The sequence below is a fragment of the Trachurus japonicus genome, unplaced genomic scaffold (assembly GCF_045865225.1).
Source record: "Trachurus japonicus isolate A0001 unplaced genomic scaffold, Traja_1.0 AP030642.1".
In the NCBI taxonomy this organism is placed as follows: domain Eukaryota; kingdom Metazoa; phylum Chordata; class Actinopteri; order Carangiformes; family Carangidae; genus Trachurus; species Trachurus japonicus.
Window position 1 is genome coordinate 12,954 of NW_028220775.1, and position 72,089 is coordinate 85,042.

A 72,089-nucleotide genomic window follows, 5' to 3' on the forward strand; every position below is an offset into this window, starting at 1 on the left:
CGAACTGTTTCGGCGGTCGTTAACGCTTGCTATCCACGTAGGGCAAAATCCCACCGCTGCCACCAATGTAACCGAGTATTTAGGGCGCCTATACTGGGTGAATAATAAAATAACAAAGGGACACGAATGGCCGTCTTCAGCGGCAACAGTGCCGTCCTTTATTCCTCTTTTCACATGTCAAGTTCCGTTCGGCAACAACAACAATACTTCCGGTGACCCCTTCACAATAAACTACACATCCTGTGTGATGAATACCTGACGAGTCTACTGAGGGCTGCCACAACAAAAAGATAGGTTACACTACTAATTATCCTTATGGCTCTTTTTGTAAGATGAAAACAGAATGTGTAAATGATTTTCAGGCATTTCCCCATATTTCAATACAGTAGGTCAGATGTGGAACAATCATGGAACAGTATAAAATATACAATCCTTTCTCATCTAAAAACTCTTTTGTCTTATGTAGCAGAGCAATAATTTCTTCTTTGTATAGTTGATATGTGATTTCCAACTCAAGTTCTCATCAACCATGACACCTAAAAATGTTATTTCTCTGACTATTTTAATTTCTACACCATCTATAATAATTGGAGCATTTATACTTTTTTCTCTATTGCTAAATATCATAAAGTTTGTTTTATCAAAGTTAAGTGATAATTTATTAATATCAAGCCAAGTTTGTATTCTTTCAAATTCTTGTCTAACTACACTCATCACATGTTCTATATTTTTACCAGAGTAGAAAAAAGTGGTATCATCTGCAAACAGTATACAATTTAATATCTTAGATACATTAACAATATCATTGATATACAGTATAAACAATTTTGGTCCAAGGACCGACCCCTGGGGCACACCACAGATTATATTTAATAATTCAGATTTAACATCATTTATCTGTACAAACTGTTTTCTGTTGTCTAGATAGCTTGATACCCATTTGTGTGCAACCCCTCTGATTCCGTATTTGCTCAATTTTTTAAGAAGTATAGTATGATCAATGGTATCAAAGGCTTTTTTTAAATCCACAAAAATGCTCACAAAGTAATCCTTCTTGTCTACTGCAGTGGATATTTCTTCTGTTAGTTCTATGATTGCTATTGCAGTAGAGTGATTGGTTCGGAAACCATACTGACTATTGCTCAAAATATTACATTTGTCAAGAAAATCATCCAACCGATTTACAAATAATTTCTCTCGTACCTTGGAAAATTGAGGAAGCAAGGAAACTGGTCTGTAATTGGAAAAAACATGTTTATCCCCATTTTTATAAAGAGGAATTACTTTCGCTGTTTTCATACTATTAGGAAAAGTTCCTGTTGAAAAGGACAGGTTACATAAGTGAAAGGTACAATGACAGATTAAATTATGTTTTTCACTAGAATCATGTCTAGATCATCACAGTCAGTTGATCCCTTGTTTGCACAACCTTTAACAATATTCAGCATTTCCTCCTTTTCAACCCTACCAAGAAAGATGCTATTTACATTGTCCATGATTAGACTTCCATCTGTAGTATCACCCTTTGTTTTTGGGATGATAGCAGCTAACTTAGGACCCACATTTACAAAAAAGTCATTAAAACTGTTCACAATTTTAGTATTATCTTGAATGCATACATTTTCTTCCTCAAAATAATTTGGAATAATTGGTTTATTTCTGTGTTTTTTTATTACATTATTAATTACTTTCCATGTTGCTCTTGTGTTTTTTCTATTTTTATCGAGTAATTTACCTAGTATTCCTTTTTGTGCTTTTTTATTAGGGCCACGGGCAATCACACCGGGCACTGGTCCCAATGCTGGAAGCATTCACACTATTGTTATTCGGTTCGGCCATTTTCTGCCTTTCTTCGGCATTTAACTAGTCCTTCATACTTTGTGCTATTTCAACAATTCAAATATAAAAATGTACAGCCTTTTCGGGACAGGTGTGCTATGTCTTTTCTCTTTTCAACTATTCATACTTTTTGCAATATTCAACTATTTCTGATTTTTTTTTCCCCATAGAGAATGCATTGGAACAGTCTTGAAACTCTTCAAATCTTCTTACTTCTTTCAGCCTTTAAAGCGTCCACATACTTTCAGCTAGAGACTTCATTCAAATTCTGAGCTGTAGATAAACTTCTAATGTATTCATCCTGTATGTACAACTTTTTCATAGCTTGTACCGTTATCGGTTATAAAAAAGTCTCACGTTAATGTGGATGAATCTCCGCTACCCACACTTGTTAATGGGCCCATTTTCGATAAATATATCATTCTGTCTCTATCGTTATTTTGTTACTATTAGTGGTGGCGTAGATGCTGGTCGAGCCGACCAGCGTTTCTTTACTTTCAGTTTCGCAACGAGTCATGAGAATAACGTAGCTGAATCGCCGTTTATGGTCGGAACTACGACGGTATGTGAACCTCTTTGAACCTCTGACTTTAATTATTGATGAATGAAAACATGAGTCCGTCTTGCGCCGGTCAAAAGAATTTTACGGTGTGCGCGGAGGCTCATAAATGTAGTGTGAAAACGCTTCGCTTTTCCAAAACTCCTCGTTGTCCCTTTAAAAGCACATGAGGATTTCTGACAAATTTCACACTTTTCAATGAGTGTGTATGGGGTTGGGTCAGAGTGAGTGACATCATCGTTAGAGTGAGAGGGATCGAAAAAACATTCAGGATTTTTTCTGGACAAATTGCCAGCACGGCCACAAATTAAACTCTAGACACATGATTTCCTCACCGGTTTGTAGCCACACTTGTCACTCACTTCTCATTTGATGTGCTCAAAACAGCAGACAGACTTACAGAATTGTCTCAGTGAGCCTAATTGTCCAGCTAGACCCGCTCCAGTGGCTCATCCACTTCAATATAAAAGTAGGAGCTGATTTTTTTAGAAAAGCAGAAATGCCCCCCTTTTCTACCTTGCGACCCTTAGAAAAGTTTTTGCCCTACAAACATTTAATGCACATCAATGTGCTCAGGAAGGTCTCCTTGCCCCAGTAGTCATGGCCACATTCTGATAAGAGGTACGGTTCTCTTTTTATGGGCTGTTTTCGGAAGCTGCACAGAGCTCAAATCTCTCTGCTCTGCTCTGCTCTGTGTGCAGTTGGTCCAGCTGTAGTGGCCAGCTCGTTATCATGTCTATAAATAGAACAGGTCAGGTGCAGCCTGGCCGCTCGTTAAGATGTTTTTAAACACAGCCCCACACAGACACATGATAAACCAGACTGACAGAGGATGTCCACGCACAAACACAGGCATCACACTCACACAGACAGACACACACAGACACTCACACACAGTCACACATGCACACATAGACAAACAAACAAACACACAAACACAACACTGTTCCACACAGTAAAATGTAAGCAGTTAGTTGAGTCGCCATGGTAACTTTTGAGGGCAGGCTGCCACGCAGGTGTAATCAATCAGATCATTAGGGAGAGAGGAGTTCTGTGGCGCTTAACAGTTTTACTTTCTGCACATGTACACGCAGACAGAGAGACCGTCAGACTCACACACCCAGACACACACACAGGTTTTCAGCTCACATTCATCAGCCTCTCAATGATTTTATACTTTTGATGTAAACATCTGTTTATTTGTTAGCCATTGAAATTTGTCTTGTTGTAATTTGTTATAGGGGTGGAACCTATGTACAAGCCAACCGGCTTCGTTCCCTCCTTGCACCATTGAAATTTGTGTGCTAAATAAATAAACTCTCTAAACTCTAAACTCTCCAACAATTTATATTTTTCTCATGAATTTAAGTTCAGACGTTTAGTCTTTCCAACTCTATTAATAGTAGTACAATTACAGGTGGAGCCAGGACATAGGATGCAGCTTTTAACATGTGTCCTATCTATCTATCTATCTATCTATCTATCTATCTATCTATCTATCTATCTATCTATCTATCTATCTATCTATCTATCTATCTATCTATCTATCTATCTATCTATCTATCTATCTATCTATTTTCAAACCCTTTGTCTCTTTTTTCTCTCTTTTTCTTTCTTTCTTTTACTCCTTCATTTGTATTTTACATAACTTCTTTCTATCTTTCCCTCTCTATCCATCCATCCATCTACCTCTTTCTATCTATCATCCCCCTCTCTCTTTTTCTTCTTTCTTTCTTTTACCCCATTTCTTTTTACTTCTTTGTTTCGTTCTTTTGTTCTGTCTTTCTTTCTACTCCTTTTCTCTTTCTTTGTTTCTACCCCCTTTCTTTCTTTCTTTCTTTCTTTCTTTCTACCGCTCTCTGTATATCTCTCTCTTTCATTTATCCACCCCAATTTCTTTCCTTCTTTCTTACTACCCCTCTGTCTCTTTCATTCATTCTCTATTCTCTTTATGTTCTATTATTCTGTTTTTCTTACCTTTTTCTTTCTCTATCTACCCTTCTCTCTGTGTCTTCTTTCTTTCTGTCCTTTTGTTCTTTCTTTCTTTCTCCATCTACCCTTCCCATTTTCTTTCTTTCCTTCTGTCCTTTTCTTCTTTCTTTCTTTCTTCAGCTCATTCAGCATTGTTTCAACAATTTCTTCAGCTCATTCAGCATTGCTTTCAGCATTCACACCATTTCCATTCTTGGAAATGTTTTTTCTAGTTATTTTTCATCTTCCGGACGCTTTTTCGGTCCGCTAGTTGCAGGACATATTATTATTATTATTTTTTTTTTTTTTAACCTTTATTTAACCAGGAATAATCCCATTGAGATTCAGAATCTCTTTTGCAAGGGGGTCCTGGCCAAGAAAGCAGCACAGTACATCCACATTTAGACAACATCAACAAAACAAACATAAAAACAGCTAAAACAATAGCAGCAAATCGCATCAATACATTATAATCACCAGCTGCGTTCGGTGAGAGAACATGTGCATTCAGTAGTCAAATAGTCCTTGATCCTAGCTTTAAAATCTTCCATACTTGGGAGATAATCCAATTTAAGATGACTCTGTAATTTATACCAGGACGAGGGTGCGAATGCTCTGAAGGCACTTTCCCCAAAGACAGTCCGTGTACGAGGAATAGTATACATTATCAATCTATCGTGCCTGAGACGACAGCTTCTGGTGTTGACTTTAGGAACCAAGAGAGAACACAAATAAGGAGGCAAGTCACACAGGATGGCCTTATAAAGAAAACAATACCAGTGTTCCCATCTACGATTGTACAGAGAAGGCCAGCCAACACTCTCATAAAGACTACAGTGATGAGTACGAAAACCTAAATCTGTTACAAATCTTAATGCTGCATGATACACCGAATCCGGCATTTTCAGAGAGGAGAGATTTGCATGCATGTATAAGATATCACCATAGTCAAGTATTGATACAAAAGTTGCCTGAATCAGTCTTTTTCTCGCATTAAAGGAGAAACAACTTTTGTTTCTATAATAGAAACCAAGTTTAACCCTGAGTTTCTTTGTAAGACACTCAATATGATATTTAAAAGACAGATTTTCATCCAAGTAAAATCCCAAGTACTTGTAGACTGAAACTCGTTCAATCACTTTTTCATTTTGTATAACAATCTGACGAGCATCATCTGTCTTCCCTGATTTTGAAAAGCACATCAATTTAGTTTTGTCAGAATTGAGCACAAGTCTTAATTGATTAAGATTACTCTGAACGACATTAAAAGCAGATTGTAGCTTTTGTATGGCACTTGTTAATGATGAAGCAGAACTGTACAAAATAGTGTCATCTGCATAAAAGTGAAATTTGGCATCATTTACATTTTGACACAAGACATTTATATAAATAGTAAATAAAATGGGACCCAATATGGACCCCTGGGGGACACCATTTTGAGTCAACAACGGTTTGGAGGATACACCATCAACCTGAACACTTTGTGTTCTGCCGCTCAAGTAGTTTCCAAACCACATGACAGCTTTTGAAGACATTCCAATATCTCGCAGTCTCTGGCACAGGACCAAGTGGTCAACTGTGTCAAAAGCCTTTGACAGATCTAAAAACAATGCAGCACAGTATTCTTTAGAGTCAATAGCACTTATGAGATCGTTTAAGACTTTCATAGTGGCAGTGACAGTACTGTGCTTTTTTCTGAAACCAGACTGCAGTTCATTTAAAATGCTATTTGTTGTCAGAAAATCTTTCAACTGGTCACTTATAAGCCCTTCTAAAACTTTGGCTAAAGCAGACAGTTTTGATATCGGCCTATAATTATTAGGATTTGATTGGTCACCACCCTTCAATAAAGGAGTGACATATGCTGACTTCCAGACACTAGGAATTATTCCAGTTTCTATAGTCAAGTTGAAAATATATGTCAAAGGTTCTGCAATATGTTCAGCAGCAATTTTCAAGAAGTATGGGTCTAACCCATCAGGACCAGAGGATTTCTTGGTATTTAACTTAATGAGAGCATTGTATACCTCCTCTTTAGTAATGAGAGCAAGATCAAAATCACAAAGTACATTTTCACCAGACAGAGAGTAATCCACTTGACTCATATCTTGTTTCATTTCCTGCTCAAACAACAAACCAGAAGATATAAAATGCTGGTTTAAGGAATCTAACATACTTTTCTTTTCTGTAATGATCTCATCATTCAGCTTTAAAGTATTCGGAAGTACAGTGTCCCTTGTGCCTGAAGACAATGATTTAATCATCTTCCAGAATTCAGAAGGGTTGTTTGTGCTATCACATATTTCATTAACATAAAAATCTGCTTTAGCTTTACGTATTTGGGAGACACACTTGTTTCTCAGGTACCTAAAATGTTGCCAGTCTGACTTATTTTTGGATTTTCTTGCAGTTGCCCAAGCAAGGTCTCGTTCATGAATTAGTTCAGACAGTTGCTCTGAGAACCACGGGTTATCACGTCCTTTAATCTTGTGTTTTCTAAGAGGAGCATGTTTATTTATAATGTCTAACAATAATGATTTAAAGTACTGCAATGCTATCTCGGGCTCTGGGATCAAATTTATTTTGGTCCAATCACAGAGATAAAGGTCATTTAAAAAAGCTTGTTCACAGAACAATTTAAAATTTCTCTTTAGTATAATACGTGGTTTACACTTTGGCAACTTTGTGTCTCTCACACAAGCAATTATGCAGTGATCGCTAACATCATTTGCAAAGACAGCAATGGCTTTATATTTCTGCGGAACATTTGTTAAAATCAAATCAAGGAGCGTTGACTTCTCAGGATGTTTATTATTTGGCCTGGTTGGTGAGTCTATAATTTGGGTCAAAAGTGCTGAATCACAGAAGCATTTAAAAGAATCAGATGCAGGAGTTAACCAGTCCCAATTTAAGTCCCCCATTAAAACCAGTTCATTATACTTTATAGATGATAAACAGTCAGACAATGAGGATAAAGTATCCTTTGATGCAGAAGGGGGTCTGTAGCATCCTGCAACTGATATAACACAGCTCTTTGTGGATTCAACTTTCAAAATAAGCAGTTCAAATTGTTTAGGCACAGACTTGGATAATTGTACTGTTGCCTGAAAAGTATTTTTGATATAAATAACCACCCCTCCACCTTTAGCACAGCGATCAGTACGAAAAATATTATACCCATCCATATATATGTAACTATCAGGAGTGGAACTACCCAGCCATGTCTCAGATAAAACCATAATATCAGCATTGGTTGATTTGGCCCAGATTCTAACCATATCAATTTTGGGCAAGAGACTTCTCACATTCATGTGTACAAAACCAATACCGGACCTATTTAAAAAATCAGCAGGGGTTTGCAGAGATATCACATCAGGCACAGGACCTGGGTTAGGCTGCACATTTCCTGACATCAGCAACATCAACATAATAATACATTTCAACATGCGTGTATAATAAAAATGCTTCTTGATTTTCTTAGAGTCACTGCTCATAGTGATTGACCAAGAGCTGTTTGATGGGATAAAACAGTTACTTAGGAGAAGAAGGCTTAGGAGATGTTTAAAGTTTTTGTGTTCTGAAACCAGGCTCATGCCAAACATCCAGCACCCTTGGTTGCCGACATAGTTCTGTGCACAGTCAGTAACCTTTGAGCGTGATGACATGTAAGGTGTATAAAACATGGCGTTACAGTCACTCAAAGGGGTCTCCTGGTTAACTTCATACTCTGAGAATGTTGACAGACAGAGCAAAACTAGGAGGGCATGAATAACACTTGCCATGATGGAGTTGGCCCAGGTGTAGAGCTGGGTGGATGGAGGTAGGCCTCAGGCTGCAGGGCTGGATGGGTGGAGGTAGGCCTCAGGCTGCAGGGCTGGATGGGTGGAGGTAGGCCTCAGGCTGCAGGGCTGGGTGGATGGAGGTAGGCCTCAGGCTGCAGGGCTGGATGGGTGGAGGTAGGCCTCAGGCTGCAGGGCTGGGTGGATGGAGGTAGGGCTCAGGCTGCAGGGCTGGATGGGTGGAGGTAGGCCTCAGGCTGCAGGGCTGGATGGGTGGAGGTAGGCCTCAGGCTGCAGGGCTGGGTGGATGGAGGTAGGCCTCAGGCTGCAGGGCTGGGTGGATGGAGGTAGGCCTCAGGCTGCAGGGCTGGGTGGATGGAGATAGACCTCAGGCTGCTGTACTGCTGCAGTTCTAGGCTGAAAACTAGCCACACTGCAGCAGCTCCCAAAGTCTGGGAGCAGAGCTGGGTCGATGGAGGTAGATCTCAGGCTGCAGGGCTGGGTGGGTGGAGGTAGGCCTCTGGCTCCTATACTGCTGCAGTTCTAGGCTGAAAACTAACCACACTGCAGCAGCTCCCAAAGTCTGTGAACAGGCAGAGGAGGCTATCTATGGTAGCCCATAGTAGAGGCCAATCCTAGGTACTGACTAGCTTCAGCCCCATGGAGTAGTCAGACATGGGATAGCCTCCAAAGACAGGCACAAACTTATCCAATTCCACAGCTTGTTGGAAATCAAGCAATTGCAGATCAGCAAAATGCTTTTATGCTTAAAAGCATGAGTGAAACAGTCAAAAAAGATACTAAAAACCAGTAAAAACTCTTAAAACAGACAAACACTGAACAGAGACACCATACGTGCTGCCATCTTGGATTATATATCAAAACGTGCGTCTTGATCGGGATCGGTGTGCTATTACTTTTCTCAACAGTTTACGAATTTTTCGCGACATAAGCGACGTAAGTCGCGAAAAACTGCGCAAAATTTTGCATTGAAGTCTATGGGACGGATGGGAAAAAAAGAGCGAAAAAGACCAATCATTGGAGTTTAACAAACGTCTACTGCTCAGGCATACTTTCACCTAGAGACTCCATTTAAACTTTAAACAGTAGACACAAGTCTTGTGTATTGACGTATTACTCCACGTTTTGATAGGTCAAATAGTTTTTGATCAATCCCTGTTCAATGACCATGATCATTTTTGGAGAAATTATGAGATTATAATGGTTGTGTATTGCACGGAATGTTCGTGTCAGAGTGCGTGACATCATCGGTTAGAGTGGGAGAGATGCCAGAAAAACTCCAGATTCTTTCCAAACTCCAAACGGCCACAATTTACACTCTACACACATAATTTCCGCCACGTTTGTAGACGAGCTCATCCTCGATCTCTTAATCTGCTCAAAATATCAGAGAGACTTACAGAATTTAAACTCTGAGCCTCTAAGTGCGGCCACGTCTGTCTCTGCTCCTCATTGAGTCCAATACAAATATTTTCTGAGAGAAGCAGAACGGCCTGATGTTTTAAAACTGCCAGCGTCGCCAAAATATTTACTGTAGAAACACCAAATCGTACCAAAATTTTCAGTAAGTCCTTAGAGCAATGTGATCTGTGTTTTGTTCTGATAGGAGTTACCGTTTTGTCATGCTAAGCCTAAATGTGAGACCGGTGCAGAGGCAGAAAATGGCTCTTTTTCTCCACGTTTCTGTCTGTCTCAGCCTGCGGGGGCCCCTATCGCCGTGGTAACCTCTTTGATCCTCAGGCCAGAGCTCGTTAACTTCATAAACAATCCACCTGGCGCTCGTTTAAATGTTTATAAACACCGACACAGCTAAATCAGACTGACACAGGATGCAGCTCATAGTCTCACACACACACACACACACAGACTCTAGAGCCAGCTTCATGTGATTACAGTCACACACACACACACACAAACACACACAGCAGCAGCCCACCCCACCAGCCAGAGGGTCCAGGACCATAGGGACTGCAGTGGAGGAAGGCTGCCTTAACACCCTGCACAATGGCACCCAGTACACAGAAGTTAGACAGGACCAGTCAGCCCATCACCTGGTCCGTTCAACAAATCAGTTTATGCTACTGTGATTTATGTAGCCTAGTTAAATACTACAGTAATCATCATAGTGTATTGGCAGGAAAGACCATTTAAATCTGTATCAAATATCGATTAATGAATTAATCGATAATTTGCATGTTGGTCTTGGTTAAGTACCACCTTGAAAAAAAAAACAATGTTTTGTTGCTTAAGCTATTCAGTCATTCAATGGTATACTAAAATCCATGTGAAAAAAATGCTTCTCACTGTTCTCAGGTCAAATATTTATATGCGATTAAAATGCAATTAATTGCGATTAATTAATTACAAAGCCTCTAATTAATTAGATTAATTGTTTTAATTGAGTCCTGGCCCTATTACACAAGACACACACACACACACACACACACACACACACAGGTAACCTAATGTGGTTACAGCTCCTCCATATCAGTGCTTATAGAAAGATGATCATGTGTCTGTCTGATCAGCTCTGTCTTGACCTTAAGATCGTGGGTTTGATTCCCATGTTGACAGAGATGGCACAACCGGCAGTAGCCCCGTGGCCCATTCAAAATTTCCCAAGAGGAAATTTTCTAGTTTATTATACCGTGTTGTATTTCGAGCTGTGTGCTTTTCGTCAGACTTAAATGTTGTCTTTATTTGTTAAAAGTGTTAAGTAGCTATACATTCCGACAGACATCACTGATTTATTTAAAGTTTATCATTAGCACAAAATAGAATTTCTGGTTGCCTATTCATTCAATTTAGAGAGCACATGACAAAGCACTGAGCTATAGATGGTTTTCAGAATGTATTGTGAACGAATGTGTGACCTTACCTTCTGAATGTGATGGTGACTGGCTCAGCTCCAAAGGAGGCATGTCACTATCTCCTTCAGGGATTATCCCTGATAGTGCAGTTTCCCCAATGATGCCCGCAATACGTAGGTCCGTTTGGCTCAGTGTTGGCTGGGACGGTCCTCCTCCTCCCGTGGCCGAAGTGTTGTTTTATTTATTTTTATTCGTTTTTTGGCATCTATTTTTATGTCAAACCATTTTCTTTTGACCTCCTGGAGGGTCCTCCCAACAGAGGAGACAGAGTTAACCGCATCAACTACCTCCTTCCAAGCCTTTGTTTTTCCTGTCCCTTTAATACCAGAGCTGACTGAGGAAAATAAAATTTGTTTTCTGACCTCCACTTCTCCCAGAATGACCTCTATCTCCTCCTCAGAGAAGTTTTTTTCCCTCTCTCTCTCTCTCTTTCCTTGCGCCATGGTCGCAGGCCGAGCGGATGCACCTATGCCCTTATATGGTGGTCATTTGCTATTCATGGGCGGAGATCTATGCTAATTGATGATCACCGGGGGCGCGCTGTCAATTTACGATGGGTTGGCATTCATCATCTTACACGCGTGTTTACGATCAAATCTGAGTTTCCCGCGCCGTTCATGAATCCGGAGTAGAGTTTTAGTAGCGTGAGGTTTTATGTGCTACTCTACTCACAGATTTACTCATGTTTCATGAATGAGACCCTATGTATATAATTATAGTGTATTTGTTGATGGTCAGGATTTCTGGATGCTAAACTTACATCAACCCATACTCTATCCCAATCAAATGTAGCTTTCAAATTTGGGATATTTTTCCTCCATGTTTTATCTAATGCCAGAGGTCTGAAAGAGTGTCGTAACACGAACCAATAAAGTCTTGAAACAAAACCACTTGTGTTTCTAGCAGAGTCAAACAATTTGCGGATTGGGTGTGTTACAAGAGGGCTCTGTAATGAAATACCATTGTTTTTTAAGGTAGATCTCAGATATCGTTAAGTGTACAAATGTTTTTTCTTTCCCAGTCAGGAAAACGAATGTGTTGACCTCCGATCAACAATCTATCATTGTTAAATATTGGAGAATGTGGGCCCCATCCAGAAGAGCAACCAACTAACTTCTCCACCCTCCTCCATACAAGTAATAAATATGAAATCATGGAACCAAATCTTAAACGACATTGGTGGACTGAGATGTTAGATTGCAAAAAGCTAGCAAACGAATATGGGGCTAGTATCTGCTCCTCTAGGGCACGCCATGATACCTGAGCATTAGGTTGGAACCAAGTTAATAAAGGTCGGAGTGTAAAGGCCCACTTATAAATTTTAAAGTTTGGGAGAGACAAACCGCCAGCTTGTCTTTCTCGCTGTATTGTGGTGAGATTAATGCGGGGTCGTTTACCACGCCAAATAAATTTTGTTATGGCTGATTGTAATTTGCACCAATATTGAGGGGCGGAGGAAGGGGGAGCATTGAGCTCACAAAATTGACTCTGGGCAGAATATTCATTTTAATTATAGCTACCCTGCCACGGAGTGAATCTGGCAGGTTAGACCACCTGTCCAGATCTGCAATGATTTTATTAAGTGTATTACCAAAATTGTTTTTAGCTATTGTCTGTACAGAAGAGTAGATATCTATCCCCAGATAAATAAAGTTTTTAGAAACTGGAATGGATGCAGGGATAGGAACATTACACATGGCCTGATTCAAAGGGAGCAAGGCTGATTTCTGCCAATTTATTTTAAAACCGGAAAGCTTGCCATAATCTTCAAAGGTTGACAAAACATGTGGGATACATTGCACTGGGTTGTTTAAATACAATAAAACATCATCAGCATAAAGCGAAATGTGATGGTGTGTTCCTCTAATGGTAATTGGAGAAATTGTGGGAGACATACGGATGGCCTGTACCAGTGGTTCAAGAGAAAGGGCGAATAACAGAGGGCTGAGAGGACAGCCCTGCCTCGATCCTCTCGATATATACACCTTAATCATATTAATGAACGGCATGCCAAATCCCATAAACTCAAGCACTGACCATAGAAAGGGCCACTCCAGGCGGTCGAAGGCCTTCATCGCATCTAGTGAAAGAACAGCAGCAGGGGAACTCAAGTTTTGAGCACCATCTATAACATGCAATAATCGTCTAACGTTATCCGTTGCCATTTTAGACTTTATAAACCCTGTTTGGTCACTGTGAACCAACTCTGTCATATGGCCTTGAAGCCGCCGGGCCAGTAATTTGGCAAAAACCTTTAAATCTGCGTTTAAAAGTGAAAGAGGCATGTAACTGGAGCACTCGACCGGATCCTTTCCCTTTTTAAGAAGGAGTGAGATTAAAGCCGAATTAACATCTCTCGAAAATGAACCCACTTCGATTGAATATTGGATCATGTCCACTAGCAGTGGACCAATCAAAGGCCAGAAAGTAAGATAAAATTCGGGTGGGATTCCGTCCGGCCCTGGTGATCTACCTTTACGCATGTCTCTGACGGCTGCTTCACACTCCTGTACAGACTGTAAAAAGAATGGACGTAGCACTCGTGACGTCACCCATTGGTTTTGGGGAGTCGTTTTTGTGACTCAAATATGGCGGCCTTGGACAGCGCCATGTTGAATTGGTCGGCCGAGAACCCGCCCACTGGCCTCGAAGCAACTGTCCACGGAGCTGCTCGAACCTGTCACTCAACGTTTCCGCGCCCTGATTGGCCAGAGTTTTAACCTAATAACAGTAAAACGGTAGAGTTAAAAAAAAATTCACCCCCCTCAGAGTGTGTGCGGGGGTAGAAACTATCGGTTGAGACAAAAAAACGTTCTGACACCAGGCTTTTAACATGTTTATTGAGGATGTAAAATCGGCGATTTTAACATGGGGGTCTATGGAGAATGCTCCCTTCTGACACCAGCCCCCAGAGGAAGCCGAGGGGATTGCAGTTTTTTGAACGCGGAAGTGAGCTTCACTTCTCAGACCGACAACTGCCCCCTTGAGTTTTACAGAGTCATCTTCGCTAAGGCGAGATAATTTAATGTCATTTAAGAAATTATTGCAGGCATGTTTATCAAAATGATTTTCCGAACTATACAGCTCCTGATAAAAGGAGGCAAGAGAAGCATTTAATTTTTTTGGGTCAGATTGTATAATGCCATCTTTATCTTTAATGCAAAAAATATCAGCAAAGTGCTCATCCTTTTGAAGCTTCATTGCTAGGAGATGACTGGGTTTAGAGGAGTTAAAATAGTAAGTTTGCCTCGTTTTGTGCATGAGGAATTCTGAACGGCGTTTCAGAAGAGAGTTAATCTCTTTCTTAATCATTTCTTTCTGTAGGGCTGCGTGGTCATTAAAATTATGTTGCAAGGTGGCATCAAGAGTTGCATATTTTAATTCTAAAGCCTCCAATTTGGCCGAGCGCTCCTTATTTCGTGTTGAGGCATATAAGGTGGTGTTGCTTCTTATAAAGCCCTTCACTGCCTCCCAAAGTATTCTAGGATCAGAAACAGAGCCGACATTAAACTCCAGAAATTCGCTAAAATTGCTTTCAAACTGAGTTTTAAATTTTTCATCTCGAAGTAAGGATGAGTTAAAGCGCCACCTAGGGGCTTTAGTAGAAGATGGACGAACAGTAACCGAACAATGTATTGATTTGTGGTCAGACCAGGTAACTGGAATGTAATGCGCATTTTGAATATTTCGAAGTAAATCTTGGGAGGCAAAAATAAAATCTAACCTCGAAAAGGAGTTATGTCTCCCTGAGTAAAATGAGAAGTCTTTTAGAGAAGGGTTTAACATACGCCAAATATCAACCATGCCTGTATCAGCTGCCCACTGGCGCAGTGCCTCGGATGCAAGACGTTGGTCTCTGGTCTCAATGCCGCCCGTTTTGTCCATACTGCTGTCCCACACCGCATTGAAATCTGCCCCTAGAACTAAATGAAATCCTGTGAGATCAAGCAAAGCTTTAGTTAATAGTCCATAAAAAGCGGCATCAAATGCGTTAGGGGCATAAGCAGAAATAAGTGCAATGTTTTTCACATCCATACGGATTTTGGCAATGGCCATCCGACCCGCATCGTCTGCCCAAGAGTCAATCATATCAAATTCCAGTTTTCGTTTACACAGTACCATTACTCCTCTACATTTAGTAGATGCAGAAGAAGTTGCAATGGGGTGATAAAATGTATTAGCTAAGCGACCCGCATCTTTGGATAATAGATGTGATTCCTGAATCATAGCAAAATCTATATTTTTCTTACGGAGAAAATCTAGTACAGTGGTTCTTTTATGTGGAATGTTAAGACCCCTGGCATTGACTGAAATGAGATTAAGAGCAGTCATACGCTAAAAGAAGTTGTAAAAAAATAAAAAATAAATGAAGTTGCCTCCATAGTAGTAAGAGAGAAGTCTGGATCCATAAAAGAAAAACACCCCAAAACAAGAAAGGACAAAAAACATCAAAAACACCAAAAAGAACAAAGGAAGGTGAAGAAGAAAAGTACTTTCAAACCTTCCTGATAAATCCACAACCGGACAACTAACTCAAAGAACTATGAGTTTCTGGCCACCCAAGTAAGGCAGCAACACCACCAATTATCAAATATCAAAAATAGCAGCTGTGTGAACATTTTTTTTTTCTTTTTTCTTTTTTTTTCCCTCTTCCAGCAATAAAACATCTGGTTTGTAACAGTTATGTGACACTTGAAGTCGGTGTCACTTACAGGTTTTTGATGCATTTCAGAGCCTTCTTAGGGTCATCAAAACGATGCTTTACCCCGCTTGCTGTTGTGAATGAAAGCACAGCTGGATACCCGATGCCAAACGGGATTTTAGCTGAGTGAAGCAGACGTTTACACTCCAGAAAGGAGTGTCGTCGCTCCTGCGTGGCCTTGGAGAAATCTTGATAGAAGCTTATTTTGTGATTCTGTCAACGGACGTCTCCGATTTCTCTCGCCAGTTGTCTCACCCGCTCCTTCTGTTGAAACCTCAGGAAGCGCACGATGAAAGGCCTTGGGGGGGCTCCGGGCTTATCTTGGCAATAGCGACCGATGGGCACGCTCCAAATGCAGACCCCCTTGGAAGTCATCTCGGAGGATTTCGGGGAGGGTAGCTCTCAAAAACGATATAGTATCTTTATCTTCAACCCGTTCTGGGAGTCCATAAATGCGTAGATTAACTCGTCTCAGTTAGCATGACGTTCAGCCTTTCAACCTCAGAAGCCGCAGCCGGGGGCGAGTCGCACCGCTGCCTCTCTGCTTCTTCTAGCATGTCCAAACGAGCCTCGGCGCTGGTCATCCTGGTTAGCACGTCAGCTAATTTAGCTTTGACTGCCTCGACAGCTCTTCTCTTTTCTGACACGTCTTTGCGGATGTCTGTAAAGTGTTTGGTTTGGTCGTTGAGGATTTTCGTTTGAGACTCTGATAGTTTCTGAAGAAGCTCATGTATTTTAGCAGTAGAAGTTGACTCATCCTCGGCTGCCGAGCTGGCGCAACAGGAGAGGCCGGGTTAGCTCTAAAGCTAACGTTAGCCCTGGCGCTCTGTTGTTGTTGAGATGCACTTTTTCCGGTTATTCGGCATATCGGTGGTGAGAAAAAGTTACAATCGGCAATTTGTGAGAGAAAAATGTGGGAAAAAAATGCAAAAGCCAATATATTCACACAAAATGTCAAAGGGTGGTGTCGCAGCTCTCAGCCTAACTGGGCGTTCACACCAAAAGCGACGGGAGCGACCGCGGCGACCAGCTGTCATTCATTTTCAATGTACACTGGCGGTGAGGAGCGACGAGGAGCGACCGGCGGCGGGAGCGACGCGATGGGAGCGACGCGAGCGAAAAAGTTGGGAGAGATTGAACTTTATGCAAATGAGCAGCGGCGCGACCGAGGCGACAGCCAATAGCGGGCCGATCTGGATTCCGAAGGCAGAAAAAGGCAGAAAAAGGCGGAAAAAGGCGGAAAATCAAAACATGGATGAAAAACTAATAATTGCTGTCTCCGGTTTCCCGGAGCTTTATGATGCCAGCCTGTTTGTCTACAGAGACAACAAAAAAAAAAACGACATATGGAGAAAGGTGTCAGAGGTTGTTGGACTGTCAGGTGAGTTGCAGGTTAGCCTACTGTAGGGCAGAATAGATATGTAAATAAAAGCAAGCCATAGCTTAGTTTATCTACCATCTCAGCTAGGTGACATGCTGTGTCTATATGCAGAGAGAGAGAGATAGTGACTCTGTGTACGTGTGTACGTGTGTGTGTGTGTGTGTGTGTGTGTGTGTGTGTGTGTGTGTGTGTGTGTGTGTGTGTGTGTGTGTGTGTGTGTGTGTGTGTGTTGTTTACAGTTGATGATTGCAGGAGGAAGTGGAAGAATCTGAGGGACACTTTCAGAAGGGAGAGGAAAAAGGAGAAGGACAGGTGCAGGAGTGGGGCTGAGGCGTCCACCAGTCGGCCATGGCGTTACAGCCAAATCATGGCATTTTTAAATCCATTTATGGAGGACAGGGCGACCAGCAGCAACTTTTCTGCAAGTGGCAGCCAGGGGCAGATGACGCAGGGGAAGACACAGCCACCACCAGCCAGTCAGAGGCAGAGAGCGACATCTTTACGCTCTTCTTGGAGCCTGTGCCCCCAGAGGTCCCGTACACATTCACATCCACACCAACATCTACAGCCACATCCACACCAACATCTACAGCCACATCCACACCAACATCTACAGCCACGTCCAGACCATCTACATCCACACCCACACAATCCACCTCCTACCAGAGATGCAGGTCTAGGGGGCAGAAGAGGCCACATGATGAGCCCCTCTCTCTCTTTGAGAAGGAGCTGATGGGGGCTGTTGAGAAGGCCGTGGCTGTACCCTCTGACCCAGACAGGCAGTTTTTTGATGGCCTACTCCCTGAATTCAAGGCCCTGTCTGCCCGGAGAAAGGCAGACCTGAAATTCACATTTCACAGACTAATTTATGAGGCCACCTGCGAGGAGGAGCTGAATGAGCCAGAGAAGTCTTAAGTTTTTTGAGATTTTTGTTCCATGTTGTAAATGTTCTTTTTAGTTTTATGAAGCCTGTTCCTTTTGGTATGTTCAATAAATACTTTTAATACTAATACTAAATTTCCTTTTTTACTACACTACTACACTACACTAAGATATGTTTGCATTATAATTTTTAGTTACTAGAATCAACACAAGGTCAGTGCCTGCAATCACAATGATTTCACAATTCTGAATGAGACTATGGAAAAAAAAACAATCACAAAGAGGAGGAGAACATGCTCTTTAGTTTAATGTGGTTGGTTCTTAAAAGAACCTTTTTTTTGTTGATGGCTCTACAACCTAGGTTGCCAAGGCACTGCACCCTCAGCAGAGAAGTATGAGGCGTAGATCTCCCTCACACAGATAGCCTCCCGTGCAGCATTGTTGGTCCCCACTCTCCTCAGATCCTGCAGCACTGAGACATCCCCCTCTGAGACTGGCACTGGTTCCCTTCTGGTCCTGGTGTTCCTCCTGATGTAGTTATGTAGAATGCATGTGGCCTTCACACATGCATCTACATTATCAGGGCTCACACCAATGACCCGACGGTACATGCGCCACTGACTGGACAGGATGCCGAAGGTGTTCTCAACTATCATCCTCGCTCAGGACAGCCGGTAGTTGAAAACCCTGCTCCTCGGAGGAATGTTGGCTCCCGGAAAAGGCCTCATTAGATCCCTGCGGAGGGGGAAGGCTTCGTCTGCCACAAACACATGGGGCTGTATATGCATGCATATATTTGCATGTATAACACTAAAACAAGGCATTTAAGGCCACGAACAAGATAACACACATCAAACAGTAAATTATTTGAGCTTTTTTTTTTTTTTTTCAAGAGAAAATATTCGATGAACATAGAATTTATTCTTAAATATAGCATATCACCTCTTTGTATTTTAATTTATTTCTATCTCAACTGTGTTTTAGATTTGCTGTGTGGGGTGGATGCAGATTATTTATATTAAGGCCTATATAAAATCACTGGAATTACAGTATTGGCATATGTAGGCTTTGTGGCCCATTTCACTGCATAAGTCATGTGCCCATTTCTTGCACTCAGTGCACTGAATTGTATGAAATTATGTTTAATCACATTTAATATATGTATACTGCATGTTGGGGTTGGTTTGTGTGTGCCAACCAACCCCAACATGAGTGTGCCATCCAACCCCGACCAAAATAAACCCACTTTTGTGAATATATGATGTTGCCCAGGTAACATCACTCATCAAAGACTTTCAAGTTTCATATCAAATTGAAGCTGACTCCTATCTCTACAAACTGGAAGTAACACATTTCCAATATCTTTATCCAAAGCAAGTTTATAACACTTTAAGTGCGGATGGCAATTTTTTACTTTTGGTACTAAAAAACTGATATTTTGCCCTCAGCAAAAAAAAAAAAAGTGAGTCATTTTCAGATAAGTGCAGCTCAAAAAGATGATCATTTTGATGTCACATTTGTGAGTCTGTGACCAACAGGAGGCCAGAAAACAGGGGTGTGCCAACCAACCCCTGTAGCCAACCAACCCCGGTCTCCCCTACATATTTCTGTACCGCTCACCGCTCAAACAGAGCTATGTGTCATTCCATATGGCAAAATATATGAGTGCCAGAAGCAAAAAAAAAAAAAGTGGGGGTCTGGGGGTCCTAATATTTCCCATATTCTGGTGCATTTTAACACATTGTTACTTTTATCTAGCTAAAAAAAAAAAAAGAGTGAAAGAGCTGCAATTAGTGCCTCCCAAGCAGATTTAGCCTACTTAACACTGCTGACCATAACATTACATCCAGTCATGTTTACTACTTTATTTCCCCCTCTCAACTTCTCTACTCTGCAAATTGATTTTACTGACAGCGCGCTGCAAACGCCACGGTTTCGTTTCGGGTCTTGTCCTACTCACCAACATGCTTCGGTGCCCATGGAGAAGACAGAGTAGCTGCTGCTGTGATGTGAGAGGTTCCGGCTCGTAACGGTACCGCGGTCCGCGGTCATTCTGTTTTTAGCCGTAGCCGCTAGTTTAATGATAACTTTCACAGTGACAGGCTAACGCATTTACTGTTTCCCATGAGGCTTTGCACCATTCTACATTAGTTTAAGAACAAACAAACAAATTAAATTGCTGGTTATTTTATATTTTGTGGTCATGAAAGTTCTGTAACATTGAACAGAAATAATTAGATAAAGATAGGAGGCTAAACAAAAATCATTTAGTAGGCTGGATTGATTAGAGTCTGATTCACTATCGCAACCATGAGTGAGATGTAGAGAGACATGAAGGGGTACAAATAATGGATGGACTTTCCATATAGGTGTAGAGGCAGCGCTTGGAGTTTATCATGGGGGCGGTTACACCCCGCCTTTCCGAAGCCCCGCCTTTCCGACAATAGACTTCCATTCATCGTAATAGCGGGGTTTTCTATTTTTTCTAAAGACCCCGCTATTCCGAAAAGGCTATTGGGGGAAACCCCCAGTGCGCAGTGCGCATTGATCCTTTTTTCCTTTTTGGGGTCAAACATGTGCATAATTAACTGCAAAACAAGCAAATACTTCATATTAATGACATATAATGTTCATTATGCTTCTAGCCTGTCTAGCCTCTACCTGGTCTTTTTACTAAACTTAACCAATCCTTTCTTCATTGCCTAAGCCCAACCAAAGCATCTCCCTCAGTCAGCTGTCAGCACGAGCGGTGGCTGCAGCAGCCTCGCGCCCGTGTGAGCTCAAGCCGGGTTCAGCCGCGCTCGAGCGGAGCAGGGGGGGAGAAAAAAAGTGTATTTCTATTACTATGTGGAGATCTCTAACAACGGAGTCGGGGAGAAAGCAAGTGGGACAGATCTGCCCAGTCCCTGAGCAGCGCACGTTTCACAGACAAGCCACAAAGCAGAATGTAAACAACGTCACGCTGTTCAGCACCGTGGACAGCTGCAGGGGGGGGGGGTGTCGGAACAGCGGTGTTTCGAAGTGGGGGTATTTCGGAACAGCTGGGTGTCGAAGTGGAGGTGTGTCGGAATGGAGAGCTGTCCCCCATGGGGGCGTGCAGTACATGTTACTTTTAACTCGTGAACACCACACGGCCGCGCAGGGCAGCTTGCGGGCCGGCTCACTTCAGTTTATTGGCCGCCGGCCGACCGGGAAATCTCCCGGTCCTCCCTGTCATGTTCGTGTTCCAAGGATGAGGCCGTGTTGATAGCAAGTTACTTAGTTTAATGTCTCACGTTCTCAACAACATACATGTGGTTCCATGCAGTCTTGCTCTACCGTGTTATATGGTACGGTAAGCTGACTACTAACCAGTACTGCCGCCTAGCGGTCAAACATGTAATAACATCTAATCATAACATCCCCCCTTTTCTAAGGTAAAATGCATTAACATGAATTATCACATTAGCTGTGTCAGTTATTTTAACCATTTCACATTCAGCATAACTCTGCAACACCTAAGCTGTATAAACAGTGTATATCAGATTGCATAACTCATATCTAAGCCAACACTAGACCATTTACAACACATTCACAACATCAATCAATATACATTTTGTTCAACATCTGTAACATGCATATTGAATTTTCTTTGTTTATAAGTTCAGTCTATCAGGCTTTCTGATTTCTCTTGTGGACCTTCTTAACTCAGGTTCGCTTGGAGTAGGTGTGTGAGAGTCAGTGTTACAGTCCATAGCAGGTGTGGGAGTTACCTGAGATTCACCACAGGTTACACTGAGCTCACCAACAGTCCCTTGAGGAGTCTTTAACAGACTGCGACGATTGCGTCTGAGGATTTGTCCATCATCAGTTTTCACCGTGTACGATCGTGGAGCAACTTCTTGCACGACAGTTGCTTTTGTACTCCATCCATCAGCATCCTCAATCCTGACTGTGTTGTTGGTCGTCAGTGGAGGGAGATGCTTGGTTGTTCTGTCATAGAATGACTTTTGCATCATTTTCTGTTGTCGTAGCTTATGTTCAATCTTTGAGTGATTCTTTTGCTTTAATTTGTCGTTTTGATGACTCTGCAATGTTGTTCGTAGCTTCCTCTTCATCAGCAGTTCAGCTGGTGATAGGCCGCACTGAAGAGGTGATGCTCTGTAGCTCAATAAAGCCAGATAGGGATCCAAGTCACTGTCAGCTGCTTTCTTTAGGAGTTGCTTGAGAATGTGAACTCCTTTTTCAGCTTGCCCGTTTGACTGTGCATAGTGTGGGCTTGACGTCACATGCTTGAAATCATATTGCACTGCAAACTTCTGCCATTCTTTGCTGCTGAAGCAGGGGCCATTGTCGCTCACCACGGTGTGTGGGATGCCATGCCTGGCGAAGGTAGATTTAGCATGTGTTATGACACAAGTTGATGTTGAGCTTGTTAGCAGCGCCATCTCAGGGAAGTTTGAGTAGTAATCCATTACCACTAAATAGTCTTTACCTCTGAGATGAAACAAGTCCATTCCTACTTTGTGCCATGGTGCTGTTGGCACCTCAGCTACCACCATAGGCTCTTTGCTCTGCTTGTTCCTGTGTTTCTGGCATGTTTCACATTTACTTACAAGTGTTTCAATGTCTTTGTTCAGTCCGGGCCAGAAAACCGTGTCTCTCGCCCTCCTTTTGCACTTTTCGATGCCGAGATGGCCTTCATGTATCCTGTGCAACATGTCCATTCTCAAAGCCCGTGGAATAACAATCCTGCCCTTTTTCAACAGCAAACCATCCACAGTACTAAGCTCACCTCTGACATGGTAAAATTGTGGACACGAACCAGCTGGCCATCCCTCATCCATGTTCTTCATGACATGCTGTAGCTCAGCATCCTTTGCTGTAGCCTCAGCTATTTGTCTTGACTTTGTGTCAGACACAGGCAGTGTAGCCGACACCATGTTCACGTGACACTGTATGTCCTCGTCTGTTGCACTCACACTGTCGCCTGTAGTTGCTCTGGATAGGGCATCAGCAAGGACTAGGTGTTTACCTGGAGTATATATCAGTTGATACACTCTTTCCACAAGCCCCAGTTCTTCACAGGCTCTGTCACCAAGAAGTGATTCCCGTCCCTCATTCACAACAAAGAAGAATAGGTGGTGCACTTTTCCTTTAACTGTGACACTCAACCTGCATGTGCCCAAACATTTGATTGGCCGCCCATTGTAGTCTTTCAGTCCAGATTCTTTTCTTTTTATTTGTGGCTTATTTTTCATTGTCTTCACATCACACATGCTTATGAGATTTGCTTTCGCACCAGTGTCCAATCTCATGGTGACTACAGTCCCATTTATCATTAGAGGAGCTATCCACTTATCTTCTGTAGTGACATCATTTACATTGTCTGGCTTATTTATTTGTTCACTTTCACAATTCACCATTCCAACAAAGAACGTGTCACTGAGATCAGGCTCGTCTATTAAGTTTACAGTTTTTTCTTTCTTCCCCTCTTTCCGTTTGGAGAAGCATTGTTTAGCAAAATGATTCTTGCCTTGGCAAGTGGAGCATTGCTTACCAAACGCTGGACACTGTCTAGGCTTGTGCTGTGAGCCGCAGCGCTTGCAGTTTATCCTCACGTCCTCCTGCTGTGCAGGCCGGGTCTGTGTGCTCCGTCTCCGCTGATACGACACTGCTCCAACCGCTGCCGCGCTGTCGCTCTGCGCCGAGGCGACTGCAGACATCTCGCTGAACGTCCTCACGTGCCTTTGGGACAGCTCACTGGCCTGGCAGATCTTAATGGCTCCTGCCAGCGTCAGCTCCATCTCCCGTAGTAGCCTCTCTCTGACCTTTTTATCCTCCACGCCGTAGACAATCTGGTCCCGGACCATGGAGTCCGTCAGCATTGCGAAGTTGCAGGACTGCGCCTTTAGCCGCAAGTCCGTCAGGAAGCTATCGAAGGGCTCATGCTGCCGCTGTGTACGAGACTGAAACACGTACCTCTCGTACGCCTCGTTCTTCTTCGGAGAACAGTGAGTATCAAACTTGCTAAGCACTACATCCAACTTTTCATTATCTTCAGGACTGTCAAACACGAACGTGTTAAATACTTCTATGGCCTGTGGCCCTGCTATTGTTAGCAGCAGCGCTACCTTTCTTGCTTCTGGCTTAGCCTCGAGTCCCGTAGCAGCAACATACAGGTGAAACCGCTGTTTGAAGGTGCGCCAGTTCTCGTCGACAGTCCCCGTTAGTTTCAAACTTTCCGGTGGTTTTAAATCCATGTCGCCCATTCGAGTTTACTCCTGGTACCATGTTCATGTTCGTGTTCCAAGGATGAGGCCGTGTTGATAGCAAGTTACTTAGTTTAATGTCTCACGTTCTCAACAACATACATGTGGCTCCATGCAGTCTTGCTCTACCGTGTTATATGGTACGGTAAGCTGACTACTAACCAGTACTGCCGCCTAGCGGTCAAACATGTAATAACATCTAATCATAACACTCCCGGGCCACTGTTGTCTAGCAAGTGAGAGTTGCTGTTTTATTTTATGTGAGGATTTAAATCGATTTCCTTTCCCCATTTTTAAAAGTCCCTCCGTGCTGTTCAGAGCGCATCACGTGTTGCTTCTAAACGAATCACGCTGTCGGAAAACGACACCAGCCAATGAGACCCTCCCTCGTACTTTTACAATTCGTTGCTGGTACAAAGGAAATGACCATTTTTGGAACCGACAAATTAGTGCAGGAGAGAGAGAGAGAGAGAGAGAGAGAGAGAGAGAGAGAGAGAGAGAGAGAGAGAGAGAGAGAGAGAGCTTCACAGCGATACCTGATATGACAGGAGTCTGAACAGTAGGGCCCGACCGATATGGATTTTTTGGGGCCGATGCCGATTATTAGGGGGAAAAAAATCCGATAACCGATTAATCGGCCGATTATTTGGTTTTTTTTATAAAGTTTTACAATTTTATTAATTTAAGTAATATATCTACATATATTATATAATATATAAATTAGGGCTGCCAAATGTTCATTGGTCAATTGGTTGCAGGAAAAAACAACAACATTTGGAGTACTGTCTTGTCAAAATTAAGTCAAAATCAATATGACTGAACTGTGAAAGGCTGTAGGCTTTTATTTTGAAGGGCCAGATACAGGAAGTCATGACACGTGACACTTTTTTGTTGTTGTTGTTGTTTTTACGGCACGGCGGTCTCTCTCTCTGTCTCTTGCTCTCATTTTTTTTTTTTTTTTTGAAAAGCGACTTTTTCCAGTGTTGTTCCAGACGTTTCTGGTTTGTTGACTCCGAAGTGGAATATCATCGCTGTTTTCAATGTTTAGCGGGTGCTGCTGCGAGCCCCGGTCCCACAGTGCTCAGTGTGTCACGGAGCAGAGACGTGATTGTCCCGCTGCAGTCAGAGACCCGCACCGCCGCCGCCCCCGCCCCCCACACAGCCTGAGCTCAGTCCCTCACCCTCCTCATCTACTGTGTTTATTGATAAACGGGCGTAGCTACTGCCGGTAATAACTGTAAAACCCGACCGGCTTGTTGAATCTTGGACCCAACACGGCCGGAGTCACAAGCATTAATTAATTAATTCACAACCCGACCGCGGTGTGAAAAAAAAAAAAAAAGTTAAAAGAAAGCCAGCAGCAACACTGGTTTTGAGACAGTTAACAGTTAATCAAGTTGTTAATAAGCTGTGTGATGGTTTTGAGACAGTTAACAGTTAATCAAGTTGTTAATAAGCTGTGTGATGTGTGTGAGTGACAAGGCTGTGGCGGAGCGTGTCCTGCTGCAGATCAGTCACTCTGCTGTGTGCTGTGAGGTGGTTAGTGGATGCAGTTGGATGCGCCCTCTACAGGATAAATAACCTAATGTCGGGGGATCTTTTCAAATGGGGGAACATTTTCAAAGTAAAACCAAGTCTTATTCCCTGCATTTTATTTCTGAAAATATCGGCGACAATCGGCGAGTTTTGGCCAATTACCGATTATTCTCAAACGGTCTATAATCGGCCGATTTAATCGGCTCGCCGATAAATCGGTCGGGCCCTACTGAACAGACGCGGCTCAGTAGCCGCGATAGAATGCTCAGTTCTGGTGAATTTAGGGGAAATCTACAGGCGACACCAGTCAAAGTCAAGTAAAATAAACACCCATAATGTGTATTTTGGTAAATGGTAAATGGTCTGTATTTATATAGCGCTTTTACTATACCTGTAACGATACCCAAAGCGCTTTACAGTACATCGCATTCACCCATTCACACACACATTCACACACTGATGGCGGTAGCTGCCATGCAAGGCGCTGACCACGACCCATCAGGAGCAAGGTGGGTAAGGTGTCTTGCCCAAGGACACTACGGCAGCAACCGGGACAGAGCGGGATTCGAACCGCCAACCCTCTGATCATAGGACGACCCGCTCTACCACCTGAGCCACTGCCGCCCCTTTTAGACCATTTCTTTGTATTAGTCTGAAAGAAGACATGTTATGGAAGCAAAATAGCCCAAAATCTCAAAATTGATAAGTGCATGAAAAAACGATGTTTTTGCCTGCCGTGTCTCGCCTTAAGTAAGGCGAGATACATGATTCTAGGTAAAACATGATTCTGGCGGAGGTTACATTATAAATAGTATATGATAATATGAGATACATGATTCTTGCAGAGGTTATACTATAAATAGTACATCATAAGACGAAATACATGATTGTGGCAGAAGTTATATTATACATAGGAGGACAAGAGTTTCTTTCTAACATTTTTTTTGAAGGCAGAAAAGGACTGAATATTTAATGAACCCATCCAGCTCATTCCAAATCTGCGGACCCCTGCAGACCACACTCAGGCTGGTACTTTTGCTGTTGGGAAAAGACTTTGAAGTGAGGATGGCAGCTACATCTGTAAGAGACAAGGCCAGTGAAGAAGTCAAGAGGTACAGAGAGCGTGATCCGTTGCCCCTGCTGTCATCTCTCGATAAAAGATACCTCTGCATCCCGGCCACCAGTGTGGCATCTGAACGTGTGTTCAGTACTGCCGGAGACATTGTTTCCACAAAACATATCCTATTCAAACATGAGCATGTGGATCAGTTGATTTTGAGATGATTGAAAAAAAATCTGCCCTCCAAAAAAAAAAAACGGGATCATCCCTATGTTCCCCAGGTTCTATGTTCCCCACTTTGTATGGCACCGGGGAACATAGGACCCTTTTTCTAAAAAATGGTCCTATGTTCCCCGCTGTATATGTGACCGGGGAACATAGGACCCGTTTTTAGAAAAAGGCTCCTATGTTCCCTGCTTTTTCCCAAAAGGACCCGAGGAACATGCAATTTTTGTACCCGTACCTGGAAGTGGAGTTGTGACTTTGCAGATTTTTGCCTATTTCTGAGTGAGAAGTTGAGTTGTGACTTTGAGTGAGAAGTGAAAGTGTCCCATTGGTTGGGTTTAGACAATGAAGAAAGGAGTTGGTTAAGTTTAGTAAAAAGACCAGGTAGAGGCTAGACAGGCCAGATAGATAGAGTCCAGATAGAGAGAGAGTCCATCAACCGGCAACAGCGGAGAACATAGGACCTTTTTTTCAAAATAGGGTCCTATGTTCCCCAGTATGTATTGCGATCGGGGAACTTTTTGGGAAAAACGGGGAACATAGGACCCTTTTTCAAAAAGAGGGTTAGGGTTAGGGTTAGTTACACAGGACCCGGGGAACATAGGTACGCTACCAAAAAAACAGAGGACAGTGATGATGAAAATGCACAGGCATAGTGTAAGTGAACTACTTTGCTGCTTTTTGACCTGGGAAACGGTACCTCACACACAGTAGTTCGATTTATTTTACATATGTATTTATTTTCTCTAATCTTTTACACAAAGCACTTGTCACTGTGTGCATTGTTTCCACATTTTGTTTATAGGTGTGTAACTTGTTTACATTGAAATGTTGCACCTTTGTTACCTACCTCTAGTGTTCAAAACTATGCTCAGGCTGAAGTATTGCACTTTGTTGTTACTATTCTGTGCTACTTTTACCTCTGGAGTTCCCATCCAACGATTCAGCCAGACTTATTTTGGTCCATGTCTAAAAATAAATACATTGACATGTGATTTTGTTGTTGTGTATGTTCTGTTTTTTATTTTATTTTTTATTTTTTTGGTAGTGCCATAAAGCCATAATGCTTGGGGATATGTGGTCTTTTACATATTTGAAAATAAACTATACTGTCACTTTCATAGAATTGGCTTCTTATTTTATAAAATATCTACAACAATTATTAACTGTAGAATCTAATCGTATCGTTCTTACACTGTATGGAATCGATTGGTATCAAATCGGTCTGTAATAAAAGGATATAGTTTTTGAATCGAATTGTAACCTGTGTATCTAGATGCATATTGAATCGTTTATCACAGAGAGATGTGCAACCCTAGGAAATACAAACATGTTCTTCTGACAAGCGGCATTTCATATATATATTAAACCTTTATGGTTCAGTGGTAGAAATAAACAGCAGTAAAAACACCAGTCTCTCCACCCAGATCATGTGCCTCCCCTCCCCCACTTCCTGTTTAAAGTTTCACAACTTGACCCAGCGGTTGTGTCGCAGTTTATTTCCTCGTGTGAAGGTAAGGTGAACAGTCTGAATGTTTTCCTCCATAACACCTGTCGTTACCTCAGTTCTCAGCCCTTCAACTTGTCGTTGTGTTGTTGTTGTGTTATTATAATGTTACTGTAGCTGAGTCAGTTGTTCTGTGTGTAACAATCAGCTGTAGCTTGTTTGATCCAGTGGTTTTCTACAGGGACGCTGTCCACACAGAGACTGTGTCACATCAACTCAGTGCATACCTGTCAAGTATCCCGTTTTGGCCGGGAAAGTCCCGTATTTTACCCCTCTTTCCCGCCGTCCTCCCGTATTAGTATTTTCCCGTAAATCTCCCGTATTTTAACCCGCGTTATTAAAAAATAATAATACCCCGGGCCAGTCCCGGCGGCACCCCGGACTGGACGCTGCTATTTCATTTGGGTTTTGGTTTTTACCTCAGAGTGGCCAACTCTCTATTACAGTTTTTCTCGATTGTTTACACACATTTTCTGAAAGCATGCCTCATACTCTCAAAACTCTACACACAAATCCAAAAAATCACACACAATGGGCAAAACCCCTCACTGCTCCTGCAAAATGAAACTTTACATTCAAAACAATGTTATTTCTTCTCAAAATGCTATTTTAGTCTCAAATGACACACACAAACCATCATATGACTAGACATTTATAAGAACCAGTTGAACACTGATGTGTAAAACACTAGGATGAATGGAAAACACTTCTACTCCATTCCTCATAATGACTTTTTTTTACTGTAACTACAGACAGTAGGCCTACATATATAAATGTGTTGTAAAATTTTTGAATATTGTTTTGATACTCAGAACACTCAAATACACGGTAACAAATGAAATGCGTGAAGACGCGACCGAGGTGATCGTGTGACGATGCAGCCATGCTGATCTGACCACAGAAGAAAAAAAAAAGAGTCAGTTGGGGTCAGCTGGTTTACGGCCGAACAATTTTGAAAGACTGAACACATAATTTTGACAAGATGAGACTACTGTAACATGTGGCTCACCTAGTAGAGCAGCACTCTTTGTAGTCAAAGACTTTGTTCTAGTCCAGGTTCAAATCCCTCTATCAACATGCAATTTTGGTGATCAATGCATTTTCTTTTGTCATCATCATTATGATCACTGCTATGTGTGTGTGTGTTTGTGTGATGTGTGGCCTCTCTGTTTGGTTTCTCTCTTTTTGGTGTCAGTCCATCACTGCCTGTTATGCTGCCCTTTTCTGCTAAAGCTCTGATTGCTAATTGTAAAACTGTGTGACAGGTGTTTACCCATGTGATGAGTCAGTGTGAATAGTAGGGAAACTAACTTTAGAATTTTGAATAACAGTGTGTTACTCGTGAAAACAAGAGATTTTCTTCATGAAAATTGTGCCAAATGCAGAGAATTGTGTGTGGTGTTTTGAAAAAAGTGTGTTATAGAACTGCAAATTGAGTGTAAAACAGGAATTGTGCTTGTAGTTTAGCAGATTTGGTCAAGGGAGTTGGTGCATGAGTTAGATGTTGAGGCCATTGTGTCTCAAGTACCAAAAATTGTGTGTAAACAATCAAGAAAAACTGTAATCCTATCTTGGTTAGCGACGATGAGCGTGCTCGTCGTCACTATGTGCGAGCACACAGCCCAAAGCCTACATCACCGCGGCACTGACTGAGGTCCTGCTCATCAAGCCTGTAACGGGTCGACCCGCAGTTGTTGAGAAAAAAAAAAAAAAAAGACTTGTCTCGAACCAGCGCGTCCACACCGGTCGAGTTGTGTCGTCCATGCTCACTTAACCCAAAAGAACAGCTAGGCAGCCCAGTCCAGAGAGCAACAGAGAGGGACAGCAGAGGTGTGTGTGTGTGTCTGTAGCCTACCTGCTGTAAAAGACAGGGTAATTCTATAATCATAGAAGGCTGAAGATCCCTGGACATATCTGCTCCAGTTATTCAGCAGTGTAAAGCTAAAGCATGTGTGGGCCTTCTGTCATATAGATATCTGACAGTAGCTCCAGCTATCAAAATACAGATGAGAATAGGGCAGAAGTTGTGGAAGAAGACAGTGTGGCCTGAAAGAGCTTCATGGTGAAGCAGAGGAAAGGCTCGTCAACGGCTGGTCCAGGCCAAAAGATTTTAAAAAATGAGTTTTGTTTTTGCCCACCAGCCACAGCTCCACACTAAACCAGTTCTAAGTTCACTTTCATACACTTGAGCCATTCTTGCTGTTACAATGATAGGAACCTCAGTCAGTACTGAATCTGCTTTAAAAAAAAAAAAAAAAACTGAAGCAATGTTGTCTTTTCCCTCTGTTTCTCCTCAGAGTACACCAGAATGCCTCATTTATGTGTTAGAGAGAAAAAGAAAAAAAAAACATTATTGTTGTTGTGACTATTGGGGTCAGGCACACCTGGATAAATCAGTTTGTCCAGTAATGGCAGACAGGAAACAAAGGAGCTGGCTGAAGATCAGGAAGTAGTGCATCTGTGCATAAAGCCAGTGATTTTAGCTTTCTTGTCTTAAAATGTAAGGGATACTGGAGCTTGGTTGGGGTGGCAGCACTGTTCGCGGCGGGTGCTGGAAAATTTCCCTTATTTTCAAATCCAAAACTTGACAGGTATGACTCAGTGGATCTCAGTCCTTGTGTGTGTCAGTGGATGGAAACAGTGGTCCATGGATCATGTTGCTGGGCTGCAGCTTCATGACGCCATCTAGTGGACTGATAGTAGAAGTACAGCAGCTGATGGCAGCTTCCTCTTCCTCACTGCTGTGTGACTGCATTCAACTGACACTGATATGAAGCAGAGGAGAAGAGCCAATCAGTGGAGGAGCAGCTGGAGACATGATGGACATGTGAGCTGCTGTGCAGATGAATGATGTGTGTTTCCTCTGCAGGTGAAGCTACAAAGTGTGTGTGAGCTGATGTGGATGTGAGCTCAGCAGCATGGATCAGTGTGAGGACAGAGAGGAGGGAGCCCCTCCCTCTAAAACCAAGAGCCAGACCACAGGTCAAAGGTCAGAGTTTAAAACAGTCAGAAAGACTTTTCTCTCTAAAAGTCAGTTGTTGTGTTTATTAAAAGACTGAAGATATTTTTCATAATTTTTCTCCAACCTGTAAATTTATCAGTTGTGTTGTTGTTTCAGGATCCAGCAGCAGAGACCAGACTCTCCTGAACCCAGCTGTCTGTCTTTAAAGAGCGACCAGTCAACAGGAAGGTTCATTGAGTTTAAAGGAGGATGTGGATCAGCTGATCAGATGTAAGACAAAACTACATGTCTAAGCTTTTGAGTTTCTGTTGAACGTTCTTCCAGTTCCTGTGGAGTCAAATTTCAATGATTCTCCATAAAATCAGATTTATAACTCAGACACACATTGTCCAGCTGCAGTAAAGAGTCCCTGCCTGAACATCCACATGTTAAAGGACAATTGCCGTTATTTAAAACCTGGACCTTATTTCTGGCATAAAATACGGTTGTTTACTCATCCATGTAACTTTGGTGTCATTAGGAGTCCTTTGGACGATGTTTAGATCCATTCGAGAGTTTCTTGTATCCATATTGTGGGAGTGATTGGGGCACAGGAAATGCAGCTTCTAAATTACACATTATCTGCTGTGAAACTCGTTCTGTTATCGTCATCAGGGATCTGTAGAAATCTGACAAATATTCAGCCATGTTGCACAAAACTAGCAGTAGCAAATTCCAGGTAAACAAGCTGACTGTCGCAGAGTTGAATTGCTTTATTAACAATTATAGAACAGTATTATTCAGCCAGGGGTATTAGTTATAAAAGTGATATACACAAAGCAGAGTAGGCAATTTCATTTGTATAGCCAATTTTTACAAGCAGTTTGTCTCAAAGGGCTTTACATGGCATCACAACAACATCCTCTGCCCATAAACCCTCACATCCACTGAGGAAAAACTCCATAGAAAACCCTTTTAACAGGGAAAAATTGGAGAAACCTCAGGGTGAGCAACAGGGTGAGCAACAGAGGAGGGCTCTGTTGCTCACCCTGAGGTTTCTCCAATTTCCAATCCCTCACCCAGGACGGACAGACGTGCAGTAGACGTATACAAACAAGAAAACAGTTTATAACACAGAATATGGAAAACATAGAGAATAGTAGGTCAACCTACAGACCCCGGATGACGACAAAAGGGAAACTCCAGACTCAAAGGGGAATAGCACTAGCAAATCATAACAAATATTGGTGAAATGAACGAGTTCCACAGCAGATAATGTGTTATTTAGAGGCTCCATTTTGGTGCCCTGATCACTCCCACTATATGGATATACGCGGCTCTCGAATGGATCTGAATATCATCCGAAGGACTCCTAATGACACCAAAGTTATATTGGTGAGTAAACAACCCTATTTTATGCCAGAAATAAGGTCCAGGTTGTAGAAAACAACACTTGTCCTTTAATATTCAGAGATGCTCTCTGTGCAGCAGTAGCAACAGGAAATGTGTCAGAACCATCTACTTAAAATAGTTCAAAGTCAGTTCTTGTGTTTATTAAAAGATTGAAATAAATTTGCAAATTTTGTTTCAGGATCCAGCAGCAGAGACCAGACTCTCCTGAACACAGCTGTCTGTCTTTAAAGAGCGACTGGTCAACGGGCCGGTTAATTAACTTTAAAGGAGGACGTGGATCAGTTGATCAGATGTAAGCTGTGACTGACAGTCAGACTCAGGTTATTGTAGAAAAGAACCAGTTTGTACAACGTGTTGTTGGACCAGGTCTGAAACCAAAGTGTCTGTGTCTGTTGTGAACGTCCTCAGGGGACATATAAAGTCCATCTTGTATTATCTCTCTGTACTGATGTTGACTTGACACTGATTCCTCCACAGAGTGGAGCAGGAGAGCTCAGAGGTTCCCAGTGGTCAGTCTGCCCAGCAGCATCAAACACACCTGGACTCCATATTTATGGTGAGGACATGTCCAACAGCTGCTGTTACATCTGTTGTGTTCACAATCATCTCCATGCTGCACTTTGACACCAGTGGATTGTCAGTCTGTCCAACATGGATCTGATGTTTGGCTCCATGGTTTTAGTTTGATGCTGTCACTCACAGAGTTTCTGTTCCAGCTGCATTCAGGACATGCTGCAGCAGTTTGTGTACGTAAACTCAAATCTGTCCTGAAGAAGAAGTTCCAGTGTGTGTTTGAGGGGATCTCTAAAGCAGGAAACCCAACCCTTCTGAACCAGATCTACACAGAGCTCTACATCACAGAGGGAGGGACTGGAGAGGTCAATGATGAACATGAGGTCAGACAGATTGAAACAGCGTCCAGGAAACCACACAGACCAGAAACAACCATCAGACAAGAAGACATCTTTAAAGCCCCACCTGGAAGAGACCGACCAATCAGAAGAGTGATGACAAAGGGAGTGGCTGGCATTGGGAAAACAGTCATAACACAGAAGTTCACTCTGGACTGGGCTGAAGACAAAACCAACCAGGACATACACTTCACATTTCCCTTCACCTTCAGAGAGCTGAATGTGCTGAAAGAGGAAAAGTTCAGCTTGGTGGAACTTGTTCATCACTTCTTCTCTGAAACCAAAGAAGCAGGAATCTGCAGGTTTGATCAGTTCCAGGTGGTCTTCATCTTTGACGGTCTGGACGAGTGTCGACTTCCTCTGGACTTCCACAACACTGAGATCCTGACTGATGTGACAGAGTCCACCTCAGTCAACATGCTGCTGACCAACCTCATCAGGGGGAACCTGCTTCCCTCTGCTCGCCTCTGGATAACCACACGACCTGCAGCAGCCAATCAGATCCCTCCTTACTGTGTTGACATGGTGACAGAGGTCAGAGGGTTCACTGACCCACAGAAGGAGGAGTACTTCAGGAAAAGGTTCAGAGATGAGCAGCAGGCCGGAGAGATCATCTCCCACATCAAGACATCACGAAGCCTCCACATCATGTGCCACATCCCAGTCTTCTGCTGGATCACTGCTACAGTTCTGGAGGAGCTGTTGAAGACCAGAGAGGGAGGAGAGCTGCCCAAGACCCTGACTCAGATGTACATCCACTTCCTGGTGGTTCATCTGAAACTGAAGAAGGTCAAGTATGATGGAGGAGCTGAGACAGATCCTCACTGGAGTTCAGACAGCAGCAAGATGATTGAGTCTCTGGGAAAACTGGCTTTTGAGCAGCTGCAGAAAGGAAACCTGATCTTCTATGAATCCGACCTGACAGAGTGTGGCATCGATATCAGAGCAGCCTCAGTGTACTCAGGAGTGTTCACACAGATCTTTAAAGAGGAGAGAGGCCTGTACCAGGACAAGGTGTTCTGCTTCGTCCATCTGAGTGTTCAGGAGTTTCTGGCTGCTCTTCATGTCCATCTGACCTTCATCAACTCTGGACTCAACCTGATGTCACCACAACAAACAACTTGGTGGTCTAAACTGGTTCGAAGAAAACCTGAACCAAATTCTTTCTACCAGAGCGCTGTGGACAAGGCCTTACAGAGTCCAAATGGACACCTGGACTTGTTCCTCCGCTTCCTTCTGGGTCTTTCACTGGAGACCAATCAGAATCTCCTACAAGGTCTGATGACACAGACAGGAAGTGACTCACGGTCCAATCAGGAAACAGTCCAGTACATCAAGAAGAAGATTGAAGAGACTCCCTCTGCAGAGAAAAGCATCAACCTGTTCCACTGTCTGAATGAACTGAATGATCGTTCTCTAGTGGAGGAGATCCAACAATCCCTGAGATCAGGACGTCTCTCCAAAGATAAACTGTCTCCTGCTCAATGGTCGGCTCTGGTCTTCATCTTACTGTCATCAGGAGAAGATCTGGACGAGTTTGACCTGAAGAAATACTCTGCTTCAGAGGAGGCTCTTCTGAGGCTGCTGCCAGTGGTCAAAGCCTCCAACAAAGCTCTGTAAGTGTAGAGATAGTTGGATTTATTCATCATTATATAAAAACCCTTCTGTCTTTTCAACAGGACAGAAAATAAATTCCTTTCTTCTTTAATTCCTCATGATCATCTCTTCAGACTGAGCAGCTGTGACCTCTCTAAGAGAAGCTGTGAAGCTCTGTCCTCGGTCCTCAGCTCCCAGTCCTCTAGTCTGAGACACCTGGACCTGAGTAACAACAACCTGCAGGACTCAGGAGTGAAGCTGCTGTCTGGTGGACTGGAGAGTCCACACTGTAGATTGGAGACTCTCAGGTGAGGATCCATCCAGTTGTTTATCTGATGCCACTTGAACACAGCAGCAGGTGTTGACAGAGGGTCCCTGTGTGTTGTTGTGTGTGCTCAGTCTGTCAGGATGTCTGGTCACAGAGGAAGGCTGTGCTTCTCTGGCCTCAGCTCTGAGCTCCAACCCCTCCCATCTGAGAGAGCTGGACCTGAGCTACAATCATCCAGGAACCTCAGGAGTGAAGCTGCTGTCTGCTGGACGGGAGGATCCAGACTGGAGACTGGACTCTCTCAGGTATGGAGAGGCTGCTGCAGCCACACACACTGTGTGATAGAGGAGGAGGAGCTGGAACATTTTCTATGGCCCCGTTCACACCTGGTATTAAAGCAGAAGTAAGCGATCTGGTCGTTTTGGCTAACTTTCTGTCAGCCGATGGAGTTAGCAGTCCCCGCCCTCGTCCCTACGTCACCACATTCACGCGCATCCCTTGGCTGTACACACAGAGAGCTTTATGCCGTTCTCTCTCCTCATTGGATAAAAGTTGTAGGATACAAGGAAAGTTTTCTCCTCGGCTTACAGCAGAGCAGAGTGACTGACAGACCCGTGTTTCAGACCAAACACGCTACATAAGTGATTGCTGTCAGAAGATATAACTATTTAAGACTTAGATTAACACAAACATTCCGCTTACTTCTGCTTTAAAGGAGAACTCCGGTCATTTTTGACCCCTAAATCACTGTCCTGATGGTCACCCGGTGTTGGGGGGAGCAAAAAACGCGACAAAAATTGATGCAGGCAAACCGGAGTTACACCATGGATAGACGGCGCTAGCGATAGCCACAACGCTAAAGTATGGGGGCAATTTTTTCAACCACAACAAACACCCAAAAAACAATCAAATATCTATGGTACATGACTCGAATCCTTATGACACACTACTGAACCCATAAACTGCACAGTATAAACCGGTATAAACAGTTTAAACTTTGTGTTTTTGCATGTTATCACTCACCTCAGACAGCCGAACTCTGGAGCATCCTGGAAAGTCATTACTATCCGATTACAGAGCGCCTTCTCCCCGCCACAGAAACAAACACTTTTTCCTTGTTGTGATGATTTCTTTACTAAAATAAACGGTGGAGCAGTGCAGTGGTAATATCCAAAATATCTCTGACCGTTTATGGATCAGCTAGATCAGCATGAGCTAAGAAAGTTTCCTCTGAGAGAGTTTTGTCCATTTGGTGCTAGCTTGCTACAGGCTGAGGAGCAGAGCCATGGGCAGAGCTTGGTAACAGGCCAAACCGCTGGTCTACACAGATGAGGTCATGAATGATATTTTGACTGGCAGGCAATCAGAAAGATGAGCATGGCAAATAACATTTTGAAATATATTATTAGAAATTATATTTTATAACAATGATTAAAAAAAAAAATCTGATTCAAATTTTTTTTTTGCATTTTTTTCTTATCTTTCCTCCCATTTTCTGAGGCCCCCCTAGCGCCCCCTGGCGGCCCCCACTTTGAAAACCACTGGTGTAGGCCACAGTGAAGCTCCGCCCACTTCACTGACGTCCTCTGTCTCAGTCTGACTCGTCCCAACACAGTTTTATACTGAAGCCAAAATCTCAGAGTGTTTCAAACATGAGCTGTGCAGCTTTCATCAGTCACAGTGATGAACTACTGGGATCAGGAGTTTCTCCTCATGATGACTTCAGTGTCTCATCATGACTCACTGTGTCATATTCAGGAGAAGAGATGTCAGTGATGAAAGCAGCTGTTGGCAGCTGTGCTCTGAGTCTTTCCAGATGTTTGGATCCGACTTTATTTCTGAGTGTTTGACCTGAACAGTCCCAGAGACTGTAGACACCTGTTGAGTGTGGACACACTAATAACAACACAGCAACAAGAATCAAAGCATGTCCACTGCTCAGAGACATTCGTCTCCCAGCGTCTCCAACCAAGGAGGAAATAAGAGACAGAAACCAGGCGGCACCATCAGGTCTCTGTCTGGTCAGATATTGATGATCAATAATCAGCTCAGTCTCTCTGAGATCCTGGTCTTGTCCTGATGAGATGTGTTGTTGTGTTGAGGAGACAGTCAATCACAGTGTGACATCCAGATGTCCTCACTGTCCAGAGGCCTGGAGCTGTCAATCAGAAGAAAGTGAGTGTAGTGAACAGTGTAATAATCAGTGTTTGTGGCTGAATGTGTGTGTGTGATCAAACAGCTGTTTTCAGACTGACTCCAGATCAGATGAAGCCACAAAGTGGCTCCTTAATGAAAGTCTCCAGCGGCTGGAGCTTCACTTCATGTCTGAGTCCATGTGCTCTGAGCTGAGCCTGCTTCTCTCTGCTCTACAGTTTCTCTGCTTCCTCTGGACTCTGACTTCAAGTCCAGTCAAAATGTGTGGACAGGTTTGATGGAGCTCAGGACTGGTCCTGAGGACGGCTGCTTTGTTCCACATGATGTGACTGATCACAGTGAGTCAGTGTGTTGCAGCTGATCTGTGTGAAGAGCAGAGAAGAACAGAGTCATTGATCATGAGATCCTGATCCGCCCTGTCACTGTGATCAGATGGTTTCTATTAGAGCTCCTTCATCCACTCACTGCTCTGGCCCGTAGCCAAGGGGGATCGGAGGGTTCGTTCGAACCCCCCCCCCCCCCACACACACACACACCCCCACACACACACACCCCCACCCCCACCACCACCACCCCACCGCTGCCGCAAATGCGGTGCTTGTCTTGTATTAGGCTCTCTAATAACTCTCTGATTGGTGTGGGATGCATGTCCCCGTGTTGACTGGACTGCTGCTGAAGCAAACAGCCCAAAGCCTGTGAGTTCTAGCCAATCATAGCACAGTAGGGCGCCGCACGAGTTGACGCTCTGCAACCTGCGGTGCGGTGCGTCAGCAGCACTGACATGCTGCTCTAAAGTCCTGCTCCTGGCATCAAGCTGAACGGGCCTGGAAGTTAAAAGCCGAACCCGGTCTGACCCGCGGGTGTTGAAACCCGGACCCTGAATTAAGTTGGTCCGAACCCGGCCAAAAGAAAAGAGAGAGAGAGAGAGAGAGAAGCCGAGTAGGAGCGCGACCTGACCTACCGTAATTAATTTCTACATATTTTCGGACTGAACTGACGCGTCCGGTCCTTAAGGCCCATGCACACTTGGTAGCCCAAAAGAACAGCCAGGCAGCCCAGTCCAGAGAGCAGAGGAGAGGGAGACAGCAACAGGTGTGTGCGTGCGTGTGCGTGCGTGTGTGTGCGTGCGTTACTGTGTGTGCATGTGCATGTGTGCGTGTGTTATACCTGCAACCTCCAAATGGGAATGAGAGCCTCCTTTCATTTATTAATATCTGACAGTAGCTACAGCCATCATACAGATGAGAACAGGGCAGAAGTGGTGGTGGTGGTGTGGTCTTAAAGAGGCTCATGGTGAAGCAGAGGAAACTGGCCTTGAAAGGCTGGTCCAGGTCAAAAGATTGAAAAAAAAAAAAGTTTTGTTTTTTCTCACCAGCCACAGCTCCCCACTAGACCAGTGTCATACAGTCCAGCCATTCTTGCCATTACAAAGATAGAAACCTCAGTCAGTAGCCTACCAAATGTGGGTTTTTTTTTTGTTTTGTTTTTTTATCTGAAGCGAATGTTGTCTTCCCATTGTATTCTTCTCAGAGTACACCAGAATGCTTCATTTACCTCTTAAAATCATAGGGGTTTACTTTATCATCATTTCCAGTTTGCAGGTACCTATGTGTGTGTGTGTGTGTGTGTGTGTGTGTGTGTGTGTGTGTGTGTGTGTGTGTGTGTGTGTGTGTGAGTATGAGAGAGAGAGAGAGAGAGACAGATACATTTAACTACATTAAACATTATTATGATTATTGTTATGAAAAAGCTAAGCCTTTTTTATATATATATAGGCTATATATATAAAAATTAATTACATGGTGAAAATTTTGTTGTAAATGAGAGCAACAGTAAAGGATAGTGGAGGAAGAGAAACATGTGATGTCAAAGTGAAGTTATAATGGGGAAAAAAAGAAGTGTGTGCCTTTATTAGGGCCGCAGGCAATCGCCCCGGGCACTACTGTTATTGTGTGGATTTTTTCTTATTATTATTAGTGTGAATGCTGGAAGCATTCACACTATTGTTATTCTGTTTTCTTCATACTTTTTCTTATTATTCTGAGTTCTTCTTCCCTTTTTTGGACTTCTTCTAGTCCTTCATACTTTGTGCGATTTCAACAATTCATATATCAAAACGTGCAGCTTTTTTTGAACTTTATCGGCATTACTTTTCTCTTTTTAACTATTTATACTTTTTAAAATATTAACTTTTTCTGCAAATTTTTTCCCATAGGAATGCATTGAAAATGTCTTCAAACTTTTAAAATCTTCTTACTACTTTGAACCTCTAAAACTTCAGCATACTTTCTCCCACAGACTCCATTTGTCTTTTAAATTGTAGACAAACTTTTAATCTATTCACATATTACTCAGCTTATTAATATCTTCAACAGTTTCTGATATGTGGCCGTTTTAAAATCATTAAAATTTTCGACAAAACCCAACTTTATAATGGTTGTGTATTGCGCTTAACGAGCAGGGCTTAGAGTGAGTGACATCATCGTTAGAGTGAGAGGGATCGAAAAAACATCCTGGATTTTTTCTGGATAAATTGCCAGCACGGCCACAAATTAAACTCTAGACACATGATTTCCTCACCGGTTTGTAGCCACACTTGTCGTCTCTCATTTGATGTGCTCAAAACAGCAGACAGACTTACAGAATTGTCTCAATGAGCCTAATTGTCCAGCTAGACCCGCTCCAGTGGCTCATCCACTTCAATATAAAAGTAGGAGCTGATTTTTTTAGAAAAGCAGAAATGCCCCCCTTTTCTACCTTGCGATTCTGAGAAAAGTTTTTGCCCTACAAACATTTAATGCACATCAATGTGCTCAGGAAGGTATCCTTGCCCAGAAAATTCTGGGCAAGGATTCTGATAAGAGTTACGGTTCTCTTTTTATGGGCTGTTTTGGGAAGCTGCACAGAGCTCAAATCTCTCTGCTCTGCTCTGCTCTGTGTGCAGTTGGTCCAGCTGTAGCGGCCAGCTCGTTATCAAAGTCTATTTATAGAACAGGTCAGGTGCAGCCTGGCCGCTCGTTAAGATGTTTTTAAACACAGCCCCACACACACACATGATAAACCAGACTGACAGAGGATGTCCACGCACAAACACAGGCATCACACTCACACAGACAGACACACACAGACGCTCACACACAGTCACACATGCACACATACACAAACAAACAAACACACAAACACAACACTGTTCCACACAGTAAAACGTAAGCATCTATCTATCTATCTATCTATCTATCTATCTATCTATCTATCTATCTATCTATCTATCTATCTATACCCCTCCCTATTTTTTAACCCCTCTGATCTATCTATCTATCTATCTATCTATCTATCTATCTATCTATCTATCTATCTATCTATCTATCTATCTATACCCCTCCCTATTTTTTAACCCCTCTGATCTATCTATCTATCTATCTATCTATCTATCTATCTATCTATCTATCTATCTATCTATCTATCTATACCCCTCCCTATTTTTTAACCCCTCTGATCTATCTATCTATCTATCTATCTATCTATCTATCTATCTATCTATCTATCTATCTATCTATCTATCTATCTATCTATCTATCTATCTATACCCCTCCCTATTTTTTAACCCCTCTGATCTATCTGTCTATCTATCTATCTATCTATCTATCTATCTATCTATCTATCTATCTATCTATCTATCTATCTATCTATCTATCTATCTATACCCCTCCCTATTTTTTAACCCCTCTGTCTCCTTTTTTTCTTTCTTTCTTCTACTCCTTCATTTGTATTTTACGTAACTTTTTCTATCCTTCCCTCTCTATCCATCCATCCATCCATCCATCTACCTCTTTCTACCTATCATCCCCCTCTCTCTTTTTCTTCTTTCTTTCTTTCACTCCATTTCTGTCTTTTTACTTCTTTGTTTGCTTGATTGTTTCTTTCTTTCTTTCTACTCCTTTTCTCTTCCTTTGTTTTTCTTTCTTTCTTTCACTCCATTTCTGTCTTTTTACTTCTTTGTTTGTTTGTTTGTTTGTTTGTTTCTTTCTTTCTTTCTTTCTTTCTGTCCTTTTCTTTTTTCTCTCTTGTTTCAATCTTTCTTTCTTTCTTTCTTTCTTTCTTTCTTTCTTTCTTTCTTTCTTTCTTTCTTTCTTTCTTTCAACAATTTCTTCAGCTCATTCAGCATTGCTTTCAGCATTCACACCATTTCCATTCTTGGAAATGTTTTTTCTAGTTAGTGTGACTGCTGAAGCAGTCACACTATTGTTCTTCTGTTTGGCCATTTTCTTCCGCCTTTTTACGGTCTTCTTCTAGTCCTTCATACTTTGTGCTATTTCAACAATTCATATATCAAAACGTGCAGCTTTTTTTGAACTTTATCGGCATTACTTTTCTCTTTTTAATTATTTATACTTTTTAAAATATTTAACTTTTTCACAAAAAATCTCACATTCATCAAAGTCTCAACCTCTCTTCTTGACAACTCCACTGTAGTGTAGGGGTTAGGGTAACTGCCTGCCAACCCTAAGGTCACTGGTTCGAATCCAAGGGAAGAATTCTTGTTATGTTATGTTGAATTCTGCTCTCCTCCCCCGCCTTCAATTGGTTACAGGTGTTTGTTATCTCCTTGATTACTCGTACCAGTTTGCAGCACATCATCACATTACAATGAATGACAACAGTCTTGAAAGCAGTGTGCTCTCTGTAGCCGAGTGGCAGAGTAAAGGTTTAGTGATCATATGGTCATGGGTTCGATTCCTGCCTCAGTCATTTCACATCATTGCTTGACTTTTGATTCCAATTATTCAGCTGTCATTGGACAGTCTTTGATTCCTCATAGTATAAAGCTCATTGTAATTCAGGTTCTCTGTGGCCATATGGTTAGTGCTCAGCCTGAAATTCACAGACATTTTCATTCTAAGTCATTCAAGCTTGACTCTCAAGCTTTCTTGATGTTGACAGTGTGCAGATCATTAACAGACAACAGTCTCTGCAACTGTGTGTGCACTGTGGCCTAGAGGCAGAGTGGAAGTCTAATGACCATGAGGATGTGGGTTCGATTCTGACCTTGGTCAAACATTTGTATAGTGATCACTGCTTGCACTATTTGCTAATTCTGCAACAGCGTTCAGTTGCTATCAGCAGTCACACCATTTCCATTCTTGGAAATGCTTTTTCTAGTTTTTCTTCTTTCTACTTTCCGCCTTTCTACGGTTTTAAACTAGTCCTTCATACTTTGTGCGATTTCAACAATTCATATATCAAAACGTGCAGCTTTTTTTGAACTTTATCGGCATTACTTTTCTCTTTTTAACTATTTATACTTTTTAAAATATTTAACTTTTTCTGCTAATTTTTTCCCATAGGAATGCATTGAAAATATCTTCAAACTTTTAAAATTTTCTTACTACTTTGAACCTCTAAAACGTCAGCATACTTTCTCCCACAGACTCCATTTGACTTTTAAACTGTAGACAAACTTTTAATCTATTCACATATTACTCAGCTTATTGATATCTTCAACAGTTTTTAGGTATTTGGCTGTTTTAAAATCATTAAAATTTTCGACAAAATCCAACTTTATAATGGTTGTGTATTGCGCTTAACGAGCAGAGCTTAGAGTGAGTGACATCATCGTTAGAGTGAGAGGGATCGAAAAAACATTCAGGATTTTTTCTGGATAAATTGCCAGCACGGCCACAAATTAAACTCTAGACACATGATTTCCTCACCGGTTTGTAGCCACACTTGTCGTGTCTCATCTGATGTGCTCAAAACAGCAGACAGACTTACAGAATTGTCTCAGTGAGCCTAATTGTCCAGCTAGACCCGCTCCAATGGCTCATCCACTTCAATATAAAAGTAGGAGCAGATTTTTTTAGAAAAACAGAAATGCCCCCCTTTTCTACCTTGCGACGGCAAGAAAAGTTTTTGCCCTACAAACATTTAATGCACATTGGCTCGCTCAGGAAGGTCTCCTTGCCCCAGTAGTCAGACCACATTCTGATAAGAGTTACGGTTCTCTTTTACTGGGCTGTTTTGGGAAGCTGCACAGAGCTCAAATCTCTCTGCTCTGCTCTGCTCTGTGTGCAGTGGCCAGCTGTTGGGGCCAGCTCGTTATCAAAGTCTATAAACAGTGCAGCTGCAGCCTGGCAGCTCGTTAAGATGTTTTTAAACACAGCCCCACACAGACACATGATAAACCAGACTGACAGAGGATGTCCACGCACAAACACAGGCATCACACTCACACAGACAGACACACACAGACACTCACACACAGTCACACACACACATACACAAACAGACAAACACACAAACACAACACTGTTCCACACAGTAAAATGTAAGCATGGTAGTCGCCATGGTAACTTCTGAGGGCAGGCTGCCACACAGGTGTAATCAATCATATCATTAGGGAGAGAGGAGTTCTGTGGCGCTTATCAACAGTTTTACTTTCTGCACATGTACACACAGACAGAGAGACCGTCAGACTCACACACCCAGACACACACACACACACACACACACACAGGTTTTCAGCTCAAATTCATCAGGCTCTCAATTATTTTATACTTTTGATGTAAACATCTCCAACAATTTATATTTTTCTCATGAATTTAAGTTCAGACGTTTAGTCTTTCCAACTCTATTAATAGTAGTACAATTACAGGTGGAGCCTAGGACATAGGATGCAGCTTTTAACATGTGTCCTATCTATCTATCTATCTATCTATCTATCTATCTATCTATCTATCTATCTATCTATCTATCTATCTATCTATCTATCTATCTATCTATCTATCTATCTATACCCCTCCCTATTTTTTAACCCCTCTGTCTCCTTTTTTTCTTTCTTTCTTTCTTCTACTCCTTCATTTGTATTTTACGTAACTTTTTCTATCCTTCCCTCTCTATCCATCCATCCATCCATCCATCTACCTCTTTCTATCTATCATCCCCCTCTCTCTTTTTCTTCTTTCTTTCACTCCATTTCTGTCTTTTTACTTCTTTGTTTGTTTGATTGTTTCTTTCTATTCCTTTTCTCTTCCTTTGTTTTTACTCCATTTCTTTCTTTCTTTCTTTCACTCCATTTCTGTCTTTTTACCTCTTTGTTTGTTTGATTGTTTCTTTCTTTCTTTCTACTCCTTTTCTCTTCCTTTGTTTTTACTCCATTTCTTTCTTTTTTCTTTCTTTCTTTCACTCCATTTCTGTCTTTTTACCTCTTTGTTTGTTTGATTGTTTCTTTCTTTCTTTCTACTCCCTTTCTCTTCCTTTGTTTTTACTCCATTTCTTTCTTTCTTTCTTTCTTTCTTTCACTCCATTTCTGTCTTTTTACTTCTTTGTTTGTTTGATTCTTTCTTTCTTTCTTTCTGTCCTTTTCTTTTTTCTCTCTTGTTTCAATCTTTCTTTCAACAATTTCTTCAGCTCATTCAGCATTGCTGGAAGCATTCACACCATTTCCATTCTTGGAAATGTTTTTTCTAGTTCTCCTTCATCTTCCGGACGCTTTTTCGATTCGCTACAAATTATATATCAAAACGTGTGTCCTGATCGGGATCGGTGTGCTATTACTTTTCTCAACAGTTTACGAATTTTTCGCGACGTAAGTCGCGAAAAACTACGCAAAATTTTGCATGTAAGTCAATGGGACGGGCGAAAAAAAAAGAGCGAAAAAGACCAATCATTGGAGTTTAACAAACGTCTACTGCTCAGGCATACTTACACCTAGAGACTTCATTTAAACTTTAAACAGTAGACACAAGTCTTGTGTATTGTCGTATTACTCCACGTTTTGATAGGTCATATAGTTTTTGATCAATCCCTGATCAATGACCATGATCATTTTTGGAGAAATTATGAGATTATAATGGGTGTGTATTGCATGGAATGTTCGTGTCAGAGCACGTGACATCATCGGTTAGAGTGGGAGAGAGTGAAGAAACATTCTGTATTTTTTCTGGATAAACTGTCAGCACGGCCACAATTTACACTCTACAGACATCATTTTTTCAGAATTTGTAAGACAAACTTGTTATCTCTCATGTCATGTGCTCAAAATATCAGAGAGACTTACAGAATTGACAGAATCAGCCTCTGAGTGCGGCCACGTCTGTCTCTGCTCCTCATTGAGTCCAATACAAATATTTTCTGAGAGGAGCAGAACGGCCTGATGTTTTAAAACTGCCAGCGTCGCCAAAATATTTACTGTAGAAACACCAAATCGTACCGAAATTTTCAGTAAGTCCTTAGAGCAACGTTGATCTGTGTTTTGTTCTGATAGGAGTTACCGTTTTGTCATGCTAAGCCTAAATGTGAGACCGGTGCAGAGGCAGAAAATGGCTCTTTTTCTCCACGTTTCTGTCTGTCTCAGCCTGCGGGGGCCCCTATCGCCGTGGTAACCTCTTTGATCCTCAGGCCAGAGCTCGTTAACTTCATAAACAATCCACCTGGCGCTCGTTTAAATGTTTATAAACACAGACACAGCTAAATCAGACTGACACAGGATGCAGCTACTAACTAACTATGTGTCAAGTCAGTCACACACACACACACACACACACACACACACACACACACACACACACACACACACACACACACAGACTCTAGAGCCAGCTTCATGTGATTACAGTCAAACACACACACACCTTCATGTGATTAAAACACAGTTAACATGCAACAGAATTTAAACTTAAACCATGATTTAATCTGGTTTTAAAGTTAAACCTTGTTGGTGTCACACACCTACACACACACACACACACACACACACACACACACACACACACACACACACACACACACACACACACACACACACACACACACAGGTAACCTAATGTGGTTACAGCTCCTCCATATCAGTGCTTATAGAAAGATGATCATGTGTCTGTCTGATCAGCTCTGTCTTGACCTTAAGATCGTGGGTTTGATTCCCATGTTGACAGAGACGGCAAAATCGGCAGTAGCCCCGCGGCCCATTCAAAATTTCCCGAGAGGAAATTTTCTAGTTATTATTATTTATTTACTTTTTTTTTTTTTGGGGGGGGGGGGGGTCCACTTTTTGGGAAAAAAGAACCCCCCCCTCCACAAGGCTGGCTACGGGCCTGCTGCTGCTGTGGCTCCTGTGGAAACCTGCTCACAGCCTCATTCTTCAGCTTCCTGTGGAGTTTTCTTTAGACAAACACAAGTTGTCTTCACACTCAGTGTTTCTCATTAAATTCACTGGTCTCATTCATGAAACGCTTGTAAATCTGTGTTATGCACATAACAGCTCATGCTACTAAAACTCTACTCCAGATTCATGAACGGTGCGGGAAACTCAGATTTGATCGTAAGCACGTGTGTAGGATCATGAATGCCAACCCATCGTAAACTAACAGCACGCGCCCGGTGATCAGCAATTAGCATAGATCTCCACTCATGAATAGCCATATAAGGAGATCCTGACCACCATATAAGGAGTTAGGTGCATCCTGTTCACCTGCAGCCATGACGCAAACGAGGAAAGAGGGAGAGAGAGAAAAAAAGAGAGATCGCGGATCTAAGTCATTTTGGGTGAAGGGGAGTCCAGAAAAAATATTGAATTCTCTTCTGTTAGTAGTGGTGTGACTGGGACAGGTCAAAGGCTGGAGGGAAGAAACAGATGGAGTGAATTAAGTATCCTATCTTAGTAAACCCACAACATGAAATAAAAAAAAGAATAAAAACTAAAAACACATAAGTACAGAGCTCCAGCAGCCATGAGAGGAAGAGGCTCTTCACAGCCTCAGCTGTAGAGGAGCATGCATGAAGTTATATAGGCAGGTTCTATTCTTACAGATGCAGCAGCCGTCTCTCACAGCTCCATCCAAACTGCTGCCAACTGTGTTATTGTGCAGGATGAAGTGTGTGTCCACCGAGCTTGTACAGTGGGTACTAGTTTCATTTGGACGTTTCCCTCACGAAACGCGTGATTCACGTGTTGCGTGTAATTGTAGGTCACACTGTAGCCACTAGGTGGAAGCATCGTACTGAGATGCAGCTCAAAAGATTTTGGGGTAATTCCACGTTTGACCACAACGTAGCTGCAATGGAGAGTGGGGCTGTTCATAGGCCATAGGTACTTCATTTGCAGCTGTGGTCGAGAGAGCTAGAGAGTGGATGGAGAGAGGGACCGCTACGCCGGTCAATCAGATCAATGTTGTTGTTTTTATTGTTTCACAGTGGTTACAGTAGCCTACGTTCAACAGGATCAGTGGTTCTCAGCCTTTTGGGGGTCCCCTGCATATTTCTGATCTCTCCTGTAGCCTGGCCGGGTGGCTCCAAGTTTGAGTAGTTTGAGTTCTGCAAGTTCTGGTGAATGTAACAATCCACTCAGCCCACGATCGCTACGTCCGTGCCAGCAGCCTGGACCCGATGCTGCTGGACTCACGAGCGGAGCAATAATGCACATCTGTCAGCAGCTGCTCTTGAAGGGACAGACTAGATGCTGATTTTGTTAACAGTGACTTTGTTGCATCCAAACATTTAGCATATCTGTCGGGTGCTGTCTCTTATCCGGTACAAAGTGGGAGATGACAGAACTACTTTAATCGAGGGAAAGCTACATTGTTGCGAGTTGACTCCGGCCGGCGTGTGCACATGCACTAAGCCTGTGAATATTCTCATTTGTCCCGGACTCCCGGTCATAGTTATCTCAAGGAAATTTAAATCGAATGCAACTGGACTTGGTTATTCGTCTAGAAAGACGTTTCACCTCTCAGTTACAAGTTACAGTTGCATTCGATTTAAATTTCCTTGAGATAAGTGCACACTGTTTCTGCTGTCAGTTCGGTCATAGTTCATTTGTAACGTGTTTTCTTCATTCTTCATTAGGCTAATGTGAACACTAGAACCACCCAGATGGTCTCACACAGACGTTTGTGTTTTTCTTACGTAAATGACTTTGTTTACATTAAAACTACAGGTCTCTCAGTCCGTGACTTTTCCATGTGTGATGGTTTCTGAAGCTTACAACTTACACAAATGAAACATTCGATTTCTGGGCATTTATACCTCGGGCCGACAATAGCTTATTGTTTTCTTCAATTATTGTTTTCATCTACAGTTATATTTATCATAATATGCCCAATTCGGGAGGGAGAGGGAGGGGGGGGGGGGGGGGGGGGGGGGGGGGGGGGGGGAGTGCCGCGGTCACGTTACATAATGTAACAGTTTCCAGAAAAATACAAAACAGGATATTTATTCATGTTACCCTCTGTTTAGGTAGATAAAGGTCTCAGTCACATTTGAATAAAAAAGGGAGCGTGCCTATGTTCCCTCAGCCCTATGTTCCCTCTGGACTCTCTCTACCTATCTGGACTCTGTCTATCTGGCCTGTCTAGCCTCTACCTGGTCTTTTTACTAAACTTAACCAACTCCTTTCTTCATTGCCTAAACCCAACCAATGGTGGGACCAAAGGGCTGTGGGAATAGGGCCTAATTTTCAGTGACAACAAAAGTTAGAAATGAGGGAACATAGGGCTGAGGGAACATAGGGCCTAATTTTCAGTGACGACAAAAGTTAGAAATGAGGGAACATAGGGCTGAGGGAACATAGGGCTGTGGGAACATAGGGATGACCCCATAAATAAAAATAATGCAATTAGGCTAAATATCATAGGATCTTTTTTTTTTAAAGATAGGCCTATTTTATTTTTAGTTCCATAATTCAGAGATGATTTTCACTTAACGAAATGAAACGAAACAATTAAGCCTACAGTTTTGTCCTCCGGCTTATGAAAAGTGTGAGGAGAGGTAGCTACTGTAAGAACCGTTTTTTCTAAGGGGGCTTTCACACCTACCTCGTTTGGTCCGGACTTTCGGACTTTCCAGATAGTTCGGATCAAATTGACAGGTGTGAAAGCTCCCCGGGACCACGGTCCGGACTAAAGACCGAGTCTTTGGTCCAGCCTCAGAAGGTAGTCTCGGTCCGGACTATCCTGGACCAAGGTCCGATGCTGCGTAGTGTGAAAGCATTTTTTTGGAAGGTTCGAACTATCAGACCAAATACAGGAAATAACGTCAGATGCGCTCGTGCCGAAACAAGTAAATAAACAGAAAAAAAGGAAAGAGGAGCCGCGGCAACCGGCGGCAACACTTGGGGAGAGGAGGAGATCATATTATATCCAGATTTGGTCAGAGGGATGGGTGTGTCAGTGTAGGCTACACTTGTAAACGTTTACACGGAATTAAACAGTGGAGTGTTTAATATAAATCCCCAAACGATACATGCAAGCCTATTTTTTTATATAATGACCCGAATATATATTTTTTCCGCCGAAAAAAGTCTGAAAAAGACGGATCAGCGGGTGACACCAAACAACGTCTGCCCCAGCAAGTCAGAGCTTTTATTTCTCTCACACTCACACACACACACACACACACAAGTGACCTGGAGCGATGCAGCCGCATCTGATAGGAGGATCGCGCGTGTGTGTGCATAGCGTGTGTGTGTGTTCCCCTCCACTACACAAAACAGCTGATCGCTGCCACTCTGATCAATGAGAGCATTTCTCCGCGGCACAATCCTCTTTTTTTCTCTCCTTTCATCAGCTCTAAACTCACTCTTCTGCACCGCGATTACAAACCACAGCGTGCTTTCCAGCAGTGGGCTATATTTTTTCTTATTTTTTTTTTACACATATTTTTATTTTATTTTTTTCAGAGCACTTTCTATGCGCTAACGTCAGACGCACGCTCATCCGTCATGACGTCGGTAGATCCTTTAGTCCGCTGTCATAATAGCAGTGTGAAAGCGAACTTTGCTGGACTATATGGAAACAATGTAACAAAAAAAAAAAATTAAGTCCGGACCTTGGTCCGGACTATTAGGTGTGAAAGCGCCCTAAGATGACTGAACAGCTGTGTGAAGTTCTGTGGGGGGCAGGGAAGTATCCACAAGCACACCTATTGATCAGAGATAAATGAAGGTGCTATAGTGTCGCTGATGTGTCTATAAGCTGGTCCTACAGACCGCTGCATATAAACCACACTGTAGCGATTTTCACCTAGCCTCGCTTTCAATAAAACACACACTAGCATTCTATAGCCTAATTGCAATCAGTGAAATATATGAAATCAATATAAAACACAATTTAAATATGAGAGTTGCTGTTGCTCTAGTTTAATAGCGCTGCAGCTGCATTTACCGTGCGCCCCTGTCTGTATGTGAACCTGTGTCTGTCTATGTGCAGGCAGAGATCAGAGATGGTGTTTTTTTAATAATCATCTAGCGTTTCACCATCTCTCATCTCCGCCAGTCAGCCTCTCAACCTGCCGCCTCTCTCGCGTGCGGGCGCACCGCACGTAAACACACGTGAGACGTGGACATATATATATATTTTTTTTTCTGTGGGAAACACTGATCAAGCTGTGCGTACGCACAACTCTCCGCAATATTCCATTGATAAATCACACCGGACCCAAGAATGGTGCAGACATGAACACACCTCATACTCCACCCCCAGAATGCATCAGCACAGCACAACCATATATGGTCAGCACGTGCATAATTAAGTAGCCATGTGCTCTGTGGAGCGACAACAAAGTAACAAAGACAACGGGTGGAATGATGCTTCGGCGGACCTGCCCTCGCTTTTGAGGTCGGTTGTGAGAAAAATGCCTACTGTCCAGACAACTGTGTTTTTTTTAAAGCACCCCTGCATTACACAAATGGTTACATGCTGCCATTCCGACATACCGCCATTCCGACATTCTACTATTCAGACATGTCACCATTCCGACATGAAAACGTCCTGCACTTTTACGCATTACGCACACAACTTACAGCAAAAAAGAAACATTCATTCATTCATTAAAGGTCCGCACGTCCCAGTGCGCAAACCACAAGGATAATTGATCATTTCCCTGGCCTAATACACAATTAAAAAAACCTGGGGAGCAAACCTGCAAATCAACTACCCCAGCTCCAATAGACTATGGCCAGGCAAAACCCAGTGGATCACTACAAGTTGTTGCAACTTTTGGGAATTTACTCCTGGTAAAAAGTCTTACAAACATGGACCAGGACGGCTCCATAATACGCACAAAAATCCAAAGGAAACGAAAGGTAACTTTAAAAAAAAATAGCAACAGCACGAAGTAGTCAAAATATGTGTTTTACGCATGCCTCTGTGCGTCTGCAGATCAAATTGTCTATAATTAAACTTGGAGCCAGACCCGGCCAGGCTACAGGAGAGATCAAAAATATGCAGGGGTCCAGGACCCCCATGAGAACCACTGATCCTGTTGAACGTACTGTAACCACTGTGATACAATAAAAAACAACATCACTGATCTGATTCACCGGCGTAGCGGTCCCTCTCTCCATTAACTCTCTAGCTCTCTCGACCACAGCTGCAAACTAAGTAGCACAGCGCCAATAATAATAATAATAATAATAATAATAATAGTAATAATGCATTTTATAATCGAGATGGGATGTGACAAGGGCGTTGACCAGAGTCAAAGTGCTGTTAGAGGAGAGAGATGGGCAGGCAGGGAGGCGGTGATCATTATTAACCTACACATTTAATGACCTTATGTCGGAATGGCGGGACGTTTCCAAAAAAGGAAAGTACCGCCATTCCGACAATGGAAACAAAAATTGTCGGAGTGGTGGGACGTTTTCAATTAATGGAAGTGCCGCCATTACGACAATTAGACGTCAATGTCGGAGTGGCGGTATGTCGGAATGACCCGCGGATACCACACAAACACACACATACGGTATATATAGCCGCACATATAGGCTATATCAGTGATCATAATAATGACGATAAGAGAAAATGCATTGTTCACTAAAACTGCACGTTGGCATCCCAGACTGAAATAAAATCTTTGCTTATAATGAGAGCTGCTCTACTAAGTGAACTATACCTTTCTTGCGTTACTAATGTTATTGTGTCTCGAGTGTTTCAGAGTCGGCCGGCTGTAAACCAGCTGACCCCGACTGACTTTTTTTTTTTGCGGTCACATCAGCACGGCTGCATCTTCGGTCGCGGCTGCTGTGGCATTTGCCCATATTGCCCTATGGCCAGTCCGTCCCTGCCACTGGTTGTTTGTGTTGTCTGTCAAAACATGGATGAATGAAACCTATCCACACATCTTGTAGCCTATTTCTATCGAGGGAAAGTTATTTCAGGATCGCCCAGCCCGAAAGTGACATAGGCTATTGCCCGTTCATTCATGAGAAATCGTCCAGCTACACTCTCAGTCAAACAAGGTGGGGAATGAACACTACTGTACAGTAGTTGGCTCATTTTAAAAACACACCGGCAGCATCACCCACTGAGTTAATTAACTGCTGTGTGGAAAACCACGCTGTGGTCCATAATCGCGGTGCAGACGCTTGTGTTTGGAGCTGACAAGAGGATCGATAAAAGAGAGTGAGACGTATAGCTGCCGTCGTTACATTTTTCTCATTGAAAAACTATACTGTATTATTATTATATTGCATTCCCCATTCGTGTTCACTGCTCCGTGCTGCTGTCTTATAGAGGCGATCTGCTGCTCACAGATGCCACCTGGCGGTTGTTTGGGCACATTGCAGCTTCTGGTGAAAACACAATTACTCCTCCACAAAAAATACGCGTGAGCCTCCCGTGACTCACGCGTGAATCTCGCGTGAAACCGTCCAAATGAAACTAGTACCCACTGTAGCAACGTGTAGCGTCACACACTCTACATTGCATATCAGCTGCACATTGATGGAAGAAAAGTTTTTCCGGTTTTATATCACATTATTATCATCATTAGATGGAGCCTTGACTGTTCCTGTGTGTCCGATCCCAAACGTCTCTCTCTCCAAATATTTCTAATCCTTTGTCATGTTTAAATGACGTGTTTCAAAGGCATCGAAGTATTTTAACATGAGAGAGAGTAATGCAAATTAAAATTGTAGTTTGCAGCAGTGACAAGCAATATTTCTGTGTATTTCTACGTTTAGCGGAAATCCACGTAAATTGACGCTGCTCATGTTTCATGAATGAGACCCACTGTGTTTCACTGAGCTCTAACAAACGTATCTTCTTCTCCTCCTTTCCTGCTGCATTGTGGGATATCTGGGCTGGTCGGCTCCACCTGTTGTGTCTTCATCTTCTTTGCTGTGACGTGTGTTTGTGCAGCTTGAGAGTCAGAGAGTGAAAGTGTGTGTCTCACACTGCAGTGACATGACATGGAGAAAAGACATGATGAAGTGTTTCCTCCTGGTCTCCTCCTGCTCTGTATCATCACTAGATAAAGACTCCAGCTCCTTCTTCTCTGTGCTCAGTGTTCATCCAGACATACCAGCCTCCATGTGAACACAGTGATAAAACAGTGTGTGTGTGAGAGCCATGTAATGTCCATGTGTGCATGCTGACAGAGAAGGTGCTGCTCTGACCCCCCTCCTCCTTTCAGGGTGCAGCCTGCTGGAGTCCCATGGTTGACACCAGGTCTGAGGAAGTGTAAGTCTGTTTTTACTTTGAGCAGCACATTCAACCATCTTCACACTGTCACATCACTGACCTCATGAGTCTTCATCAAACTGTCAATAACTGATCAATGATCAATAACTGCAGCTGTGTCTTGTTCTCTCCATCAGATTCCTGTCCACTCACAATCGACACAAACACAGTGAACAGATGGATCAAACTGTCTGACAACAACAGGAAGGCAACATGGGTGATGGAGGATCAGTCATATCCTGATCATCCAGACAGATTTGACTGTTGGCCTCAGCTGCTGTGTTCAACTGGTCTGACTGGTCGCTGCTACTGGGAGGTCGAGAGGAGAGGAACCGTTGAGATATCAGTGAGTTACAGAGGAATCAGAAGGAAAGGAAACAGTGGAGACTGTTGGTTTGGAGGGAACGATCAGTCCTGGAGTCTGGACTGCTATGGTGGTGGTTACAGTGTCTGGCACAATAACAGTCAGACACCTATCACCACCTCCTCCTCCTCCTCCTCCTCCTCCTCCTCCTCCTCTGTCTCTAACAGAGTAGCAGTGTATGTGGACTGTCCTGCTGGCTCTCTGTCCTTCTACAGAGTCTCCTCTGACTCACTGATCCACCTCTACACCTTCAACACCACCTTCACTCAACCTCTCTATCCTGGGTTTGGACTCGATCCTGGTTCCTGGTTGAGTCTGTGTTGAGTGAAGCAGAGTCTCCTCCTGTCACAGAAACCTTCTCACTGTTGAACAGACAGTTCAGTCTCTACATGTCTGTCTCTGTCTCTGTCTCTCACTCACGTTTTCACATTCATGGATTAAATCAGTTGTGAGCTGCTCACAGCTAAACACACACAACAAGAAACACAACTGGAAACAAACATCATGTTGTACGGACGCTGAATAGAATGAATTACATGTGATTTATTTTTCTTTGTGTTTTCACTGAATCAAATAAAATAATGTGAATCAGTTTTATATGTGATGTGCATTTCCTGCTGATGTAGAGCAGCACAACAACCATCAGCTACTAATCCTACCAGACAATGATGTATCTGTTACCATGACGCTGAGTTCATGAAGTTTGTAGATTTAAATGTATCTTGACTTTGAGACTGATTGTTTTTATTATATATTTCTATAATTATTACCTAACTGCTGTTTCTTGGAAACTGGAGACAATTAACACTCATGACTTCATTTTCGTTTATTAGCGACCATTGATTGGTTCATGGATTGTTTGGGATTTGATTGGCTGTCCATATTCCTGTTCAACTACACTACTAGTCCTTGGGCCAAGACCCAAAATTTCACATATCGGTATCACCTGGGAGGGCAAATTCTAGTTGTGATTTTTTTATTCCTATGCACCCCTAGATTAAGTTTTGATATGATAGACCTTATAGACCTTGCTGACTGGCAGCTTTATAGTATTTATCACCTCTTAAAGTAATAGACTGTTGCTGTTCAAATATGAAAAAAAGTGCCTTCCCTGGAACTCATCTTTCTTTCATCATATCCTCTCCTTTGGGTGTGTTGTGTGGGGCGGTTGACGGCGGCGACAACACAGCAGAACAATCCTGCCTAGGAGCTGTCCATGGTTACTTAACCAAAAGTCTCTTGAAATATCAAACAAAGAGGAGAACTATGGACTGTGGAAGCTTGAATGGCCAAAATACAGAGGTTATCATGACTTGAACCATGTTGTGGTGTAAAAAAAAAAAAGGACCGTTGATTCGGTGGAAACTCGGCTTAACGGGCGGGGGCGGGGCCCCCACAGCATGCGGGGCCCCCCCGCCTCGCGGGGGCTGCAGGGGTATACTTTACGGCCCAGAGTGATTTAATCAATTATCTTTGTTAGAGTTTCACCATTTGATGACTGTCTCTAATCACTCAAGTGTCTCAGTGCGAGAAGTACAAAGGTGTAGGTGATTCATTGTCATAGTATGAAAAGACCCCCTGATGATCAAAGGTCTCCAGATGCAAATGGTATCTCCATGCAAAGTCCCAACAGTTTGGTGACCCCGACGTGATCTCGTGATTGCAGCAAGCAGAAAGGCGAGAAAAAGTCAATTCCGGCGGATCAAACAATGAGGTTTGAATTCCTTTGTGTCTACCGACAGCTTCTGTGGTAAGTGCAAATTTACAGTTGTGACAAAAGATTCAGGGAAAGTTTAAATTCACATCACATATAGACACATGGTATAGAACGGATCGACATATCCACTGATAGATCGGAGACCGTAGAAATCCGATGGGGGGAAAGGTTTCAACTCACAACTCACTACGACAGGGATGTTCGAGTGTAGAAATAGATGAACAGATAATGGACACAGTTGGTTTGCAAGTCTATGAGACTTTAGTCCGTCTGCGTGATCTTGGCGTAAGTTTAAAATGGGAAAACAGTGAAATTCTTCACTGGTATTCAACAAAAGGCGTCGCATTAAAATCTAAAAGTAAATTTCGCGATCTCCCTGCAGCGATTTTATATTTGCTCCGACGCAATGATTTAAAGATGATAGCAGAGGGAGAACGTACTTTGGAGAACATCCAAAGTTCAAAAAGACTTCAATCAGAAGAAATAAAAAACCTTAGAGCACAAATTGACGCATTCCATTATGAAAAAATCAGCTGGGCAAGACAGAGCGAAACAATGGAGGCAGAAATTAAACGGTTAAAACAAAAATTGAACTTAGACAAATGCTACACTTCCACACTGGAAGACTACTGTGGCGATGTTGGTTTTCCAGTGGCAGCTATTAAAGAGGCTGTCATTAGCTCCAAAGGCATAGAGTACTATGATCAAGACGACAGCCCTCTTTGTAATGCTAAGTTTAAACACTTTAGCTCCACTCAAAGCCAAAAGAAGACTTGTCTCAAAACAGACACAATTCCCAAGAAATCTGTCAAATTATCTGTAGTGAAAACAGTAAGAAACGCAAACAATGACATCACTACCAATGCCTCTCCTGCTTTCTGGATGGTCCCTGCTGCTCCCTCCACATCTGCATCGTCTGGCTCCAGTACGTCCCTGCTGCTCCCTCCACATCTGCATCGTCTGGCTCCAGTACGTCCCTGTTGCTGAGGCAGATGTTGTGCAGGATGATGCAGCAGGCGATGACCTCTGGGACATAGAGGAGAGGACGTCCACCTCCAGCGCCTTCAGGAAGACGGACCTCCACCTCGTCTTCAGGATGCCAAAGGCTCTCTCCACGACACATCTGGCTTTGGACAGGTGACCGTTGTAGCGGACCTGGAATTGGATTGAATTGAATTGAATTAACTTTATTAATCCCGAAGGAGGGAACTTTGTTTGTCCCAGCAGCACACAACAATAAAAACAAATACACAATATAAAAATAGACAAATAAATATTCCCGGTGTTGGGGATTTGCATAGGAGTTTGGTGATTGACAATAATTATTAAGCATTAATAATCAATAAGCAGGTCAACTAATTTATTAATTATTGAGTTTAATTGATAAATTAATAAAGTTAGGATTAGCGGTATTGACTAATAATTACTAGAAAAAAAAAGAATAGTTGTATTATTAATTAAAGTGAATTAATTAATAATAACTGCGGGGCACCACCCTGAAATCAGGGATCAATGACCAAACAATCAGTCTCGATTATAGGAATCTCTTATAGAATAGAATAATCAATTAAATACGAAGGCGTAAAGTCGAGCACAGACCCTGATAACCAGCTTTAGCGTCACAATAGCATGTACACAAACAACCACAGAACAACTACTTGAGTTCAAGGACATTTATTACTAAAATCATCTAATAGTACACACTCAAGTTCAGGTAATTCAAAGGAATAAACAGTTCAGCAAACATACACTCTCAATGGCTTAGAATGAGCGTATGATGTGTGTGTGTGTGTGTGTATATAGGCTGTGTGTGTGTGTGTGTGTGTGTGTGTGTGTGTGTGTGTGTGTGTAGCCTAAGAGGGGGAGGAGAGACGTCGAGTGACGTCAGAGGGCGTCGAGTGACGTCGGATGGCGTCACGGACGGCGCGCTCGTTCGAGTGAGACAATGGACACGATGTGGCTGTTTCCACGTGTTCCTCAGGTCCACACACAATGATCACAGTCACGTCGCTCACACCGATCACTCTGATACAAACTCTCGTGTTGGGACGCGTGTTTGGGGCGGAGTCCCTTATGGCGGCCCGTTGTGTTACATAGGCAGGTATATGTGTGTGGGTGTGTGTGTGGGTGCGCGGCTGCGCACGTGTGTGTGAGTTAGTAGAGAGGAAAAAGGAGAGAGAGAAGAGGGAGAACGGCGGCTAAAAGGGGGCGATCGGTTATATTAGTCAGGGCTGAACCCAATCGGTATCCAACTACCACAGTGAGAATAAAAGAGCTGCACTCTGATATCTTCACTGGTCTTCTGACGCGGATACGGAGAATTGCGTTCAGCACGTGACTAAGACCTAGTTAATATAACTAGTAAACATCGATCGACCACTCTAGTTAATACAACTAGTAAACATACAGCAAAATCACAATCAACATAACAGGACGCGGAGGTCCTAATAAAATCACGCTTAATTCTAGTCGCTGCCCAGACAAAAGCTCTCTTACTGAAGCGTGCTTCCCAGTGCTGATGAGGTCCGTCGACCTGATGGCCTGGGGCTGCTGTAGCGTCCCACAGCGGAATAAAACTGGTCGTCCTCTGGAAGGGTGGCAGAAAGGAGGGCCAGCTGAGTTAACTCTGATGAGGCGGAATCCTCGGCGGAGTCCGGCGTCGGCGCGTGAAGAAAGGCGACCTTCACGACTGCAGCAGATGTGGGGGAGAGGGAGCGGCAATTGCTCGGAGGTCTCCCCAGGATCCAGGTGTTTCAGATGAAAGTTGAGGCAGTTTACTTGTCCAGCAAGCTCAGAACTGCGGCCTAGGTATTGAGTCCAAACGTTTGGTGCGCCCCCTTTAGTAACTTGGTTGCGTGAAGCCGGAGCTCCTTGCAGCACTTCGTTACCTGGGAAAAAGCATGGGGCTGCGCGTCGCCGCAGCATTTAAACCTTAGGTGACGTCACGGGGATCCCTGGGGTTCCCCCCAGGTACTGACCAATGGGAGGCCAGAGTTTGAACGTCTGGGTGGAATCACACCTAGGTGTGATTTAACGGGCGTTGTCTGCTGGCGCGCATTCCTTGTCCCCAGCTGGTTTTATGGCCCTTTGTTTGAGAACATGTGGGTTGAAGTCCCAACATCCCCCCTTTGGTCCGAAGAGTGGGTTAGAGTCCAGTCTTTGGAGCAACAGAAGGGCTGAATAATCCGCATGTTTCCTGCGGAGAAAGTCTTTAACAGTCCAACAGTTCAAACAGTTCATGTAGCACTGGTTAAGAGGCTAGTGTCTGGGCATTTATGCAGAGGCACGTCTGGGCAGGACGTCTTAACTACTAGCAACTCTTAGCAACTATGTTATCACATGTTACAACACATCATCACCTCTATCATGTAATAACAGTAGAAGAAAACAAAACGAAAGCAAAACACATCTAAGAATTGAAAAAGAGGAAAAGAGAACATTTGTTAATAAAAGGGGTTAGTAGGCCTCTCTTTCACCCCTTGGGGTGAATTGGCCAGTGGTGTGTTTGTGTTGTTGAGTGTCTCTTTTCCCAGAACCCGACATTCAAAACCAATTTCAGTTTATAGCTGTTCAATAGCTGGTAAGCTTAAAATAAACTCCTGTTCTGAACCTTGTGGATAGACTGAAATTGGGATAGCACTGCCAAGGTTATCTACTAGGTGTACTTGGGAGGGCTGTACGGTCGTGGTAGTGGCAGCGCCTAAGAATCTGCTCTACCGTGGTCCACGGGACCAAGTAGGGCGGGATTCTGCCTGCACTAAGACTCTTGCATCAAATCTGACTACGCGTGCGTAGGTTATGTCCTCTACCCCCCCCTTTCCCCAGCTCACAAAGTAGACTTTATTAACCAGCGGGGAAGAGTTCCTGGCTTAGTTACGCTGGCAGGGGTTCTGCGTTTGACCCCCTCAAAGGGTCAGATACCACCTGACAAAGTGGCTTTATCTTACGCATTACTTCGGTTAAGCATGCATGTAGAAGGTGTGTCAGTTCCGACACCTGGCGGTCACTCCCTTGGTGACCTTGGTTCCTCCGGTCATACTTACCTTCTCGCGTAGCGTTCTTGTTGTATCCTCCCCCCTGCGGGAGGAAGTTACGCTGGGCTGATTTACCTGGCTGATCTCTTCTGTGGTTTTGCCAACCACCCTGGCGGCCGTCCGAGGCTGCTTGCCTGGCGGCTCTGTTCTGAGGGATTTCGCTGCCCTCAAGTGTCAAGTCGGTGTCTTCTGTCACCTGTATCCCCAGGACCCTGGCTTCGGGTTGGAGACCTGGGGGTTTCCAACCCGTCTCCTGACGCAATTCCCACACCATCTGTGCATGTTTGCGGATTTCTTTCATGGGGGATTGTGGGTCCTGTACATTAGTGAGACATCATACCTAACCAGATCGTGGAGATTGCGGACGAATAGAGATTTGAAAGCCTGGTCTTCTTCTAACCCTGGTGCGTGGCGGCCTCGGAAAAAGGCTACCTGCAAGCGTCGGTAGTATTCCCTCGGAGGTTCTGTCTTCTTTTGGGTGACTGCGTAGGCACCCATGGTGGCAGCGGTGGGATCATTGTAGAGGGAGTACTCTTCCCTCAGAGCTCGACAAAGAGCTGAATAAGTGTCCCTGGTTGCCGGAGGGAGAGATTCCATGAACACATGGACGCTTCTGGATGTGGTTTTCCAGATAAGCTTAAGTTTCTCTCGTGTGGAGGGGCGAGGAAGATCAAGCAAGCAGCGTTCAACCTCCCGGAGGTAGTCATCAACACTAGCCTCGGGGTCCCCTGGGTCGAAGCGCTCAATATCCCCAGCAAGGGATTCAAGTTGACGAGTCCTTAAGCCTCGTTCATTGGAGAAGCCGTAGTCTGAGTCCTCTGAGGTGAGGTCACGGTCGTCTCTATACCGTCGAGAAGGAACGACTTGATGGTGGTAAGGATCACGAGGATCAAAGGCACCAGCACCCTGGTGGGTCGGAGGATGATACTCTCTCCATTGCGACGAAGTGACTGGATCGTCAAAGCGCAAGGAAGTACGATTGCGTGCAGACGGGGGGGCACTGCTGTATGGGGGGACTCCTGGGTCCCCATAAAAGGATGTCGATGGCGGTTGGTAGCTCACCATGGCTCTCGCGTTGCCTGAAGCTGTGTATCCCTGGGGGTTACTGTATTGGTAGTCTCCAGGGTACGGCTCTGGCAACCTAGTGGGCCCAAATGTCCTTTGACTCGCGGCTGTGGGGTAGTTTGGAGAGAATGGTTCCCAGGGCTGGGGGCCCTCCCACCGTTGTGTGTCTGACGCGGTTTGCCTGCCTGACCAGGCTGGCTCAAGTGTCGGCTGGAGGTCACGTCCCTGCCCACGGGTCAGACTGGACCTTTGATCATGAGCCTGAACGTCTGAGTCGTACCCACGTGGGTACTCTGCCGGCTCCGTGGCAGATCTCTCAGGGGCGTAAGCTTGTGAGCTTACTGGCGGTTCAGGGTCTGAAGCTGGTGCACAACTTACCTGTACAATTTCGTTCTCTTTGTCCTGGACCTCCTGTTCCAGGCGGGACTTCTCACTTCGCAAATAGGCGAGTTCTTCTTGGGCTTCTCGTGCCTGAACTTCGGCTTTGCGCTGATAAAGCAGGGCAATTTGACCCAAAATGTCTGGGATGGTGCGCTGCGGCTTCCCAGTAGGATCATTAACATAGCTAATAAGTTCCTCAAGCTTTTCTTCGCACGTGTCGAGGCGGTAGCTATTCAGTCTCTCTCTGTCATCTATGGAGAGACGGATGAGTCCAGCGACCGCATCCTGCAGGGCTGCGTCGCATTGACTTTGGGGAGCTTCTGCTCCTTGTGCGCGGTGACCCTGGTTACTCATTGCGCAGTGAGGGTTTACACCTGTGGGTCAACTGTGTTGGCGAAAGAAGAAAAAAAAAAAAAGAGAAGAAAAAAAAAAAAAGCCAACAAAAACGTTATGTTGTAAGCTGTTGCTGATGCACAGGTGAGAGTAAACCTGTGACTTACAAACCTATAGGTTTCTACTAATTGCTCACAATTACAACCCTTAAATGTAATTGGTGGTTTAGCACCTCAGTGAGCAATAGTCGTGTTACCGTGTTAATTTCCCCCACAGTTGGATAACTTCCAACTGTTAGTAAGTGCTATTCGTAAATACAATCTACTACTCCTTATCACACACTGTGACTGTTCACCAATTACCACTAGTTTTACTTGGCAGTACTATGACACATCCACTCTAGAGGGTGGGCGCTGAAGAATGCTGTTAAAGCAGATTCAGCTGTACAGTTCAGTGTTATTTGTGTACAAAATTTGTGACGAAAGAAGCTTTGCTGGTTTATCAAGGCCTCACACGGGGCGTCATTTATGTTGGGGATTTGCATAGGAGTTTGGTGATTGACAATAATTATTAAGCATTAATAATCAATAAGCAGGTCAACTAATTTATTAATTATTGAGTTTAATTGATAAATTAATAAAGTTAGGATTAGCGGTATTGACTAATAATTACTAGAAAAAAAAAGAATAGTTGTATTATTAATTAAAGTGAATTAATTAATAATAACTGCGGGGCACCACCCTGAAATCAGGGATCAATGACCAAACAATCAGTCTCGATTATAGGAATCTCTTATAGAATAGAATAATCAATTAAATACGAAGGCGTAAAGTCGAGCACAGACCCTGATAACCAGCTTTAGCGTCACAATAGCATGTACACAAACAACCACAGAACAACTACTTGAGTTCAAGGACATTTATTACTAAAATCATCTAATAGTACACACTCAAGTTCAGGTAATTCAAAGGAATAAACAGTTCAGCAAACATACACTCTCAATGGCTTAGAATGAGCGTATGATGTGTGTGTGTGTGTGTGTATATAGGCTGTGTGTGTGTGTGTGTGTGTGTGTGTGTGTGTGTGTGTGTGTGTGTAGCCTAAGAGGGGGAGGAGAGACGTCGAGTGACGTCAGAGGGCGTCGAGTGACGTCGGATGGCGTCACGGACGGCGCGCTCGTTCGAGTGAGACAATGGACACGATGTGGCTGTTTCCACGTGTTCCTCAGGTCCACACACAATGATCACAGTCACGTCGCTCACACCGATCACTCTGATACAAACTCTCGTGTTGGGACGCGTGTTTGGGGCGGAGTCCCTTATGGCGGCCCGTTGTGTTACATAGGCAGGTATATGTGTGTGGGTGTGTGTGTGGGTGCGCGGCTGCGCACGTGTGTGTGAGTTAGTAGAGAGGAAAAAGGAGAGAGAGAAGAGGGAGAACGGCGGCTAAAAGGGGGCGATCGGTTATATTAGTCAGGGCTGAACCCAATCGGTATCCAACTACCACAGTGAGAATAAAAGAGCTGCACTCTGATATCTTCACTGGTCTTCTGACGCGGATACGGAGAATTGCGTTCAGCACGTGACTAAGACCTAGTTAATATAACTAGTAAACATCGATCGACCACTCTAGTTAATACAACTAGTAAACATACAGCAAAATCACAATCAACATAACAGGACGCGGAGGTCCTAATAAAATCACGCTTAATTCTAGTCGCTGCCCAGACAAAAGCTCTCTTACTGAAGCGTGCTTCCCAGTGCTGATGAGGTCCGTCGACCTGATGGCCTGGGGCTGCTGTAGCGTCCCACAGCGGAATAAAACTGGTCGTCCTCTGGAAGGGTGGCAGAAAGGAGGGCCAGCTGAGTTAACTCTGATGAGGCGGAATCCTCGGCGGAGTCCGGCGTCGGCGCGTGAAGAAAGGCGACCTTCACGACTGCAGCAGATGTGGGGGAGAGGGAGCGGCAATTGCTCGGAGGTCTCCCCAGGATCCAGGTGTTTCAGATGAAAGTTGAGGCAGTTTACTTGTCCAGCAAGCTCAGAACTGCGGCCTAGGTATTGAGTCCAAACGTTTGGTGCGCCCCCTTTAGTAACTTGGTTGCGTGAAGCCGGAGCTCCTTGCAGCACTTCGTTACCTGGGAAAAAGCATGGGGCTGCGCGTCGCCGCAGCATTTAAACCTTAGGTGACGTCACGGGGATCCCTAGGGTTCCCCCCAGGTACTGACCAATGGGAGGCCAGAGTTTGAACGTCTGGGTGGAATCACACCTAGGTGTGATTTAACGGGCGTTGTCTGCTGGCGCGCATTCCTTGTCCCCAGCTGGTTTTATGGCCCTTTGTTTGAGAACATGTGGGTTGAAGTCCCAACACCGGCACACACACAACAATCATTCATTAAAAATATGGTCAGCTAGACTGCCCAGGTCTGGAGACTACATGTGTTATAAAGTCTGATGGCCTCAGGCAGAAAGGACGCACTGTAGCGCTCCCGTGCGCAAAGAGAGATGGTTGATGGTGAGGCTGACGCTACGGCCTCATGATGGGCTGTCGGAGGCAGGGGTAGCCTCCATCACCAATGATGCAGTAGCCTGGTGGAGGGTACCTTTGCTGGTAATAGAGGGGGGCTGTGTGCATCATGTGCTGACCCAGGGAAACCAATAAATACATCAAGAAACTTACACAGCTTGAAATGAACAGATTAAAGCAGAAGTAAGTGGTCCGGTCGTTTTCGCTAATGCTGCGTTCCAGGCAGGCTTTTGAAATCGTAAATTACAGCTTCAAGTCACAACTTACGACTTTGTAGCGTTCCAGGCAACACACTCGTGTTTTTCCGACCTGTTTTACCGGTGAAAGTCACTATAACGGCCACTCGTAACTTCTGACCCGTGAACTCGTACCAGATCGAACTGGTACCACTTCACGGTCGGAAAAATACGAGTTTCCTTGAACGCACCATAACAGTCCTCGTCCCTACGTCGCCACATTCACGGCGTTCCTTGGCTGCACACACAGCCCTGCATGCCGTTCTCTCTCCTCATTGGATAAAAACTGTAGGATACGATAAATATTTTCTCTTCGGCTCAGAGCAGAGCAGAGTGACTGACAGACCCGTGTTTCAGACCAAACACTCTATGTAAGTGATTGCTGTCGGAAGATACAACTATTTAAGACTTATATTAACACAAATATATCACTTACTTCTGCTTTAAAAGAGCTTCCTGTTCAGGTAACAGTCTGCATCCTGGGTTGGTGGCGTCACTCGGACGTGGCAGCCATTAATGCAGCCATCAAGTACAGTGCCAGTACTAGCACTGTGTCATCTAGCTGGCAGTACTGCCGGGGGTTTGGCAGCTGGTGGGGAAAAAAGTCAATCTTTTGACCAGGATGAACTTACCTTTCAGATCCTGCTGACATTCGGTAGATGTTGAGGGAAGTTTTCCAGGCCGATGGAGCATAGCAGTTGCAGATAGCAGGTCTTGCACAGAAGCATGAAATTTCCCTCCACTGCATTGCAGCTGCCACTTCACTCACTTGGTGAATTTTTTTTACGTGCCTATGGGACATTTTTGGGGACTGATTCATTGTACTTAGCAATGGTTTCCTCTGATATCCAATAGTAGTTGATGCTAGAGGGTTGATCCCTCAGGAAGTTGTACAGCTCCATTGCTGTTTGCAGGTCAGTGCCTCTTTTGACTGCTGTATCCGCAATGCGCTTTTACAGCACCACCTACTCCATCAGGAGCTCCCTTCCCATGTGATTTCTCACTGGAGTTCCAGGTGATGAAAAGGCACTCTGCTGAGTAGGTAAAAGTTTGTTTTGTTCTGGAACTGGGTCACTGGTCCATGGCTCGGGGTCCGCCCGCTATTCAGACATCCCGCTATTCCGACATGTCACTATTTAGACATCCCGCTATTACGACATCCCTCTATCTAGACATGCCGGTAGTCCGACACTTTTTGATACCGCTATTCCGACACGTCTTTTTTATTTTTTTTTTATTTTTTATTTTTTTACAGCTGCGATACCCAGGCGCGTCTCTCTCTCTCTTTTCTTTTCAGCATGTCTATCACTGGTTTGATGAGGGAGTGATGTTCTTAATCTCAACAACTCAACTATCAAGTCACAAACAAAACTGACACACATGATAAACAAACAGAACTATGCTGCAGTTTGTTTGTCAAGTCAACCTGTCACCTTCAGCACCACGGACAGCGCCGCGGATGAGCCCGCGGAGCTGCAGCTGTGAGCGTCTGGGCTCTGGGCTCAGGGCCTGGGGCCTCATTTATCAAAACTGTAAGTAAGCAGTGTAAAACTGCTGCTACTAAATTTTTTGCTTAGGCCTACGGTGAAAAGACATCCCAAAATATTTACACCTTTTTCAGATCTATCAAACTGTGCGTGCACAACTCTGCACCTCAACTTTGATAACTGGATCCAAGAATGGTGCGCAGTTGCGCACGTGAACACACCTCCGTCCCGGAATGCCTAGACAACCATATGGTCAGCACGTGCATATTAATTAGCCATGTGCGCTCTGTGGAGCGACAACAAAGTGACAACGAAGACAACAGGCGGAGTGGGGGGAGAGAAAGCTAGATACATGGCATCGGGCAATAAATCAGGCAAAAACCTCCCAAATCTCAACAAAAGGGAGCAGAAAAAAGAATAATCTTATGTAATCTGCCCCTTTATTCCAGACAATCTTTTTTTCTTCTTTTACCTATGTTAAAACGATGTAAAGCAGCAGGATAAACTCAGGTGACAGAATAATAACAGTCTCAGTAGCTGCAGATCAGTGTGCGCTGCTGTGTGCTGTGTGTTTTTAAACTTGGAGGGTTTGTTTTTTCTTCTCTAATAGGCCTATGTATTTGTGTATGAGAAACAGTGTCTCAGATGAAAAAATAAAAATAAATCAGAAGGACACGTCTGACTATAACGTAATCAATCAATGTCGGAAAAGCGGAATGTTTGAAAAATAGTAAAGTGCCGCTACTCCGACAATGAAAAAAAAAAATTTCGGAATAGTGGGATGCTTAAAAAATAATGTTAATGCCGCTATTCCGACAATTAGAAGTCAATGTCGAAATAGCGGCATGTCTGAATAGCAGCATGTAACCCCATGGCTCATCATGTGTAGGGTGCAAGGTGGTGTCTCACATTTTCCTATGACATCCCTCAACACAGGAGAGGGAGAGAGAGTGGCATAGGAGATCCATGAGGAGGCTGTATATGCATATATTTTCCCCCCAAAAGATTTTGCACTGGTTGGGCTTTGGCAATGAAGACAGGAGTTGGTTAAGTTTAGTAAAAAGAGCAGGTAGAGGCTAGACAAGCAGACTAGTCCCTGTCTGTGCTCTGCTGCGTAATTACGCACAACCATGTGGGTATTCCTGTATCAGCATGTCTTAAAGAAGAGTCACCTGTTGAGTAACACACATTTCTTTATATTACAGGGGATGCACATTTTTGGGGAGCGCTACCCACATTTTTAGCCCCATTGCTCATTCCGTGAGTGCACGATCCTTACAAGCTGTACCTCGTAAAGGCTAATCAGGCTTTCCAACAATATACAATACATCACCAGTTGGTGTTATTAAAAGGGCAGTTTATATTCATCATTCATTTATTTGCATAACAAATGGCTGCCACGGCCACTAGGGGGCGCTTTTGAGGTGGCCCAATATCCAGATTTGTTTTAAACATATTCACCAACACATCCACCAAATTTCATGCTTTTATCACAAAGTGAACGTTCATTTATTCATTCATCATTCATTCATTTTCTATACCGCTTATCCTGCACTAGGGTCACGGGTGAGCTGGAGCCTATCTCAGCTGACTTTGGGCGAGAGGCGGGGTACACCCTGGACAGGTCGCCAGTCTATCGCACAAAGTGAACGATTGGTGTAAAATATTGAGCTAATCCGCCCCACTAGCTGAACAATCGTCCGCCGTTCTAAAATAGCTTGCACTATAGGGATTATGGCAATGGGCTAATTTGCCAAAATGTTGAACTATCCCTTGAGGAAATATAAAATGCTTAGCTTTGATAATTTAGTGTACAAAACAATCCATAATGTTGCTCCTCCCTTTGTTAAACTCGACTATCAGAACCTCAAGATCTGCCTCAAGTGGAGATTGTAACATCCCTAAGCGTAGCTCTGCCTTTGCTCTATCTGCTTTTTCTTTTAAAGCTCATGATCAGATCATGGAACAATCTCCCAACTCATCTAAAACTTTGTACAGACTTCAACACTTTTTTCTCGGGAAGTCAAAAACTGGATCCTAATAAACCAGTCATGTCAGCATTAATCTTAGAACAAAATTATTTTTAACTTTGTCAAAGTATGAAGTATTTTAATAACTGTATGTTCCTATTCCCTTCTGTCCTGAAATATGTTTTGTACCTGATGTGAGCGGGTGTATATATGCACATATGAGACTAATGTTATTTTGTACATTTTCTCTGGTAAAAATAAACTTATTAAACTAAACTAAATAACATAGAAATACAGAAAAATACAACTACACGCATTGAACAATCATGTCATTTAATATTTAATATATATAAGAGAGAGGAAATAGAGAAGAAGAAATAGAGAGGGGGGAAAGAGAGAGAAATAAAGTAATAGTAATAATTGTAAGGGGAAAGGGGAGGGGGGAAATATTTAGGATCCAAGTGACGAAGTCGGACAGAGGACCGTATTGAAATTCTAGGAAATTCTTGGTTCACATATGTTGACATCATGACCTCAACCCAACAGGAAGGAATTTAACATACGTAAATGTATTATTTTATGTATGTTATCAAGAACAACAAAATGAACAGATGTTTTTTTTTTTTTTCTCCGAAATAGATGGGAGAAACCAGACTTCCTGGAGAAGACCCAATCTTGACACTGAATCCATTCATTTAGTAGGCCTGTGCATATTCTCATTTGTCCAGGTCATAGTATCTCAAAGGAATTTGAATGGAAAGCAACTGGACTTTGTGCTGTTGTGTGTTGGCACTTGGAGCACAGAAGGGAACCAGTGACATCATCACCCTTGTGAACGCCCACACAAGAGGTTAAATAGTGAGTCTCCACACCAGATAGTTGGACCAGTCCCAGCCTGGTCAGATGCTACATGGACTGATGAAGCCTCTTGGATGAGAGGTGAAACGTCTTCTAGACAAATAACCAAGTCCAGTTGCTTTCGGTGGGATATCTTCTCTACTTTTTTCAAATGCTTCTGGATTTGTGTCATTATTCATTCAGTTGTTGCTGATTTAAAGGGACAACGAGGAGTTTATCCGTCGGCAGAACGAAAAATTCTGTGACAATAAAAAAGTCTGATATTAATGTGGATGAATCTACGTTACCCACACTCATTAATGGTCCATTTTAGATGAATCTATGGTTTTGTCTCTATGGTTATTTTGTTATTATTAGTGGTGGTGGAAATGCTGGGCGAGCCGACCAGCGTTTCTTTACTTTCGGTTTCGTGGCGAGTCATGAGAATAACGCCGCCGTATGAATCTCCGTTTATGGTGGGAACTACGACGGTATGTGATCGTCTTCCAACCTCTGACTTTAATTCTTGATGAATGAAAACATGAGTCTGTCTTGCGCCGGTCAAAGAATTTCACGGTGCGGAGGCTCATAAATGTAGTGTGGAAACACTTCGCTTTTCCAAAACTCCTCGTTGTCCCTTTAAGATACATAGATTGATTCATTCATGTATGTTATCAAGAACAATTGATGATTTTTTTTTTTTTTTTTTTTTAACAAAATAGGGGGGAGAAACCAGACTTCCTGGAGAAAACCCAATCTTGACACTGAATCCATTCATTTCTAGCAGGAGAGGAGGAGTTCAGGTGGCAGGGGATGGAGGGTAAAGGGAGGAAGGGTTTCTATTCCTCCACTGTCCTTTCTCTTCCTCTCCTCTGTCGCTCCTCTCTTTCTCTTTTCTCTTGTTCTTTCCTTTCTTTCTTTTCCCTCTTCTCGATTTTCTTTCTCTCCTTTCTTTCTTTCCTGTCTTGCTCTTCTCTTTCTCTCCTCTCCCTCTTCTCTATCTCTTCCCTTTCTTTCTTCTCCTGCTTCTTCTGCTCCTTCAGCTCCTCTTTGAGCCTCTTTTCCTCATGCTTCTTAATGTTTGCCTTCTCCTTGTCGGTTTTGCAGGCCAGTTCCTGCAGCTCTGTCTTTTCGGTAGCCAGTCTCTCCATGTCCTCCTCCATTCGTCTGCTCCATAACAACCAGGATCTCTCCTTTTTAAGCCAACTCTCCTCCATGTCCACTGTCGTTCTGTGCAGCTCCTCTTTCTCTGTCGTCTCCTGAGAAAGTCTTTGCTGCAGGTCGTTGACTCTGGCTGGATTTCTTACTGTAAACATGGTCATTAGGACCTTGAGTTCCTGCATGCACTGTTGCTTTATTCTCACTAGTTCGATGTTTTCATGTATAAAACCGGAGATCTTTCTGTCTTTCTCTTTCATGAGGAGTCCAATTACCTTGCAGTTCTCCTGCAGAGTTTGGAGCTGATCTACTATGTTCTTCTCCTTGCTAGTCATCTGCTGCAGGGCGTTGGTTTTGTCCTCGCAGTCAGACTCGCATTTCTGCAGCTTGGTCCTCATGTCCAGGAGTTCCAGCCTGCACTCCTCGTTCATTGTCACCAGTGTCATGTTTTCACTTCTAACACCGGAGATCTCTTTGTCCTTCTCTTTCACAATGAGCTCAGTTTTCTTGTGGAAGCTCTCCTGCAGAGCTCGGAGCTCATCTGCCATGGTCTCTTCCTTGCTAGTCATCTCCTGTAGGGCGTTGGTTTTGGCCTCGCAGTCAGAGCAGCATTTCTAGAACTTGCTCTTTGTTTCCTGGAGGTCCTCGGTGCTGTCCAGGTGCGTTCTTCTCTCCAGTGCTGTGTTTCACCTCGAATGTAGGAGATCTCCGCGTCTTTCTCTTCCACGATGAGCTCAATCTTCTTGTCGTAGCTGTCCTGCAGAGCTTGGAGTTCGGCTGCAGCTTTCTCTTCCTTCGCTCTCATTCGGTCCTTCCATGTTTCATTGAACATACCGAGCGACTTGGCAGTTACCTAGCTGCAGCTACCTAGCCGCGATGCTAACTAGCTGCTATGCCAGGCTGAGCTCAACAAAACATTTCAATTAATTTACTGCAGGCACACGCTTAGTTTTTTAACACACAAATACATTGAACACCACAAGCAAGAGCAACATTGTTAAAATGACCAGGCCACAACCAAGCTCCAAGTTACACACAATGCACTTACCTTAATGAGTGGCTTGTCCCTCGGTGAAAAATCAGGGTGGTGAAGTTGAAGATGTTGAAATTATCTCAGGTTAAACCTCGATAAGTGTTCTCTCTGCAAGAGCTTTGAAAAGCACTTCTCTTAGCAAAAGCCTGAAATGGTGTTTGTCTCTCGCAATGAGTCTCAACGCAAGCCTGCTCTCAACTCAAAGTTTGAAACAAACGGAAGGAAGGGGTGGGGAAGCATCGTATTTATACGGCTGGATTTCGAATTCGAAGCGACCAATCACAGCGCAGCGCAAGCTCCAACCCCTTGGTTACGGTTGCTATGTGTCTTCTGACGTGAGGGTTTTTTTTTGTTTGTCTGTTAGAATAGAATAGAATAGAATAGAAATACTTTATTAATTATTTTTTATCCCTGAAGTTCTCTGCAACAACTCAGAGTGCGTTCCGGAAACATCGACGTCTTCGGGAAGTCGTGGCCAGTCGTGATGTTTTTTTGTTTTTTTTGACTCGTTAAACCGTCTTTGGCCACATCATGCTCCAATATGCACTTAGAATCACACCTCAAAACTCAACTCTTTAAGACGTTTTTAATGTCTGTCTTATAACTTTTGAATAGACTACTATTATACTACAT

At 43.3% G+C, this 72,089-nt stretch overlaps 2 protein-coding genes across 2 annotated transcripts; both read left to right on the plus strand.

The window, feature by feature from the left end:
* The first annotated feature begins 28,548 nt into the window (after nucleotides 1–28,548).
* On the plus strand, nucleotides 28,549–33,598 carry LOC146960167 (uncharacterized). Its single transcript, XM_085772568.1, has 4 exons — nucleotides 28,549–28,590; nucleotides 31,453–31,572; nucleotides 31,702–31,815; nucleotides 33,415–33,598. The coding sequence occupies exons 2-4, from the start codon at nucleotides 31,502–31,504 to the stop codon at nucleotides 33,596–33,598; spliced, it is 369 nt and encodes a 122-aa protein (XP_085628694.1). The 5' UTR covers nucleotides 28,549–28,590; nucleotides 31,453–31,501.
* A 25-nt stretch (nucleotides 33,599–33,623) lies between these two features.
* On the plus strand, nucleotides 33,624–55,534 carry LOC146960168 (protein NLRC3-like). The gene is made up of 5 exons (XM_085772569.1): nucleotides 33,624–35,464; nucleotides 35,579–35,752; nucleotides 35,844–36,017; nucleotides 54,271–54,317; nucleotides 54,455–55,534. Exons 1-5 carry the CDS (start codon nucleotides 33,624–33,626, stop codon nucleotides 55,003–55,005), a joined length of 2,787 nt encoding a protein of 928 aa, XP_085628695.1. The 3' UTR covers nucleotides 55,006–55,534.
* Nucleotides 55,535–72,089: the final 16,555 nt, after the last annotated feature.

Excerpts from the sequence above, each read along its gene's own strand:
- LOC146960167 (XM_085772568.1), top strand. The coding sequence starts at position 31,502 with ATGGATCAGTGTGAGGACAGAGAGGAGGGAGCCCCTCCCTCTAAAACC. Across the intron at positions 31,573-31,701 it reads AGCCAGACCACAGGTCAAAG|GATCCAGCAGCAGAGACCAG; the intron begins GTCAGAGTTTAA and ends TTGTTGTTTCAG. Across the intron at positions 31,816-33,414 it reads TGTGGATCAGCTGATCAGAT|AGTGGAGCAGGAGAGCTCAG; the intron begins GTAAGACAAAAC and ends ATTCCTCCACAG.
- LOC146960168 (XM_085772569.1), top strand. The coding sequence starts at position 33,624 with ATGCTGTCACTCACAGAGTTTCTGTTCCAGCTGCATTCAGGACATGCT. Across the intron at positions 35,753-35,843 it reads TGTAGATTGGAGACTCTCAG|TCTGTCAGGATGTCTGGTCA; the intron begins GTGAGGATCCAT and ends GTGTGTGCTCAG. Across the intron at positions 54,318-54,454 it reads GACACCAGGTCTGAGGAAGT|ATTCCTGTCCACTCACAATC; the intron begins GTAAGTCTGTTT and ends TCTCTCCATCAG.